The 72,089-nt window shown below is 42.3% G+C and overlaps 1 pseudogene; it reads left to right on the top strand.

Annotated features, from left to right (window-relative positions):
• Positions 1-24,483: 24,483 nt before the first annotated feature.
• On the top strand, positions 24,484-34,981 carry LOC147454582 (uncharacterized; annotated as a pseudogene).
• The last annotated feature ends 37,108 nt before the right edge of the window (positions 34,982-72,089 follow it).

Consider the following 72,089-nt stretch of genomic DNA (forward strand, 5'->3'; position numbering starts at 1 on the left):
TATTGAACAAAAATGGACAAACCATGGGACCGAGGAATGTTATTATAACAAGGGATATGTGAGAGAGAGACCTTACGCTCCCCAAGCCCCAGTAGCTTCCCCTCAAGTTCCACCGATGCCTAGATATCAAGCAAGCAACTTACCAGGACCTGTCGGTGAAGAAAGACCACAACCGGTGTTGGGGCAACAACCACCCCTACCAGGATTACGACCATTTGGGATAAGATACACACCAACAGTAACTGAATCATAGGATAAGGCTTTGGTGCCCATGCATGCATATTATAAAGATCCCAATGGATATGCGGCAAACCCTGTCTATTATCCACCGGAAGAACCCTCGACACTAGAACCATGGAGCATGATAGGAAATCAAGGACCACCAACTGCTACACAGGCAACAGGAGAAGGAAGATATAGCCTAGATGAATGAACACTGATGTTCATAGCCAATGGAGGCATGGGCGGACAGAGACATGCTTACCAACAAAGAGGAGCTCAAGGAGCACCTCAACAACCCAAAGGACCCTATTACAAGTGTGGAGGAGACCATTGGCTGAGAGACTGTCCTCATGATGAAATCATTAGAGTCAATGCGTATTGCCCAGAATGTGGAATTACTCATTTGAGTCTCGATTGTCCTAAAAACCCGAGCAAAGGAGAAAAAACCACCTTGAATATGTTAGAAATAGTACCATCCAGTGGAGGATCGGAAAATGAAACAATCATACCTATTCAGGCGGTAACACAGGCCCAAGCTCAAAGAAGGACGAATGAACCCATAGTTGAAGAACCAAAAACTGATGCCCAAAGTTCAGAAACGAAAAATCAGAGAAGCACTTGGAAATCTAGAAAGGCACGTAGGAAAGCCAGGAAGGAACGCAAAAAGCCCTATCCGAGGAGTTGAAACATACCAAGGACAGATTGGAGCAGTGAGAGGATCTAGCTAGCTTAAGCTCACACACCACAGCAGCCATAGCACCCAAGGAAATAGCAGAACCCAAAAGTGCAGGATCAGGAGGATCTGTACTCGCACACAAGGTAAACAAGCAGTTGGACGCTCTACTAAAAGCTTATGAAGCTCGACTTAAAAGGAACCAAACCCAGGAGCAAAGGTGGATGACTTATCCGTATGCAGAAATAGAAAAACAGAGGTTGGATATGTGTAAAAAGATGATCGAGACGGTTCAATCATTGATGGAAGACCCGCTGGGTAAACCTGCAACTTGGCATGAGGCACCAGCTCCAACCCCTATCCAACCAACATTGGAGAAACATGTGGAAACAAAGGAAAGACTCACTAATTCCTATGAGTCCAGAGGAGAGCCTATCATAGTGCCAAATACCACCGATGAGGCAAGTGACGGGTCCTAGCCTAAAATATTGACAAAAATGGGTAAGGACTGTAACGGTCTAGATGATATGTGGAAGCAAATCCATGAGGCCAACGAGGCTAATAGGATGAGTAACCACATGAATAGCACGAGAAAAGAAAAGAATGTGATGTTACCTCCTATTGAAGAATTTGAGGCAAGGTCTCAAATGAACTTTGAGATACATTCACAAGGGGGAGACCAAGGATCTATTAGTTTGGGGCACAGCCAACCAGACTCATTGAGAACCTTACCCTCTTACCTAGGAGAGTATGAAGCTAAGTCGGAAGTGAGAGCAATCCCATCTCAAAGACTTTCTTCTAACAAGGTAATGGATTCGCAGGGATTGATTGAGTTGTTATCCACTCCTGTGGCATGCACAATCACATTAGCAGAACTCCTAAGGTTAAGGCCAAACATGTGGACCACAGTAGGAAAATGCCTAGAAAAATTTGGAGTGAAAGACCCCACAATCACGTTAGCAGAACTCCTAAGGTTAAGGCCAAACATGTGGACCACAGTAGGAAAATGCCTAGAAAAATTTGGAGTGAAAGCTACAAGAAGGGATCAGAGAGTTGGACAGGCCTCAACTAAACACTAGGCCAGTACCATTGAATAAGGTTGGAGAATATTGCGAGGGAGAAGACAAAAACACCATGCTACCAGTAGAATCCCAAGGAGTAGTTTCCAAAGCTATTCTTGACAATGGAGAGGGAGTTGCTATCGCCACCAAGGAAATCTGGAAAAAATGGGAAAAACCAGCTTTGAGGGCTACCAGAATGAAACTGCAATTGGCAGATGGATTCATGGAGAAGACTCTAGGACTTTTAGAAAAAGTGATTGTCACTTCGTGTGGAATCGAGTATGAGCATACATTTGCAATAGTCGATTTCAACAAAAAGAAAAATTATGAGATAATCTTGGGACGACCATTCATGCGACAATTGAAGATGGTCCAAGATTGGGGTTATGACCACATATACCTCAGACATGGCGAGACAACAACTAAAATACACCTGAAAGACCATAGTTACAAAGATGTGAACCAAACACCGGTGGAAGAGTTTGATTCGGCTACAGTAACAGGATCAGAACTACCAACATGGTTAGGGCAACCAAAAGAGCTATGGATGTGCGGAGCTTCACATTGTGGAAGCTTAAGAAGAGAGGACTGCATCTTAGAGAGAGCAATTGAGGACAAGGAGTATATTCCGGAACCTTTCCCTGCCTTGGAACCTCTAGAATGGGAACACATACTAGCAACATTGGATGTCTGTACCATTATCGACAGTCCAACAACAAAATTTTGCGATAAGGATGCTATGATGTGCTACCCTATTACATGGTAAGCGTTATACCAAAAAAAGAGACGGTAGAACCACCAGAACAAGAAGAGTTTTACAACTCCTATGAACATTTGAAAGTAAATGATGATGCAGATAATGAGTGTTCAGACACCTCAAGTGAGCACGGAAATGAAACCGAGAATATCAAGTTTTGTGATTTTGCTAATCAACACCCTAGACGCCAAGAACGCTATAGGAGGAAACAATCAGGAAACAAAGCGAGAGAGAACCTGATGCCCAGGATAAAAGGTAAAACTCACTATTTGATGCTTGTAAAAGAAGAGGATTGTGTAAAAGATCAAATATCATGAAGATTCTCAAAAAATCGAATAGAAAAAACGCAAGAGGAAATAAAACAGGTACGAAAAGCTAAAACCGAAACAAAAGCACAAAAATCTCAAAAATAAAAAAAAGAAACAAAAAAAGACCAAGAGTGGACCAAACTGGAGCGTAAATAGAAATACCAAGAACTGAAACGGTCTTTGAGAGAGATATGGACCATTGAAGCAGATAGCGATGGTAAAGGGGAGTCAGAAAAGGGGAACATGAATGTACCATCGCACTATCAAAAATTTACATCCAGGGCAAAAAAATCATAATGACACCACCAGTCAGGGAAAGAACCAACCAAGAATCCTACGATGGGCTTGAAAATGCAAAAAAGATAGACTTCGCAGAACCAGTTGAAAAGCCTCAGCCGGTCTATATAGCTAACGATTTAAAGCCTGAAGAGGAAGAACAGCTAACACAACTTCTCAAGAAGTATAAAGATGTGCTCGCTTGGTCCTATAAAGACCTCAAAGGGGTTAATCCGTTGATATGTCAACATACACTTCCTTTGAAATCGGATGCAAAACCTAGCAAACAACGTCCTTATACATATAATGACACATTTGCTAAACGAATCAAAGAAGAGATTGATAAACTGATGGAAGCGGAATTCATCTATGAGATTGAACATACAGATTGGGTGTCACCCATTGTGGTAGTTGCCAAAAAGAATGGAAAACTGCGAGTGTGTGTAAACCTCAAGAAGGTGAATACAGCAACCATAAGGGATAATTATCCCTTGCCGATCACAGAACATGTCCTTGAGCGAGTGGCCGGGAAACGGGCTTATTCCTTTCTGGATGGGTTTTTAGGATACAACCAACTGGCAATAGCCAGGGAGGATCAACACAAAACAGCGTTTGCCATAGAATGGGGGGTTTATGCGTATCGAGTTATGCCATTTGGCTTAACTAACGCACCATCCACTTTCCAAAGGTTAATGACTCATGCATTCAAGGAATACCTAAGAATATGCTTAGAAATTTACATGCATGATCTGTGTGTACACTCTCTTCTACGAGAGGAACATATTGACCATTTGCAAAAAGTCTTTGAAAAGTGCAGGACATATCGAATCTACCTTAACCCGAAAAAGTGTGCGTTTATGGCTAAGCAAGGATGAATCTTAGGACACATTATCTCAAGAAATGGCATAACCAATGACCTAGACAAAGTCAAAGTCATTGTAGACCTACCCAAGCCTACTAATGCGAAACAAGTGCAATCCTTCATGGGACACTGCGGATATTATCGAAGATTCATATACATGTATGCGGTTATTGCACAACCTCTGTATCGTTTGCTAGTCAATTTTGAGTGGACCGAGGAGTGTGAAAGTTCATTCCAAAAGCTGAAGGAAAACCTTATATCAGCACCTGTACTAAAGGCACCAGATTGGGGAAAGATATTCCATGTGCACATTGATGCTTCAGCATATGCAATTGGAAGTATTCTAGCTCAACCTGGAGATGAAAAAATGGATTTTCCGGTTTGCTATGCGAGTCGACAATTAAACAGTGCAGAAAAGAACTACACAACAACCGAGCGGGAAGGGTTAGGAATGATTTATGCTGTAAAGAAATTTCGGCATTATTTGCTTGCAAACAAATTTGTGTTCCTCACAGATCATCAAGCTGTTTTGTACCTAATAAATAAACCTTGCAATACAGGGAGAATCGTACGCTGGTTTATTATATTGCTAGAATTTGACTTCACAGTGGTGGTCAAAAAGGGTAAAACCCATCTACGAGCGGATCATCTTTCAAGGATACACAACGGGGAAGCTCCTAAAGGTGTAGATGATGACATACCAGATGCTTATCTTTTCAACATTGAAATGGTACCCAAATGGTCTTAGGAAATTGTTAGCATTCTTTGCTTCCGAAGTGGGTTTGATAATACGGAATGCAGATCCAAACAACAAACAATTCGACAAACAAAAAACTTCCAGTTGATAGTAGGACGGCTGTATCATCTTGGATCGGACCTAATCCTACGATTATGTATAAATCCGGAAGAATTCGAGTGCTACCTTGAAGAGGCACATGTCCAGGGTTGTGCATTTCATTGCTCAACAATGAAGACACACCAGAGACTGAAACAGTCGGGGTTTATTGGCCAACTATGTATGCGGACACACATTCTTATGTTACCAATTGTACTATATGTAGTGCCAAACGACCAGTGGATCACACAACTTTGTTTCAGGTAAACATAGCACCTGCATGGAGTCAATATATCATTGACTTCTTAACCACCAGGACGTTCCCTGAGAACATCACAAGAGCACGGGAAAAAGCTATAGAGCTCAAAGCTCGTGACTTTCAGTTAATTAGGAACCAACTCTATAAGCGAGGTAAGGACAATCAACTTGGAATCTGTGCAAGTGAAAGCGAATACCTGCTGATTCTAGAACATGCACATAGCAGAATAAGTGGAGGCCATTTTTCGGGCGATAAGACGACAAAAATTGTCTTAACCGCAGGAATTTGGTGGCCTACATTGCACATGGATGCTAAAGAGTTTGTAAAGCGTTGTGACACATGTCAACGCACCAAGATGCCAATAAAAAAAGATGAGATGCCATTACAGCCAATGATGGGAGCAAGAGCATTTGCAAAATGGGGCATTGACTTTGTGGGACCTATATCACCCCCTGCATATCGCACCCATACCCAATATATCATTGTGGCTCTACGAACTATCTCACAAAATGGGTCGAAGCCAAGGCAACACAAAAAGCAGATGCACGCACCACGACACAATTTTTGTATGAGAATGTTTTTGTACGTTACGGATTACCAATAGAAATTGTCAGTGAACGTGGAACACATTTTCTCAATGAAGTCATTGAATATTTGCTAGAGGAATTCATGGTCATACATAGGAAATCCGCACCATACCATCCACAGGCCAATGGGCAAGCTGAAGCCACTAATAAAACACTATACACGGTTCTCACTAAAATAGTGTCAAAATCAAGAACAGATTGGGATCAGCAGCTACACTCAACACTATGGGCATACAGGGTAGCTTACAAAACATCGATAGGAACAACACCATACAACATGGTGTTTGGCCTAAATGCTATACTACCCATAGAGTTTTTAATTCCAACTCTACGAGTAACAAAAATCTAGAATGGACAGGGCATGAGCTCTCTTCCAGAATTGATGATCTTGAAAAGATAGATGAACTACGCTTACAAGCTGTCACTTCAATCTATGCTAAAAAGAGAAGACAAAAAGAATTTTTTGGCAAACATGTGCGTACCAAAGATTTCAAAACAGGTGATTACGTACTTGTTTATACCTTGGAGCAACATGCCAAGAAACTTAAAAAGCGAGGGATGGGACCATTTGTGATTAGTGATCTATCACAAAGTGGAGCTATCAAGCTTGCTACATTAGCAGGTGAAGAAATGCCAAACTGGATTAGTGGATGTCGACTGAGGAGGTATCATCTACCACTCACACACAAGATGCTCCAACAAATTCATCAAGGAAAACAACAAACAAAGAAAAAACAGAGACTACGAGAAGAAGCTCAAGCCGAATCACAAGAACGCATTGCAAAAACAAGGCTTCTACAACAACAACAACAACAACGTGGACCACCATTGAGAATCAATGCCATTCGACTGACGAAGATGGAGGAGGAAACAATGGAGCCAATAATTGCAGTCAAAGTGGGCAGCAATCAAGTTGAATCAACAGCATTGCTTGATTCGGGTGCTCAAGCAAATTTGATCTCTAACGAATTATACCAACAGGTCAACTTCATCCTACTCCTCAAGTGCTGGAAAGTAGCACATCACACCCGTTAAAAACATTGGGATCAACTATATTGCATGTACAGATACATCAATATATTTACCCACACAAATTCTATGTGGTGACAGAAGAAAGCACACAACACCCAATGATGTTGGGGCAACCTTGGCAAAAAGAGTACAATGTGCAAATAGATTGGAAAGCAAAGGCGGTCAAAATTCAACATGAACATGAACAACAGGTGATAGCTTTTGCTCAACAATACAAGCATGATCAACTGCAAGCCATGCAATCACTGGAAACAAAGCCAAAAGCACAAATTCCATTCAAGAACAACATGATACCCGAGACCAATAATCAGGTAAAAGCCAACTGTGCTACTTACAGACATATGAAGTCACCGGCCGCAATGGAAAGATCTAGGCTACCAAAACAAGGTAAACAAGTATGGATACGGAAAGATAGAAATGACATGGCAGACACACAACATTGCAATAAAAAGATTCCACCGAAGCAGACTGTTCAACCACAACCCAGGGTCATAAAATAGATATGGATCCCAAAGAAAATGCTTAGCCATAACCCAAATGTCACTCACATTTAGATACCAAAGCAAAAGCAAAGGAAACTCCCTTCAGTACAAGAAACAACGAAAAGCAGACAGCTGCATTTCAAAAATGAAAACCGACATATGTGGATGACAATAAAAAACAAACCTGTGGCAAACAAGAAAGTGCCAAACAATCTACAAAAACAGGCACCAACAAAATACCAATGGCAAGCAAAGGCAATATGGCCCATTGCCATTAAGGCCCAGCCAATTCTATCCTTAGAAACAGCTACGACTCATTCAACAGTGTCGGCAAAGCAATTGCCTTTTGCAAAAAAGACAATTAAACAGAGAGAAGTAGAGTTACAGCTCTTACTTGCAAAGAAAGCAGGAAACCTCGATGACAAATTCCAATAAGCAACTTGCTTATTCCCTTCTCTTGCACAGCATAAATTTTTCCATGCATTGACCGAGTATGCATAAAGTAGGGCCACATTAATCGGCCAGGCATTAGCACAATTGTTTCAACCTATGCACGGCACATACTCCAAGGCGATACCTTGTCATCCGGGAGGACTCCGGCTAGGAGGAGGGGAGGCATTCTAGAGGCACTCTCAAATGCGGAACCAATGACAGAAACTGCGAAAAAGAGCATGATTTTTGACTATTTTAAGGGTTGTTGTTTGATTGCCAAATTTTCTGGAGTAACGCATGTATATATGCCCTTATACAGCATGAAGCTATAGGTATATGGGGCCAAACGCCAAATCAAGCCCCTAGGTGTGTGTATATAAGTAGAAATAGCCATTTTTCAAGAAAAATATTGGTAAAACGAAGAAATCCGGTCATAAAAATTGCATGTGAGTGTATATAATGTGTTGCGGTGATGTTTGTGATTTATTATGATTTTTGGAGATTTTTTGGGTTTGATTTGCTATTTTCCTTTTCATTTTGCTAATTTTCGTCAAAAAAACTTCAAAAATACAAAAAGCAGGTGAAAAAAAGTCGTAATGAAAAACAAAAGATATGGTGATGATCAGTGACTATAGGAAAACCTATGGTACGATGGGGATGCAATTATGAGACTGGAGCGGAAAGCGTGTTTTGGCCAGGTTTTGACCGAAATGCCAAATTTCTGGTAAACAAAGCAAATGGAGTCCAAATCAAGAAATTTTTGAGCCTAAACCGCATCTCGCAAGAAGATAGGAGCACATGTCAAATTTCATGAAAAATGGGCCGGGAACCTCCATTATAAGAAATTTTCACCCCATTTTTAGCTCATTCTCACTATTGACTTTGTGGAGAGAGCTTCTACCACGTAAGAGCGGATCGACCTTCCAGCAGCTTCTACGACGCGTACAAATACCCGACAAGCTCCAGACATGAGAGGTAGGCTCACCACCTTGAGCTTTTCGCGCATGTTTGTCATTATGTCGTGAAAACTAGCGTAGGGGTCACACACAAAGCGAGCGGTAGAGACCTACAAGTAGAGACGGTGGCCTAACGGCTAACTCAAAAGCAACAAGACTTCATCAGCAGCTTACCCTAGTCTAGGAGACCAGTCCTGGATAGCCAAAGGCAGTAGGAAACCATTAGGAAAAACTCTAATTCCCAGAAACCCGCAAGAGGCCACCAAATGGGAAATCGGCGAAACGGCGACCAAATGCTACCAAAATTCATGGGTAGGAGCATCTCGACATGCTCGACAAGTCTATATGACCCGCATGACCAAAAAGTGACCCGAAACGGCACTAAACTTCAGAAACGGCATCAGACACACAAAACGTCAAATTGCACTTGCGGCCAAACCGCAAGTCCATTTGCCACCAAACTTCACGAGCGGCTTTCTTAGACCATCAACAACCAAGTCCTATGGTGGTAGACCACCACAAATCATCAAAGGTATGTAAACGCAACCACGGGTGCTTCTAGAGCGACAAATTGCCAAATGGAGCTCCGGTGAAGCCAAAATCGACAAAAACCATACGGCAAGGATCCCCAAGGGATCCGGAAGCTATGGAGACCAACATCAAGAAATTTCATCGCCAAAAAGCACTCCAAAAGTCAAAAAACGGCTCGGAGGCTCTGAAGTCCACACAGGGAGTTATACTCTATCCATTTGACTTTTTTGTTGAAATTAGGCTCAAAAGGGATAGGGGGGCAAAGGGCAAGCACTGGGAGCACCAGCATTGAAAAAATCACTAGGAGACATCCTATGCGTAGGATGTCTCAAGGGAACTTTTTGGCACAAACTCCAACATTTTTTATCATGCACATGTTCTGAATGACATTTACAAACCATACACCAAGTTTCATCACATTTGGAACAAGTTTGACCTCATATGCATGAAAAAATGCAAAGCTACGGCATAGAGGCAATAATGGGCCAAAGACCTACCAAATCTTGTCCAAATCCCATGAAACTTGCACAACACATTCACCAACACATCAGCAAACAATCTGTGTGGTCAGGGAGAAAAAATGATGAATTAGACATCCTACGCGTAGGATGTCTATTTGACCTTTTTGGCATGCAAGGGATGTTTTATCATTCCAGATCCAATCACCTCATCATCAGGAGCCCATATATCAAGTTTGAAGCCATTCTAATCACTTTTGACCCCCAACACCCTCAAGATACACTTTTTGAGCCCAAAAACACCTCACAGAGCCTTACAAGCATCAAATCTTGTCCAAATTCAAATCCAAGAACATGGCCATGTTCCATAGGCCAAGGACAACCCACAGAACAAGTTTCATGTCATTTTGATGAAAAAGACATCCTACGTGTAGGATGTCTCCAGCATAAATTTAGCCTTCTGTGCGAGGAATGACATCATGGGAGCCAATACCATGGTGCAATGAGCCCATATACCAATTTTCATCCCATTTGGACATCCATTGTTACCTATGATGGACATTCTACCAAAATTGTGACCTAAAGGCTAAATCAGCCCAAAAATCCACTTTTCGATATCCAAATTCAAATCCAAGTATATATCCATGTTCCATGAGCCTTACACTACCTGCATGTCAAATATGAACCAATTCTGATGAAAAAGACATCCTACGCGTAGGATATCTAGATGGAAATATTTGGCCAGATTTGCACTGTGAGCACATGCACAGCTTCACAAGTTCCTTTTAAGCTTTATTTTCAATTTTTAAGTCATTTGGATAAGTAAAACTCAGTTTCGCAGCTAATATGGAAAAAACACTAACATCGGACTACTGAGTGCAACGAGATCTATGGCGGCCTCGAAGTCACCGGCAAAGAGGAAAAGAATGACCATCAAAGATTATCTGGACGAAGTGGAACCCTTTGTCATTCCAGAAGGAACACTAAAGCCCACCAGCACCTGGATACAAGAGGATCTGTTAGAGTCCAATGACCTAAAGATCTACCAGGGAGTATTCAAGGACAATGAAGGCAATGTCATAGAGCTACCAATGCTGCCGAGAGAACTCAACGAGTTTGTATGAAGCAAGATGGCCGGCTACTTGGAGAAAATTGACCTCCACAACTACTTCGAAGAAATACCGGCAGGGGTGGACATCAAAAGAATATGGGAGTTTGTAACAATCATGAAAGAGGATGGAGTGGCCAAGGTAATAGATTTACAAGGCAGACCAGATACAGAGATCATAATCACGAGAGGGTTGTAGCCCATGCACTAGACCTCTCCAATGAGGGAGACAGTGTAACAAAAAGAAAGGATGAAGTCAAGGTGTACAAAGAGAAAAAGGAAAATTACACCTTTGAAGACATTGCCAACCCAAAGGTGGAAATCATGAGCCAGTTGTACAACCAGTACTTCCACATGTGCACGAAGAGGCCACACAAGTACAGGATGGCGCCAGGTGCAATTGCCACAACGTTTACTTGGGCAATGACAAAAGGCACCCCAAAGATAATCAACTATACGGCATACATACATGACAACTTAGTAAAGATGGGCAGCAAAAAGCCAACCTACATAGTGCCAGGAGAATTGATCACCAAGGTGGTATATGGGGCACTACACGCTAAAGGAAGGTGGCCTGACCCCCCATCGCAGAATGATTGGCTAAGAGTAAAAGAAGACAAGGAATATGAGCCACAAAGGGCACCAAGGGTGGCTACGAGGTTGAAAAGACGGCTAGAGCCATTTGAAGAGAAGCAAACCTAGCAGAAGAAAGGAAAGAAAGAGTTTGCTCAAGTGCCAGCCAAAGAGACAAGGTCACAAAAAGCGGCAAGACTAGAGAGGCTGATGGAGAGTTTTCGAGCAGAGAGACCCTCAAGGGTGATTTAAACGAACTCTGGAAGCCATCTCTTGAGTCTATGTCCGGATCATCCAGAAGAGTGCAAAGGGACCGCTTTGAAGATTACATAAAAAATTTCGAGATTCTTGATGCTGCAGCGGAAAACATTCCCCATGTACCTTTCACAAAGGAGGAAGTAGAATAGATAAGGCAGAAACTGCTAGGTGAACAAGAAAGCCAAGAAAGAGAAAGTAAAACAAAAGCAGACAAAGACTTAAAGGGAAAAGCTGCAGCTTTACCAGATAGCCCTAAACCCAACCCACAGCCATCACCACCGCCCTCACCACCTCCTAGCAGCCCTCCACCAGAAGACAAGGAAGCTGAGAACAAACAAGAAGAGGCCAAGCCTGAATCTGAGCAAAAAGGACTAGATGAGGCCTACTATGAATTTTTGGACCTGCTAGATGCAGACTATACGAAAAAAGAACTCACATAACATGTAATGTTAGCTAAGGACGAAGCTCGACCCGCAGGCGGGTGGAAGCAAGCATAAGGTGTCAACCTACACTCGACCGACTCCTAACTAATTCCTACAGAGGTCACTACCAATTGTCTAAGTCACAGCCTTCAAGAGTGCATAAGAGGAAACTTCCTACAACACTTTCTAGAGCCGAACACCCATCAAACAATCTCGAAACACCATAGAACTTGAAGGAGACCCTACTAATACCAATAGGTCACTCTCCCTAAGGTCTATGAACCAAAATCCCGACCCAAAACACCCGGTGCAGAAACATGTAGGATGTCTGGCCGAAATCTGCAGGTCTTCGTTTCCGAAATCTAAAGTGCCTAATGTGTAGTTCTACTCAATGTGAATGTGTGGATATGATGCAATGAAAAATCGGACAACGTATGCTCACCCAAACAACCGATGAAGCTCGTAGAAGGAGCTCGCAAAACCGGACCGTACGCGCGCAATGTAGGTATCGGCGCGTAGCTCTCGTCGGGGGCAACACACTGACTTCTCCGCACTCGGTTCCGACCACCGGAGCACACATAGCGTCAAGATGAAGCTCACACTCTCTCTCTCTCGTACATAGTACACTCACTCACAGACTTCAAACTTGTTTTTTAAAATGACAAAAGGTTTTTTCATTAAGGTCAAAAAGTGGTATATATACCTTACAATTTCTCAAACCCTAAAGTTCCAAAATCAACCATCTACTCAATCTAACTATCAAAACTGGGATACGATCTGGAAACTTCTGTAAGTCCCAATAATTACAAGGTGAAAAATCAGGTTTTCCTCAATGAATGAATAATTACAAAAAATAAGAGTCCTCCGAGTAGTTACTGTCGTGGGGTGTGTCCAGCTTCTAACACTCCCCCCCTCCTTGCTCATGTTGTCCCCGACATGGCCTTGATCTGTTGATTCATCTTATCGTTTCCCGCATCTTTAGCAGTGATTCGTACCTGGCATGTAGGTTCAACATTGTTGGGCCAAAGATGTCTATATTCATGGTGAAGAACCCCGTATAGAATGCTTCTTCAAAAGACTGGAGGTGATAGGATGGTAGAAACATGATTCTTTCATACAGCGCGTGTATCACCTCCTTTGAAGGCTGACATGACAGATCATAGGCGCATCTGTATGTATCCTGGAAGAAGAATATGCTCTCGGTCACCTAGCCTGGCTTGAAGGTCTCGAATACTGCTAAGATGGTTCTGCAAATTTTCCTCATCATAATGCATGGAAGGTCAGGTGAGCCAATGAAAAAATTTATGGCGCCCGTTAGGGTTTTCACCATGTATTGGACACTTATTCTCTGGGCCTGCCTTCACGCGTGGCAACTTTGGGTAGTTCAGCCAAGTGGGTTGGCTTCTTTGCAAAATTTCCTGTGCCTTCCACGTCCTAACCCTTGGTAGAGGACAGAAACTGAGATTGTCTCTGATATCTTTAGGTGCCTCTACCAGGTGGATTAGGTATTGTGGGTACTTTTTAAGCCAAGCCTTCCTCCACTTTGGATGAGAATCCACTATAAGCTTAACTCCTTCTGGCTTCGAGGTGTCTGCATTGTAGAGAGGTTCCGTTGGCTCTTCTCTGATCCGCTTGTTTATTGTAGGTGCCTCATATTTCAGCAATGGATATGGGAGAGAGGGTTGAAGCCACTCACGCCTGAGATTGCTGGCGTCGATCTTCTGGATGGTCATAGATTTGAAGACCCTCTGCTCCCACTCCAAGGCTTCCTTCGTGTTTTCTCTGAGCTCTTCCTCTTTTGCCTTACACAAATTTTCCTCCTCTTCTTGTGTTAGATCCTGAGGCTCTTGAGAGGATCCTGCTATGCTTTCCTCTTGCATGGGTGTGTCCACAGGATCTGCCACATTTTCGAGGTCGATGCCCTCATTGGCGGCTGGCCCTGAACTTTCTGCCTCACCTCCTTGATGGCCTTTCAACTCCTCAATTTGCTTGAGGAGTGTTTGCTTTTCCGCTTCAGCTTCTCCGCCCATAGTCACGAGGAGGTCATTAAGTTCAACGTTTACTCTTTTTGCCTCCTCGAGCTTTATCTTTATGCTTTCCACTTCTTCTTGCAGGGATTTTTGGCCCTCCTCCATTCTTGTTTGCATTACTATAGAACCCTCAGCCATCATCAATCTCTGCTTTTTCTCGAGAGTCAGCTCCTTGTGAAGTTCCTGCATTTGCTCTTCATATAGTTGACTCTCGGAAATGATTTGAGTCGAGCTCGTAGCTCTGACTCTAGCACGTGATGCTCGCAGTCTCTGGATGGTTTGATCTTTGACTTTTAATTGGTCCTTGAGCTCAAGGACTTCATCCAGGCTTGCTTCTTGTTCTATCTCTGCTTTTTCCTTGGCATTCCTCATGGCCTCTACTTCTTTCGATTCTTCGGCCAGCTGTAGTGTCAGATTATCTCTTTCTCTTTCAGCATCTCGCAATGACTTACTGAGCTGCTGACACTCTTCTTCATCTGCTTGTATTCTTTTTACTGCTTCCTGATTTACTTCTTCCATTGCTTGGCAGTTTTTTAGAGCCGTTGCCAAGCTGGCCTGCAGGTCTCATCTTCTCTCTCTTTTTGCCTTTGTCTTTGTGCCTGCAGAGAATCTACTTCTTTTTTGATCTGTTCTTCAGTGGCTTTGAGAGTCGTCATTTCTTTCTCTGAAGCCATGGATTGTGCCCTCAATCCGGCTAGCTTTGTCATCACCACGTCCCAGTCATTGGAGGGCGGGTGCAGGTCTACATTGTCTATAGCAATTTCTTTTAGCTCCACTAGCCGTATGCCTTGCATCTGTTCTTTATGCCCTATCCTCGCCAAGTCGAATGCGACTGTTCTATATAGAGCTCTCCATTTAGGCAGATGTCCTCCGTTTCATTTTCTAGAACCTCTGCATGCACCACATAGAGAGTAACAATTTGATGCTCGTCTGGCACTACCTCAACGACTTCTGACTGAGCATCTTCTTTGATCTCCTCCATTGATGCCGCTGTGATTGGTACATGGTAGCCCTCATACGTCTATGCACTACGAGGGGCTACCTCTATGACATACCACCAGTTTGATGTAGATTTTGTAGGATGAAATATCACCTGCTAGAGACATATAACTTACATGAGAGCTTCCAAGCACATAGCTTCTAGAATTGGATGTTAACTGTTTACATAATTACTTGTTCACAATGCTCGGGTAGTACGAAAGTGTCTCTTAGGCGGTCCATTTTTTAGTTGAATCCGCCTCAAGGAAACCAGACTCTCCTATGCGGATAGTAGCGTTGTGACCCTCCATGTTTATCTTGAACCATTGCATGTCGAACAAGTCGAGAAAAAATCCTCTGTAATCAATCCTCAAAATCTCTTGTAGCGTGCCGAAGTAAGTGAGTTCCGCCACCACAGGATCTGCATAAGAGGACCGTCGTCAAGTAGACTGTTCAAAATTTTCCATGATTCCACCATCTTGAGTAAAACGCTTTTTGTCAATCTGTTGCACCCTAAAATGTCAACCTTTACACCATGCTACTGTATATGACTTATACTACAACCAACAAAGATTATGAGTGGCCGTTCAAACATCTAGAAAGTCACTAGTCATACATTGCAAACTTATCTTGGTCGTGCAAACCCGCGAATACTCCCACTCCTCCTCAGTCACTTCTTTACCGCACTGATGTGCGCTTTTCAATTGGTTGTGCAACCATCTTAATTTCATGAGTGTTGGTAGGCTCTCCAGAATCGCCGGATAATGCATCGGCGTCGTCTTCCCCTTCTCCACTCGATTTGTGCCCTTTGTCGCTCTTGCTTTGCATCCTTGTATTGTGAAATCACTTTTGCATCACTAGAATGTGAAGCATGCGAAATCAGTTGATTTTAGCCTCTAGATCTTCCATCATCTTCTTCTCAACACTGAGATTACACATGACAATCCTAGATATGTGCTCATTATCTATGGTTCACCATAGCATGTCCCGGGCTTTATCAAATCCATCTAGCCACTCTCCAATGTAAACTAGGGGCTCTGATACCAGCCAACCTTCTACCATGCTACCCTCTGGACGTGCCTTCTGACGCACATATCCCTTGAGAATTTTCATGAAGCGTTCTAAAAAGAACATCGATCTAAAATTTATTGTGCTAGCTATTTCCACCTCATAATCTATGTGAACGAGAAGATGCACCTGAATGGTTAGCATGGTAGTAGGAAAGTGTTTCTCAAACATGCACACAACCTCCACAGCGTTTAGTTTGGTGAATGGTATGGAGTCTACATTGATATCCTTTTGTGAGATCCATTACACCAACTTTGCAAGTTTTTAGATTGTGTTACGGACGTCTGGAGACAATCATTCCTCAATGGCCACTTGTAAAATAAACTACAAAACACGTCTATCAATGATATTAAAGTCCACACACAAATTTGTTACACAATTCCCACTATGATATATTCCACTTCAAACATACCTGACACATTTTATGCCAGTCGTGTGACTTCAAACCGGTAAGCTTCCCTTCTTTAGTGACACACGTTCAAAGCGCATTACACCAGTGGGGGTCCGCACAGATCGAATGGTCTCTGTTACTTTGCGTTCTTGTACTCCTGTCAAAATCCATGGCAGTTTTATCGATCTATCGGGTGCTCTCTACAGCCAATATTGATCCATAAAATCCACATTTCTAAGGTCAACCTTGGCTCCCAAAATATCTTTCTTGCCGGTCAGATGGTCTCACAACAAATTATCCACATTCTTGAATATGTGCATTAGATCGAGCAAGTGATTGATCATGAGTCTGGGCCAATATGGTAACTCATACCATAGAGAGAGTCTCTTCATTCTTGTGGGCAAACCATCATCACACATCTCCTTCTCCTCTAACCATGCTTGTGCAGACATCCTCGATGGATCTCTTCCCAAAAATCTGTTGCCTAACTCATGATTCTCTAGAAGATATGCTTGATGACCTTCATAGATTTTCTTCTTCAATGAGGGCGCCCGACGTGCATTAAGTCTAGGTCCACATGTGACACATGCTCTGTATCCGCTTGTTTGAAGCCCTGCATATATACACATGACAATAGATAAGCTTGAGAAAAACCATGATTTATAGTGTTTGAGTTTGAGTGTAAATCACCTGAGCATTTTGTCAGTCCGGGATAGTCATACATGTTCCACGTTAAAGAAAATGCACAGACCACTGCACAATTTTTGTATGAGAATGGTTTTATACAATACAGTTTACCAATAGAAATTGTCAGTGATCGTGGAACACATTTTCTTAATGAAGTCACTGAATATCTGCTTGAGGAATTCATGGTCATACATAGGAAATCTGCTCCATACCATCCACAGGCAAATGGACAAGCTGAGGCCACAAATAAAACACTATGCACGGTTCTCACTAAAATTGTGTCAGAGTCAATAACAGATTGGGATCAGCAGCTACACTCAACACTATGGGCATATAGGATAGCTTACAAAACATCGATAGGAACGACACCGTACAACATGGTGTTTGGCCTAAATGCTATATTACCCATAGAGTTTTTAATTCCAACTCTACGAGTAGCTAAACGCTTAGAATGGACAGGGAATGAGCTCTCTTTAAGAATAGATGACCTTGAAAAACTAGATGAACTTCGCTTGAGAGCTGTAGCTTCAATCTATGCTAAAAAGACAAGACAAAAAGAGTTTTTTGACAAGCATGTGCGCACGAAAGAGTTCAAAACAGGTGATTATGTACTTTATACTTTGAAGCAACATGCCAAGAAACTTAAAAAGCGAGGGATGGGACCCTTTGTGATTAGTGACCTATCACAAAGCGGAGCTGTCAAGCTTGCTACATTAGCAGGTGAAGAAATTCCAAATTGGATTAGTGGGTATCGATTGAAGAAATATCATTTACCACTAACACAGGATATGCTTCAACAAATCCATCAAGGAAAACAACGAATGAAGGAGAAACAGAGGGTACGAGAAGAAGCTCAAGCAGAAGCACAAGAACACATTGCAAAAAGAAGACTTCTGCGACAACAACAACAATGTGGAGCACCATTGCGAATCAATGCCATCTGACTAACGAGGTTTGATGAAGACATAGTGGAGCCAATAATTGCAGTCAAAGTGGGTAGCAATCAAGTTGAATCGACGGCATTGCTTGATTCTGGAGCTCAAGCAAATTTAATTTATACAAACAACTCAAGTCCACAGGTCAACTTCACCCTACTCCACAAGTGCTGGAAAGTAGTACATCACACTCGTTGAAAACATTGGGCTGGATTATATTGCATGTACAAATACATCAATATATTTACCCACACAAATTTTATGTAGTCGAGGATGAAAGCACACAACACCCAATGTTGTTGGGACAACCTTGGCAAAAAGAGTACAATGTGCATATAGATTGGAATGCAAATGCAGTCAAAATCCAGCATGGACAAGAACAACAGGTGATAGCCTTTGCTCAGCAACCCCAGAATAATCAGCTGCTAGCAATGCAATCACTGGAAAAAGAGCCAAAAGCAAGGGTGCCACCAAAAAACAACATGATACCCAAGGCTAACAAACAAGAAACTGCAAACCATGCTCACTACATTCATACGAAGTCACAAACCGCAGTGCAAAGATCTAGGTTACCAAAACAAGAGAAACAAGTATGGGTGCAGAAGGATAGAAATGACATGGCAGACAGAAAACAAGACAATGGAGGAAGTCAACATAAGCCGATAGTTCAACCAAACACCAAGGGCATAAAACAGATATGGATCCCAAAGAAAATGCTCAACAATAACTCAAATACGACTCGCATCTGGATCCCGAAGCCAAAGCAAAAGGAACTCCCTTCAGTACAAGCAATATCGGTAGGCAAACAACTGCATTTGCAACCAACACACCGATTTATGTGGATTCTCATCAGCAACAAAACAATGGCAACCAATGCAGTAGCAATAAACCCTAAACCGGCAAAGACAAGCTACCACTGGAAAGCAAAAGAGATATGGTCTACGGCCATTCTGGCCAAGCCAATTCTCTCCAACGAGACAACTACGGCCATATCAACAGTAGCTGCAAAGCAAGAGATTTTTGCAAGAAAGACAATCAAACAAACAGCAATAGAGTTACAACTTTTACTTGCAAAGAAAACAGGAAACCTCGATAGCGAATGCCAATAAGCATCTTGCTTATACCCTTCTCTTGCACAGCATTAATTTTTCCATGCATTGACCGAGTATGCATAAAATAGGGCCACATTACACGGCCAAGCATTAGCACAAATTTTTCAACCTATGCATGGCACATACTCCGAGGTGATACCTTGTCGTCCGAGAGGACTCCGGCTAGGAGGGGGGGAGGCATTCTCAAATGCGGACCCAATAGCAGAAAGAGCAAAAAAGGGCATGATTTTTGACTATTTTTAACGGTTGTTGTTTGATTGCAAAATTTTCTGGACTAACCCAAGTACATATGCCCTTATACAACATGAATCTACAGGTATATGCCAAATCAAGCCCCTAGGTGTGTGTATATAAGTAGAAATAGCCATTTTTCGGGCAAAATATTGATGAAACGGAGAAATCCGGCCATAAAAGTTGCATTTGCGGCGATGTTTTTGATTTATTATGATTTTTGGGGATTTTTTGGGTTGGATTTGCTATTTTCCTTTTAATTTTGCTAATTTTCGGCAGAAAAACTTCAAAAATACAAAAAGCAAGTGAAAAACACTCGCAATGAAAAACAAAAAATATGAGGATGATCAGTGACTATAAGAAAACCTATGGTACAGTGGGGGTGCAATTATGAGAATGGAGCGGAAAGCGTGTTTTGGCCAAATTTTGACCGAAATGCCAAATTTCTGGTAAACAGGGCAAATGGAGTCCAAATCAAGAAATTTTTGAGCCTAAACCGTATCTCGCAAGAAGTTGGGAGCACATGTCAAATTTCATGAAAAGTGGTTCGGGGACCCCCATTATAAGAATTTTTCCCTTCATTTTTAGCTCATTTCCACTATTGACCTTTGAGAGAGAGCTTCTACCACCTAGAGCGAGCGGAACTTCTAGTAGCTTCTACGACGCGCACGACTACCCGACGGGCTTCATACATGAGAGGTAGGCTCACCACCTTGAGCTTTTCGCGCATGTTTGTCGTTTTGTCGCAAAAACTAGCGTAGGGTTCACAGAGAAAGCGGGCAGTAGAGACCTACAACTAGAAGTGGCCACCTAACGGCTAACCCAAAAGAAATGAGGCTTCATCGGCAGCTTACCCTAGCATAGGAGACCAGTCTTGGATGTCCAAAGGCAGTAGAAAACCATAGGGAAAAACCCTAATTCCTAGAATCCCGCAAGAGGCCACCAAATAAGAAATCGGCGGAAAGACGCCCAAATGCTACCAAAATTCATGGGTAGGAGCATCTCGACATTCTCGACAAGTTTATGTAGCCCACATGACCAAAAGGTGACCCGAAGTGGCACTAAACTTCAGAAACGGCATCAAGCACACAAAGCGTCAAATAGCTCTCGCGGCCAAACCGCATGTCCGTTTGCCACCAAACTTCACGAGCGGCTTCCTAGACCATCAACAACCAAGTCCTATGGTGGTAGACCACCACAAATCATCAAAGACATGTAAACGCAACCACGGGTGCTTCTAGAGCGACAAATTTCCAAATGGAGATCCGATGAAGCCAAAGTCGACAAAAACCATACGGCAAGGATCCCCAAGGGATCGGGAAGCTATGGAGACCAACATCAAGAAATTTCATCATCGAAAAGCACTCCAAACGTCAGAAAATGGCTCGGAGGCTCTGAAATCCACACAGGGAGTTACTTTCTATCCATTTGACTTTTTTGTTGAAATTAGGCTTAAAAGGGACTCAGGGGGACTAAGGGCAGACACCAGTGCCAGATTCCATGAAAAAATCATCAGGAGACATCCTACGCGTAGGATGTATCAAGGCCATTTCTGGGCACAAAACCCAACAATTTTCATCACACACATTTTTTGAATAGCCTTTACATGCTAGCCACCAAGTTTCATCACATTTGGACCAACATTGACCTCATATGCATGAAAAAATGCAAAGTTAGGACATAGAGGCAATAATAGGCCATAGACCTACCAAATCTTGTCCAAATCACATGAAACTTACACAACACATTCATGAGCACATAGCCAACCAACCTGTGTGGTTACTTCCAAAAATTGATGAAGTAGACATCCTACGCGTAGGATGTCTATTTGACATTTTTTGGTCTACAGAGGGTATTTTTACATTCCAGATCTTTTCTTATCATCTTCAAGAGCTCATATATCAAGTTTGAAGCCATTCTAATCAATTTGACCCCCAACACCTTCAAGATACACTTTTTGAGCCCAAAAACACTACCCAAGGTCTTCCCAACATCAATTCTTGTCCAAATCAAAATCCAAGAGCATGGCCATGTTCCCCATGCCAAGCACTACCCATAGAACAAATCCCAAGCCATTTTGATGAAATAGACATCATACGCGTAGGATGTCTCAAGAATGTTTCTGACCTTCTGTGCAAAGAATGACATCATGGGAGTCATTACCATGGTCCAAGGAGCCCATATATCAATTTTCAACCCATTTGGATGTCATTTGTCACCTGTTGTGGAGATTCTACCCAATTTGTGAACCTAGAGCCTGAATCTGCCCAAAAATCCACTTTTTGATGCCCAAACCCAAATCCAATCACAAAGCCATGTTGTACAGGCCAAGGACCACCAGCATGTCAAGTATCACCAAATTCTGATGAAAAAGACATCCTACGCGTAGGATGTCTAGATGATAAATTTTTGCCAGAAATGCACTGTGAGCACATGCACAGTTGCCCAAGTTCCTTTTAAGTTTTATTTTCAATTTTCAAGTCATTTGGATAGTTAAAACTCAGTTTCTCAGCTGATATGGAAAAAACTCTAACTTCGGACTACTGAGTGCAACAGGATCTATGGCAGCTGCAAAGTCACCGGCAAAGAAGAAAAGGATGACCATAAAGGATTACTTGGAAGAAGTAGAGCCCTTCGTCATACCAGAAGGAAATCTAAAGCCAACCAACACATGGATCCGAGAAGATCTGCTAGAGTCAAATGATCTAAAGATTTACAAGGGCGTGTTCAAAGACATCGCAGGAAATGTGATAGAGCTACCAATGCTACCGTGGGAGCTCAATGAGTTCGTCAGAAGAAAGATGGCAGAGTATCTGGAGAAGATTGATCTCCACAATTATTTTGAAGCATTGCCGGCAGGTATTGACATAAAAAGAGTATGAGAATTTGTGACGACAATCAAAGAAGATGGAGTGGCCAGAGTAACGGATCTGCAGGGCAAGCCAGGCACGGAGATTCTAATCACAGAGAGAGTAGTGGCAGCTGCACTAGACCTCTCCAACAAAGGGGATAGTGTAACCACAAGAAGAGACAAAGTAAAGGTGTACACAAAAAAGAAATCCAACTACACCTTTGAAGACATTGCCAACGCCAAAGTGGAAATCATGAGTCAGCTGTACAATCAATATTTCCATATGTTTACAAAGCAGCCACAAAAGTACAGGATGCCGCCTGTAGCAATTGCCACAACATTCACCTGGGCAATGCAGAAGAGCAAGCCAAAGGTAATCAATAATGCAGCTTATATACATGATAATCTGGTGAAAATGGGCAACAAGAACCCCACATACATCGTGCCAGGTGATCTAATCAGGAAGGTGATTTATGGAGCATTGCACGCCAAGGGAAGATGGCCCGACCCTCCATCACAGAACGACTGGCTGAGGCTCAAGGAAGATAAGGAAGACGAATAGCCCAAAGCACCAAGGGTGGCAACCCGTTCGAAACATCGGTTAGAAACCGTGCAAGAAGAGCAGCCAGAGCTAAAGAAGGGAAAGAAGTAATCTGTCGAAGTTCCATCCAAAGAGACGAAATCACAGAAAGCAGCACGGCTAGAGCGGCTGATGGAAAGTTTCAGGGCCAAAAGAGCCCTCAAGGGAGATTTGAATGAGCTATGGAAGCCATTTCTAGAAGCAATGTTGGGATCATCTCGAAGGGTGCACAGAGACAGAATTGACGACTATATTAAGAATTTTGAGATTCTGGATGCAACAGCGGAAAATATCCCACATGTACTATTTACAGAAGTAGAAGTGGAGAAAGTTCGACAGCAACTGCTAGAGGAGCAGGAAGGCCAAGAGAGAAAAAGGAAGACAAAGGCGGATAGGGATTTCAAGAAAAAAGAAGACAAAGGCAGATAGGGAGTTCAAGAAAAAGCTGACAACTCCACCATCCAGCCCTGAGTCAAGCCCACGGCCCTCACCACCTCCTCGTAGCCCTCCACAAGAAGAGAAAGAGGAGCAAGACAAACCAGAAGACCAAGAAGAGTCAAAGCAAGAACGAAGCCAAGAGAAAGAACAAAAGGAAGAGGCTAAGCCTAAAAGTGAGCAGCCAGAGCCAAATGAAGCAAGATATAACACATTTCTAAACTTACTAGCTACCGAACATACAAAAGAAGAGGCTGCCACAGTCGCATTCGACCTGGCAAGCACGGGGCCCAAAGAGCAAATGCAAAGCCTACAGTTAGTGGAGCTAAAGGAGATGGCCACTGATACAGTGGACCTGCACCCACCCACCAATGATTGGGATGTGGTGATGACCAAGCTAACCAGGCTAAGAGCACAATCAATGGCCTCAGAAAGTGAAATGGCAACTCTTAAAGCCACTGAAGTGCAGATAAAGCTTGAAGTTGACACTTTACAAAAACAAAGCCAAAGGCAGATAGAGAGAGAAGCAAAGCTGCAAGCCAGTCTGGCAAAGACATTGCAAAGATGCCAGGAAATGGAAAGAGAAAATCAAGAAGCAACTCAAAGACTCCAAGGAGCCGAAGAGGGATATAGACAACTCAACAAGTCATTGACAGATGCAGAGAGGGAAAGGGATAAGCTAACCCTACAACTTGCTGAGGAGTCCAAGGAAGTTGAGACCATGCAAAATGCCAAAGAGAAGGTAGAAATAGACCATGAGGCTAGCCAGGATGAGGTCCTTCAGCTCAAGGAACAGCTTAAAGTTAAAGATCAAACCATCCAGCGACTACGGGCATCTCCTGCCAGAGTCAGAGCTACTAGTTCGACTCACACCACTACAGAGAGCCAGATCTATGAAGAACAGATGAAAGAGCTCTGGAAAGAGTTGACCTTAGAGAAGAAGCAAAGGTTGATGATGGCAAAAGGGTCGGTGGTTATGCAAACACACATGGAAGAAGAACAGAAAGCAATGCAAGATAAGCTAGAAAATATCAAGAGAAAGCTTGAGGAGGCGGAGAAGATAAACGCCGAGTTGAACGACCTCCTTGTGAACATGGGAGAAGAAGCTGAAGCAAAGAAACAGACCCTCCAAAAGCAGATAGATGAGCTAAGAGGCCAGCAGGCAGAAGAGCAGGCAAGCACAAGGCCAGCAGGCCTAAGAGCAGGCAAGCACAGAGCCAAAAGCCTGGAAGGCATAGACCTAGAGAATGTGGCAGATCGTGTGGACACACCCATGCAAGAGGAAATCCTAGTAGGACCCTCTCAAGAGCCACATGATCCGACACAAGAAGAGGAAGAGAAGCTGCGCAAGGCCATAGAAGCAGAAATGAGGGAAACGGCCAAAGAATCTTTGGAATGGGAGTAGAGGGTTTTTAAATCCATGACCATTCAGAAGATAGACACCAACAACCTTCGGTGTGAATGGCTACAGCTCTCTGTCCCATATCCTTTGCTAAAGTACAAAGCCGCCACCATCAACAAGAGAATCAGAGAAGAGCCAACAGTGCCACTCTACACAACAGATATCTCCGAGCCTGAAGAGATAAAGTTGATAGTCGACTCCCAGCCCAGGTGGAGAAAGGCATGGTTGACGAAGTATCCACAGTACCTAATCCATTTGGTAGAGGCACCCAAAATCATCAGAGATAACCTAAGCTTCTGCCCTCTACCAAGGATGCGGACATGGAAGGCCCAGGAGCTACTACAAAGAAGCCAACCCACTTGGCTAAACTATCCGAAGCTGCCAGGCTTGAAGGCAGGCGAGAGAATAAGTGTCCAATACATGGCGAAAACCCTAATGGGCGCCATCAAATTGTTCACTGGCTCGCCTGACCTTTCTTGCATTATGATGAGACAGATTTTCAAAACCCTTTTGGCAGTCTTCGAGACGTTCAAACCAGGTCAGGCGACCGACAGTATCTTCTTCTTTCAAGATACTTACAGAAGTGCATACGATCTGTCTGGTCAGCCTTCCAAGGAGGTGAAACATGCATTGTATCAAAGGATCATGTTTTTACCATCCTATCACCTCCAGGCCTTTGAAGAAGCTTTCTACACCATCTTCTTCACCATCAACATTGATATATTCGGCCCAACACTACTGGATTTACATGCAAGATACGAGTCGCTACTCAAGATGCGAGAAACCATAAGATGAAGAAGCAACTCAACAGCCATGTCGGGGACCACATGAGCAAGGAGGGGGGGAGTGTTAGAAGCTGGACACACCCTACGGAAATTGACTGCTCGGTAGATCATCATTTTTTGTAATTATTCATTTATTGAGAAAACCTGATATTTCACCTTGTAAATATTGGGGCTTACAGAAGTTTCCAGATTGTATCCCAGTTTTGACATTTAGATTGAGTAGATGGTTGATTTGGAACTTTAGGGTTTGAGAATTGTAAGGTATTTATACCACTTTTTGACCTTAATGAAAAAGCTTTTGTCATTTTAAAAAAAGTTTGAAGTCTGTGAGTGAGCGTACTGTGTATGAGAGAGAGTGTGAGCTTCATCTTGACACTACATGTGCATTGGTGGTCAGAATTGAGTGCAGAGAAGTGCAGCGTATTGCCCCCGACGAGAGCTACGCGCCGATACCTACAATGCGTGCGTACGGTCCGGTTTTGTGAGCTCCATCTACGAGATTCATCTGGTGATTCGGTGAGCATACGTTGTCCGATTTTTCATTGTAGCATATCCACGCGTTCACATTGAGTAGAGCTACACATCAGGCACTTTAGATTTTGGAAATGAAGACCTGTAAATTTCGGCTAGACATCCTTTCGTGATTTTGCACTGGGTGTTTTGGGTTGGGGTTTTGGTTCATAGGCCTTAGGGAGAGCGACCTATTGGTGTTAGTAGGGTCTCCTTTAAGTTCTGTGGTGTTTTGAGATTGTTTGATGGGTGTTCGGCTCTAGAAAACGTTGTAGGAAGTTTCCTCTTATGCGCTCCTGAAGGCTGTGACTTAGACATTGGGTAGAGACCTCTGTAGGAATTAGTTAGGAGTTGGTCGAGTGTAGGTTGACACCCTATGCTTGCTTCCACGTGCATGTGGGTCGAGCTTCGTCCTAGCTGACAAATCTTGTTAGGTGAGTTCTCGCTATGCTGACGTCCGTCGCGGCGTATCCGTCCAACACAAGCTTTCAAAACTGGAAGTCCATTACAGACCTAACTAAAACCTCTAAGGAGACACCCAAAAAATCAAAGGTATATCAACCAAAGTACTCAAGAAAACCAAGGAAAGTCAAGCAAGTGTTTGTTCTGAGCAGTTTAGTCAAAGTCAATAATCCGGTTTGGAATAATGACAAGAAATCAACACAGAAAGACAAACACATGGGATGGATAGCATCACAATGAAGCTTAAAAGAACATAAGTACTATGGAGGTAACAGAAAAATATGGGTGCCAAAACTGCAGGTTAGGTCATATGAAGTAACTTCAAGTCCCTCCCAAGAAAGAAGGCCCACAAGGTATCAAATTCGACAATATCCTAGGATACCTAAGAAGCAGGTATACAACATAACAGCACTACCACAGTTCACAAGAGGATACAAAACAAAGACGGATCTCAAAGAATCTTCCTCTTGGACAAGGATTCTACATAGGCTATACAAAGATTTGGCTACCAGTCAACCACAAGCAGACTGCAATATACACAAGACCTGCATGAAGATCTCAAGAGCTCAACAAGACCTAGAACGAGGCAAAGTCAAAAAAAGAGATACAAAGGTCATCAAGGGATTTGGATTCCTAAGTCTTCCAATGCTCCTAGTCAAAATCCAAATGCAGATAGCCAACAAAGGCCTACAACAACATCAAATACTTCTTACAACATGCCTAATTGGAGAATCAAACAGATAATGGAGTCTTCACAGTCAAAGAAGGACAACCCAACCAAAGAGAATGCATATTCAAAGATGACAAAATAGGTATGGCAAAATAAACCTTCAATGCCAACTTGGTCCTTCACTAATCCTCTTTTTGAGGATTCAAGCTTACTTTTACCTGAATAAATGTTTGTGGTGAGCACAAGAATGTAAAAATTCAAGTTGCCAAGGTGCACAAAACACTCTTTGGCATAGTCAGAGTCGGGCTGCTAAGCCATAAAATGAGCAAAGCATTAGTCCCAAAGCTTCAAGTCATATGAAACTCTGTGCTAAGAGACGAAGTTATTAGGCTTACACTCAAGCTGGAAGAGTTGAGCATATCTATGTCATGATGCTCATGCTGGATGAGATGAGCATAAGAGTCAAAGTCTATTAACTTACAATTGGTGGAGTGTCATAGAGTCCAACACTCACACACATTGCATAGTAAGATGAGAGCACATATCGTCAAAAATGAAAACCATTCTTAAAGGGGTGCCAACTTGAAAAGCCATGGCATATGCTTTTATAGCTACACCATCTTTATGAAGAACCCCTCAAAATCTTTCTTGCACAGCATGTTGTTTTCCATGTATTTCTGTGTATGCATAAATAGGATGTCCCATCATTGGACATATGCATTAGATAATCTTTTTGCTTCCACCTTGCACCTTGAGTGGAGTACAACATGCAAACCAATGTCATGCTAACTGACAAGTCATGCAATAAGTCAATACTGAATGAATAAGAAGCTTGGGGATTGCCCAACTCTCCCTATCACTTGGTGTTGACCTAGGTGTTAAATCCATTACAGGTGATGGCAAAGACCTTGGGGCATGATAACCGACAACGGAAAGACAAAATTCAGTGGAGTTAATACTGAGCGAATAGGAAGCTTGGGGATTGCCCAACACTCCCTATCGCTTGGTGTTGACCTTGGTGTAACCGCCGATGAATACCACGGTGATTTGATTATAAAAATACAGTTGAGTGACTATTGGGCAAATAGGAAGCTTGGGGACTACCCAACGCTCCCTATCGCTTGGTGTTGATCTTTCTCTCAAAGTCATTACATACGACAGCTGAGTCAATACGGGGCAAATAGGATGCTTGGAGACTGCTCAACGTTCCCTATCGCTTGGTACTGACCTTGGCGTTAAAATCATTACATGCGAGAGTGGAGTCAGCACCGAGCGAATAGGAGACTTGGTGACTGCCCAACGCTCCCCATCACTTGGTGCTGACCTACTTTGTTTAATTTTATATCTATAAGCAATAATCCCTTGAGTACTTTATTAATATTTCCCATGATAATAACTTACTCCAATAATGCACCTATCCAAAAGGAACTTTTTTCCCTTTGGTCATCCAGGTATTAGACCCTAATTTAGAACCTCATCATTCTACTTCCCTTGAACATACTTTTCATAAATAAACAACAGCCTCATCATTATGCTATTACCACGGACAAATGCAACATCATCTCTCATATCAGACATATTTGGACAAATGAAGATGCTGCAACAAATTGAACCTCATCAACAAATCCAATGAAAAATAAAGACGATCAACCCATCAACAACCAATCAAAACCTTCCACAGCCTCCACCGACACCTTTCAACAGTGCCCAAGGACGAACATTAAAATCAAAAGGGGGGAATGTTAATTGAGTCAACGTCAATTAACAGAAGCTACTAAAGTCCCAAGCCTTACGGATGCACATCAATGATGAATACAAGGAAGCAGTAAAGATTGGAGTTACATATTTTCCACGTTTTCTCAAAATGGTCATGTATTGTAAATTCTCAATTTATTTCAATCCATTGTAATATTTTAATGTGTTCTGGGCTCAATGGGAGTTCCAAGTTGTAAAGAATAGGTCAGTTAGTGTGCCTAGGTAGCAGATTCAATAAGTGGTGGAGCCCTATAGGCCTTGGGCGCCCGAACATTGCATATTTTTACCCTAGCTATATAAGGCAGTGTGTAAAAGAAATTAGGGTTCTCAAGCTCATTTGTTGAGAGCACTCTTTGATGAGAGCTCTTGAGGTGTGTGGATATGGAGTCCTTGAGCTTCTCCTTTCTCCTAAGACTTGATTAACACTAATCAATGATTCATTCTCTTTCACTATGCCTCTCTCATGCTTCTTATGATTGCCTATGATGCTTAGATTAGCTAGATTGTAACTAATTAGTGGTTAATCCCTCTCTAATCTTGTGTGATTGTCCTCTTTTTCTTGTGTGTGCATGTAAGCTTGATTGGAGTGTGGTGCTTGATAGATCTATGTGTGTATGCTTGCGATTAGTGGGGATTTTATATTTGTGAGCTTTCATTTTTTATCTTTTGAAATTGAAACATTATTTGCGAGCTTTTTAATGCTCGTATTACTCTAGCGATATCTTCAAATATTAGTATGGTATGAGGAAAGTTTACATTAGATTGTGCAAATGCAACACAAAATCATTTCATTGAAAGTGATCACTTTTGTCAATGTGCTCAATGTGTAAAGTAATTGAGTTTTAGTGGATGAAAAGAAACATGGCATGCTTTGAAGAATGACTACACTCGGATGATTGATGGATGTGAAGCGAACAACGTGCAAGTGGCAGAAAACATTGTATAAGCCAGCTGTAGTGAAATCTTCGGGGTTCTTGTCCATGTTCAAGTGTTCTAGAGAGGCACTTTTCTCCCAGTTTTGTTTTTAGGTGCTTTAATATCAAGATATTGCTTTTGGATATCCATGAACATGAAATGCAATCTAGATCTCAACTACTTTAGGCACATACAAGGAAAATCCGTTATGATATTTTCACACAGTGCCTTTTTGGTTGTGATGTTATGTTGGGAAAGGATCCCATCAGTATGTTTGCTAGGTGGAATGGTCTTTGGCAAGTGCGAGGTCCTTTAGGAATGCATTCTAATGTTGCCATCATTTTCTTGTATGTAGCAAGGTGTGATGGTCTTTGGCAAGCATGGGAGTCCTCAAGGGGTTGCAATCTAATGGAAGGGACACTCTTGTCACCTTACTCAAATGTGGTGCGGTGAGCAAGATCTTAAACAATTGCAGTATGAGGGTGTCATTATAGCATGACCATGGATTAGTTTTCTTGTGGAGCACGCCACCACATTTGGCATAGAAGTCATCCAAGGCATTTCCAAGAAATAGGTTTCGTTTCTATTTGGATTTCAAAAGTAGCAATTCTCCGCAACCTGCAAGGATCTCTATGGCAACTTTGGAGGCTTGTGATGTCACATAGCTAATTGGTTTCTGGAGTAGGCTATTAGTATTGTGAAGTAGAATGCCTTGCAAAAAGTTTATGTGAAATGTCTTTGGTATGAAGGTCCATGTGTAGATACATCCAAGAGATGGGGCTCCTTCTGCTCCAATTATAGTGAAAGAGATAAAGGGGGAAGATCCATTGGTTTCTGGAGTATGCTATTAGCATTGTGAAGTCGAATGCCTTGCAAGAAGTTTATGTAAAATGTCTTTGGTGTGAAGGTCCATGTGCAGATACATCCAGGAGATGGGACTCCTTCTGTTCCAATTGTAGTGAAAAAGATGGTAAAAATTTAGAGATAATGTAGGATGAGATCGAGGTAATAATTGATTTTGTTTTTCACAAAGTGGTGTCTCAATACTCCATGAGGCAAAGTCTATGTCTAAGCAACCGAGGCTTTGCTTGAATGTGTCGCAAATTTGCAAGAATCAGCCGTACATTGTGCCTGGTAGTTTACATGATAGCTGATCCTTTACACAAAAATAACAACAAGATCCTTTTACTATGCGCGAACAATGGGGGCACTCAACCCCCCCCCCCCCCCCCCCCCCCCCCCCCCCCTTCCCCCTTTCTTTTTCTAGAGCTTTACACTTTGTTTTCAGAGCATTATGCCCTTTTCACACACAAGCGACAAACAAAGCAAAAAAAAAAACATTTGGGTATATCATGCAATCAACACATTCTAGGTGATGCAGTAGAGCTCGACAACTTTTGGTGCTTTCATGCAATTTCTCGTGCTTTCATGAGGTACCACATTTGATTTACAAACTACATAATGTTCTCCCTAAATATGTAGCTTTCTAACGTAGCCAACCGTTGTGGAGCATACGAGTCATCTACGTGCGCGTGAGTGATCACACTGCCCGAGTGACCCAATGTTGTCTAGCTCTAGTGACCCAACTATAGTTTCAGGGTTGCACAACATACGCAAAGCAAGTCCCCCAATTTAGCTTTTCAGCGGCCAGAGCAAAGGACAACCACTTGAACATGCTGCAAAATGGGCGAGGGAGTGGAGCCGCTGCAAAGGAGCGGGCTGAGCAATGCAATTAAAAATGAGGGAGCTAGAGCATCCCGCTCATTCGCACACATGTGGATGATGAGAGGGTGCTCACTGCTCCTCCCGATATCTTGGCTAATTACTAAGTTTAACAAAATATTTATGAGAATTTGATCTAAAAAAAAGTTCACGAGTATGTGAAGAGATCAAAATATCCCAAATGTTTGGGAAAAAAAAGAGGGGGCAAGAGCCCCCCGATCATCCGTGCGCACGCAGATGATGAGGGGGCTTTTGCTCCCCCTTTTTTTCTATAAATTTGGATATTTTGACTTCTCCACATACTAGAAATATCCAAAAAAAATAGGGTGGCCAGAGCTCGCCCATCATCCGCGTGCACGCGGATGATCGGGAGCTCTAGTTCCCCCTATTGTTCTATGGTATATCCAAAAAAATAGGGGTGCCGGAGCTCGCCCATCATCCACGCGCAAGTGGATGATCGGGGAGCTCCGGTTCCCCCTATTGTTTTATGGTAATAAGGAGAAAGTGCGAGGACTTTTTGATATAAATGCTTAGGAAAGAGGGGTGTTAGAGCTCGCCTATCATCCGCGTGCATGCTGATGATCGAGGAGCTCCAATTCCCCCTATTGTTTTATGGTATTAAGGAGAAAGTGGGGAACTTTTTGATAGTGTGAGAGCTCGCCCATCATCCGCGTGCACGCGGATGATGGGCGAGCTCTGGCACTCCTCTTTTCCTAAACATTTATATCAAAAAGTCCTTCCAATTTCTCCTTAATCGAATAAAACAATAGGGGGAGTTGGAGCTCCCCGATCATCAGCATGCACGCGGATGATAGGCGAGCTCTAGAACCCCCTATTTTTTTTAAGTGTGCGAAGAAGACATACTCCTATATAGCACAAAAGAGCTTGAATTTCCACAAAGCTTTGCAATTTCAGAGCTTGAAAATATTCCTCTTTAATGTTGATGATTTTTTGCAATGGCTGATGGCCTAGTTCATGTTGTACCTTCATTTCATTAGGATGAATCTCACGATATTTCACCCCAGGTTAGTTGCAAGGGGGGGCTAGCATGCACCGTGTCCAGGTCAAAATGATGTTGCATTAAACTCGAGCTCGCAACCTGGAACCTGTGAATGAGTCTTCTGACCTAATCCAATGTGCTATGATGCCTTGATTGCCTTCTAAGCGAGGCATAAAAAAAGTAACTTTGTGGCCTTATCCCTCGTAGACGTTGGTCCACCATGGACCTTTACACGTGTTGGGCCTCTTCCCACATGCGCCTTTGCCTGCTATATCTTCACATCATGTGATCTCCCCCTTCATTTACTTTTCTTTATGCTTTTTTAATTTACAAGAGATACTTTTGCAGATTCCCAATAAAAGAAGGGAAAATACCCCTCTAATTTGAGGAAATTCCCAAAATACCCCTCAAATTTCAAAAATTCCCAAAATACCCTTGTATCTACTTTGGTTGGATTGTTCACAATTTTCTAATCTTCATTCGTTTTTGACAACTGAGATCCGTTTTTGAGTGCTCCTCATGTAATTTGTCACCAGTTTTACCATCGCAAAAAAGGTAATTATGTCTAAAAATAATGAAGCATTCATCTCCAAAGCCTGCATAACCAGCTCAAAATGTAGTTTTAGCATCTTGTACGATATACAATCACTCTTTTTGTGAAGATCTACAAATTTTATTTTTTTTTGGAGAAATTTACTCTCACAACTAGGGGTATTTTGGGAATTTTGGAAAATTTGATGGGCATTTTAGGAATTCTTGACAAAATATCGAGGGTATTTTGGGAATTTTTGAAATTTGAGAGGTATTTTGGGAATTTCCACAAATTAGAGGGATATTTTGGTAATTTTCCCTTAAAAGAAACCATTCCATAATCGTGGATGGTGAGGCATGCACAAGAAGATTTAGAAATATTCTCATGTAGGAAAACGGAGTCTTTTTCAATGTATTTCAAACAATGCACAACATCATGAGCTTCTGCCTAAGAGGCACCCCATACCTAGCTAGGTATGCGGCGCCTCCCTCACAAAAACTCATGATGTTGAGGTAAGTCACAATGTGGGAATTATTGTGAGAATTTGTCCAAAACTTCTTGTGATATGCTTGCTCTAAAAAGCAAGGTCGAGAAAAATGCCCTGCGTTCAAGAGCATCTCAATCGTCCGCGTGCGCGTGGACGATCAGCTAGCTTCACAGCAATGGGTTATTTTGAATTTCATGCTTGATACCGGGTAGGTTCGGGAGATCCTAGCAACTACACAGCACAAAACTCCTCGCTTACTGTTCATTGTCATCGTAGTTAATTGTTCTTGGCCGTGTTGCTGAAGCCTACGCGTATTTTGGAAGTGGTTAAGAAGTGGCTAAGTTGTTTGGGCTACTTGAGCTTTAAGGCTCTGCGATCCTTCACAAAGTGCAAGAGCCCAACATGTAGCTAATCTTGCCCTTACATAATCAGTTAAGGTGTTCAAATGAAAGCGATGGCTATGTTCCCTTGGCCCTCAGTGTCTCTGCTACCCAACCCCTGCACCCTCTTGCTAGCATCACTCTGAAGGTGAATCTAGGCTACTGCAAGGGATGTAGGGAGCAGATTTGTAGGAATCTGATGCATGCCAGGATGTTGTCGTTTGTAACTCTTGTTACCAGATGTAATGTGATGTAATGTGAGATGAGCTATTGATGCACATTGAGTGTAAGATTGTTGCCCTTTTAGTTGCAATCTAGAATGCTGAATCAAAAAGAAAATGGGGCTTTAATGTAAGTACAAATTGTAGTGTATCTAAAGGTCTATGTGCATTTTGCACAACTAGTAGCCTACAATGCTTGATCAAATGGAAAAGGGATCTATGATGCAAGTAGAAATAAGTTATGTAAAGGTCTGTATGCATTTTGCACTATTGGTGCTACTTCCTACATTTGGGATAGATGTTGGTGGGTTCATCACACCTATCACAAGTTTAATGTGTGTAGACATGAAGGAAGTGAAAGTAAAGGAAGAGGATGCATGTATTGTTGTGTGTAGTGAAGGCTTCAATGAAGGATTCATCATAGAGCTGGTGAAGAAGAGTAAGAGTAGGTAGAGAGTGGAGACTATAGAGCGACATCCAAAATGCAATGAGCTTTCAAATGGCGATATCTTTGCCCATCAAATGAACTTGATTGAGGACCTTTCAAATCTAAAATGTAGGCCTCCTTATGTGGAGGCTGATGGAGGAGGAGTAATCGTGGTCGAAAAATGTCCCCTCAATGGATGTTGCTATACAACAGTTCCCTTTTCTACTAGCACGTCCATGATTTGAGATATAATGGTCACAGAGTGCATGCATACAGACTTTAAGGGAACTACAATATGCACTCGTGATACTCACTTGCTTTAAATTACTTTAAACACATGTTTTCTTAAATAGTAAATATTTAAGGTCAAGATTTATATATGTTTGATAGAGACACATTTGCTATCTATAACATCAATCTAGTTTTTGCATTAAAAACAAAAAATCCTATGACATGACCAACCAAGCATGACTAGTTTTGGATCATCAACTCCATGATAAGCTATCTATGCTAAGTTAGTGATAAATTTTACACTCTAAACAAATTTTTAACATATTGAAATTATTCTAGGTACATCAAAAGCTTGTTAATCTCAATGACATTGCAAAGCTATTTCTTCTCGTGAACGACCGTAAAACGACTCTTTATGCAGTAATTAGGTAGTGCTTAAGCGAGCGTTGGAACAAAATACAAACTTGTCCTTGCATGCAGAGGGCCGCATTCTTAAGCATCTCTAAGATTCTCACCTCCTCAAGTTACATGCACGAATAACATTGTGGTAAGCATGCATTGGAGACGAGACTGATTAGTTCGAGATCCCTCGTCAATGATGGAACGTAGGCTAACATACTAACTATGATTAACAATGAGTGAACTTGCACAAGATTGTACTTCTAATCCATAAGGCATAAGGCATAACCCTCTTGCTAGCATCGCTCCTCTCTGAATGCATTGATCATGACCCTCAGCTCACGTACCACTATGAACCTCAACTCCAGCTTGCGGTCAAGAGTAGCATATTGCCTGCAGACGCATGGATGACGACAAACCCTCACAACTAAGGGTTACTTAAGAAAGTTGTGTATCTCAGAGGGGTTGGTTGGTCACAGGACGGAGGAAAACGTAATGTTTTTAGGGAAATTACAAAAATACCACTCATCCAATTTCAAAAATTCCCAAGATACCACGAATATTTTGTCATATATTCCCAAAATGCCCTTCAAATTTTCCAAAATGCGCAAAATACCCCTGGTTGTGAGATTTAATTCCTCCAAAAATAAACAAATTTCTAGATTTCTATAAGAAGACTGATTGTGTACCAATACACGATGCTAAAACTAGAATTTGAGTTGGCTATGTAGGCTTTGGAGATGAATTGCTTCGTTATATTTAAACAAAATTTCCTTTTTTGCGAGGTAATTTGTGACAAACTACATGCTAAGCGCGGATCTCAATTTTCATAAAAAAAATAAGAATTATAAAATCTTGAACAATCCAACCAAAATAGATACAAGGGTATTTTGGGAATTTCCACAAATTAGAGGGGTATTTTGGCAATTTTCCCTTGTTTTCTTTTTGAAACTCATCAGCTGTTTTGGATGCTCATTAGCTTGCCGCACTATGTGGTTCAAGGTCAATCCTGTGTTCTTGTGAGCCACGCAAAGGAGTTTCTTGTTGGATGCATTGTCGCCACTCAGTGAAGTTGCTTGCTGGTTGCACTCACCACCACTCTTATTTCGAGCTCATGCTCATAGGCCCCAGGCGGACGTGTTTGAAAAATAGCCAAACTCTTGCATTGATTTGCCAGGATTGGTCCTTATTGGGTCATTAGGCCTTAGTAAAGCATGGAACTTGGGAGCGATTGTGGACCAGTGTTATGGCTAGCTTAGAAACTAAGCATTGGCTCATGTATATGTTGGCCACTCTATGCAGGCATTTATCTGTCAAATTGAGGGAGTAGCTCCCGACATAGTAACTTTCCTTTCCCTTTTGAATGCCTATGGTAGCTTAGAAACAATTGAGAAAGGTAAAAGAATACATGCAAAGTTTTGAGAGTAGGGGGTTGTGAGTGCAAATGTTGGGCTTGGCAATGCATTTGTTGATGTGTACATCAAATGTGGTGAACTTCCAAAGGCACAATATCCACATACATATGCTCACCAAATACATATTGTGCCGTGGTGGATTAGTGGATATGTATGCCAAATGTGGTGTTCTTGCAAATGCCCAATTTTGTAAGCCATGAGACGAAGGGAAGCTCCATAGAGGGAGACCGAATGGCAACTTAATAAACTGACTCAGAGGGAGGTTCCGAGGGTTCAAAAGGGGAATGCATTTGACTTGGCGAGAGGGTTTCAAGGTACCACAGAGAGCACTAGACAAGGCCCTGTATGAGGTGCATGAGAAGGACACTCAGTTGGTTGATGATGAAGGATAGACTTGCTAGAGTGCTTTCACAATGCTGAGAAAAGTTGGATTAAGAAGCTGCAAAATAGGGGATGCTCTGTGAGCATTGAGGAATGAAAGCATGAGGGGTCAATGGCTTGGGGGTCAAGAGGAGGAACTGTTTCAAAAAGAATGGTGGTCAAGGATAAGGGAATCTCTTAATTGACACATTTCCATGGGTGAAAAAGGGATTATGGAATTTATTTTTCCTTTTAATAAGGTTCCTTACATATAGCTACATGGTAGTAATGTAGAGAAAGTAAGAAATGGGGTTTTCTTATTCTCCGGAGTGGAGCATGTGAGACACAGGGAGAGAAAGGTGAGAATATTGAAGTTTTAGAAGAGGTCTTTTAAAGAAAGAGTGTGCTCTGAGCTATGGAGAGGCAATTATGAGTTGGGTATTTGTGCATAATTCGTGGCTTTCATCAATGTCTAAACTCAAATTAAGTTACAATATGTGGTAAAGGTGAGATAGATCCATTACGACATATTTGGATACTATTTCTTTAAATTTGAGTATGTTTAAAATTTCAAAACAAATTCGAGCAAAAAACATGTCATCTTTTCCTTTGCACTTGCTCTTTCCAAGTGCCTTCTTGACTTCAAACTTCTACATACGATGTCAAGAAGTAGACAATATGGCTAGGAAAGCATCACGCCTCTAACTGTGAGAGTGCATAGGAAAATCAAGTGAATTGTACAAGGTTTGAAGCAAAGATACCCTTGAATGGAGCAAAACGCTAGCTTTGAAAGCCTCATTCTAAAAAAAGATTCAATATTAACTCAAAACTCTTGTGTGTGTAATGATTTGGTGTACCCTCGCTCTTACTTGCACATATACAGTGTTCATTTGCCTATTCAAAACCCTTATTCTCCACTTTAATTATTCATTGAGTTCATTTTATGGAAGCTTAGACACTTCATTAGACAAACCCAAAATTATGGAAAAAGCTCTAAAAACGTGAAACAATTACAAAAGCACGAAACTAGAAGCTTGCAAATAAAATGCACTCTTAGTTAGTGTGTTGCATGATAGAATTAGTGTTGTGTGCGTCTTGCAATCATTAGTGCCGTGTGTGATTGGGTTGACTGGAGGTGAAGAGAAGTGGATGTGGAGATTGCCCTTCATTGTGGCTTAGTTCCTCCATAGGCTGAGAAGCTCACCTCATAGAGTTAACCATTCGTGTTGCCATGAAGAGAAGTGGATGTGGAGATTGCCCTTCATTGTGGCTTAGTTCCTCTATAGGCTGAGAAGCTCACCTCATAGAGTTAACCATTCGTCTTGCAATCGTTAGTGCCGTGTGTGATTGGGTTGACTGGAGGTGAAGACAAGTGGATGTGGAGATTGCCCTTCATTGTGGCTTAGTTCCTCCATAGGCTGAAAAGATCACCTCATAGAGTTAACCATTCGTGTTGCCATGATTAGATCACTAATCGTGTGAGTGTTTCCATGTCCTAGCAGGTAGCTCATCCCTTTAGATTGATAATTTTGTTGGTCACTAGAGCTATGCAACGATGGAACCCCCAACAATGCACCTCTAGAGTGGAATGCTACACTGGAACAACAAGAGAGAAGACAATAGAGGGGAGAAGAATAACATTGGCACTAGGTGCAATCTCCCTCCATGCAAGAGTGAGCATTTTTCTCTTGCACATATACATTTATAGATTTTTTGAATGCTCAAAATGAGTACAGAATGCCCGGTTGGACATAATAATGTTCATAGCTCATAAAGAGAACTTGCATGATAAAACATATATAATTGTAATATCCTTTTGCATAGTCCATTAGATGCTAATGCTTTTGCCACCTATCTACTACAATCAATAAATAATAATAGTGTTGCTTCAACTAGCCAATCTACACCAATGAGAACTGCCTAAATCAACAAATTTGTACTATTACTGTCTAAACTGGAGGATTTGCATTTAGTTTTGTGCTGTGTAATTCAACAAATCTACCCTTGTACTGTCTAAATCGATCGATTTGCACTGAATACTGTTTAAAATAGTGAATCTGCAGTTTGTTGGTGTATTGACTCAAAATCGATAAATTTGCACGTATAGTTGGTGTTATCCATGTTACCATATACATGTGGTAGTGATGTGTCTGAACACACTAGGACCGCCGGGGCATTTTTTTCCTCTTTAGGAGGTTTTTTCCCCCGTGCATTGTATATACGCCCATCACTCTAGGGCTATCCATCTTTCCATTGCACACTAAGTAACACACTCTCTATTGTGTGCCTTGAGCTTCCTTCGTCTTCTCCAAGCTGTGTGCGTTTCTCTGCAACCCTAATTCCAACAATTGGTATCAGAGCAGGCCACGTCCTCCCGGGCTTAGTCGCCAGCACACGCTGTGAGCGGGATGGAAACACACAGAACGCCTCTATAATGACCCGACACACACTCTTGGAAGGATATACACACACACTATGGGGCACCACTCAGCTTACACAACACACCTGGCCGAGACAGGGAACACACCGACAGAGTAAGAGGAGAGAGACTAACCACTTACCCACTCCACATAGAGACACACACACCCAAAAAACTCAGCTCAAAAGAGTAGAACTTATGATATTTAGATACAAATGAGCTTAGGCCAACACCAATGGGGAAAATAGCTCACACAATATGGGTAAAACATGCCAGATACAATCACAAACTGGAGCAGAAGCTTCGCTCATAGGAGAAACTTACACATCCAAAACATAAAAAAAAGAGTGAGGAATTTGGCAAAATGGACAACTCCATCGCGTCCGGAACGGCCCAAAACCCCAGTCTACAATGTCAAAGTGCTCAAATCCGACCTCGGATGAGCAGTTTACGGACAAAACAGGTTCCAAAATGAGCAAAAACACACCTGCGGCTGTTCCTCCTCTCTTCTCCACCGTTTTTCCTGGTCTTCTCTCTGTTTTTTCAGTTCCCACACTTAGCTTTATTACTTGGGCACCCTTGGCCTTTTAGTTGACCTCAAACGGACCCCGAACAGGCCAAAAACTGACCTCGCAGTGCATAGTTGTCACCCTTTTGCATCATCCGCACACCTGGCACTCAACTTTTTTCAATAATGCATCTCACCACCACGTGAAGTGGCCCCCAGAATATGGTCCTCATGATGACCTTTCTGCATAATTATCACAAGAAAACATCCACGTCGTGTCCGTACTCATCATTGACCCCATTCGACCTCCTGACGCCACTAGATGCCATCTGACGCACCTGCTTACCTCATGTCGTCGGCCCGCGGATAGCTTCCTCGAGAAGTTTTACACGCTACCAACTCCTCATTATTGTAGAAAAAACACACTGGTACTGGTGATAGTGAAAATCGATGCACTATGTACATGATGTCCTATCTGTACACATGTGGGCCCCACATAACCACCTGGCTCTGGAAAATGGGAAATCCTTTATTTGATGCACCATGCATGTGTATGTACATATGCGCAATCCCTTGCTCCAAAAAAATCCTTACATAATTTGCCCATCCCCTAGCCTGCTAGATCATTCATGATCAGCAGCAGCAAAAAGTGATATGAGACTCGCAGCGTCACAAGTCTCCTCATCCTTCACCAACACTCCTTGATCCACAGATAGCTCATCTTGCTCGACCGTCATTAACCTGGCATGATACAATTTAAGACGCAATCCATTTACCCTGGACTTATGTAGAATCCCATCCAGGCCTATTGTATCAATGTTAACCCTCATGGCTCACGGACACCCTATCACCTACGACGGACGTTCTAACCTACGGCGGACATTGTATTATTTATTTGGTAGAGTCAGGTACCGGGCTTGTCGGTCCAATAGGAAAAGGGTAAGAGTGATCGCCGATGAGAGGCGCACTCTAACTGGAACATTCAAGGGATTAGTTGGCTAAGCATGGGCGCCCAAGTGTGAATGGGGTGAGCTCGTATAAAAGTCAACTAAACCTAAAATTCACTCATTCTCTCATTTGTGCAATTGAAGAGTGCTCTTGCTCCATCTCCTTCTTCTTCTTCTTCATCTCTTTGTGTGTGTGTGTGTGTGTGTGTGTGAGAGAGAGAGAGAGAGAGAGAGAGAGAGAGAGAGAGAGAGAGAGAGAGAGTGAGAGTGAGAGAGGGAGAGAGAGGGAGTGTGTGGGCGATCGAGCATTACGAAGGCACGACGGCGGTGAAGCGGTTGAGCGCGGCGTAGCGGCGTCTCCTTCTTCTTCGCGGCGAGGAATCCTCCACGAAGCAAGCATAGAGCGGTGAGTGACACACCATCGCCTTCTTTGAGCTTACTAGTTTAGGCTTGTTGTGTGCTTGGAGCCATTTGTGGCTCACACACGGTGTATCGGCAAGTTCCTTGCATTGACACGTGCGACATACGCGCACATTTTTGGCACCGCTACCGGGGAATGCCATACACCAAGCTCGAGTAGCACTCTGTGCTTCTCCGTGGTGCAATTTCTATTGTAGGAAAGGTAAGGAAAGAGTGTGTGTGTGTTGAGAAGAGGGATTTGGTGTTATAGTGTGTGTTTTTTTTATTAATGAAGTTTTCAAAGGTTCTGTGTTTATTCTCTGTGTATTAAGGTAGTTAGTTTTCTTTGTTAATAGAGATTTCAAAGGTTCTGTGTTTATTCTCTGTGTATTAAGGTAGTTAGTTTTCTGTGTACAGTAAGTAGGAAGTAGATTAGTGAGAGTTAATAGAGTGTGTTAGTGTGTAAGAGTAGGTGTATTAGTTAGAAGTAGGTAGAGAGTGTGTGTGTGTGTGCTCTCTCACAGGCCGCGGTGGCCTTATCCTTTTATAAAATTAAAAAAAAATAAAAAAATTAAATGTAGGACCGGGATCGGGAATATCTCCCAGACCCAAGCCCAGACCCAAGCCCAAGCTCACGCTCAGGCCTAGGCCTCAGTCGCCTTTTAAAAAAATGAATTTTAGCTTCACACGTAGCTAAAAATTGATTTTTGAGGACCAACAGAACGTCAGATGCCCGAAAATTGTGTTGTAAAGCACACAGCGACCCTTTAAGTGATACGCTTGTTTTGAGCTATCACACACTTCAATTAAAAAAAAGAATCAAACATTAACAAAACATCAAAAAAACGTCAAAAACAAGAAAAAATCAAGTAGAAAACGGGGTGCAAAACACCCACAAAACAAAGCAAGTATCCTTTGAGGGTACTTGCAGACACTTGTAGGGCACCCAAAGCACATGTATCTACTCTCTGGTCGTGTGCTAGAGTCCGAACAACTAGGTAGTGCTTCGATTTACGGGGGTACTCACTATCCTTCCACGCTAGGGTCTACGCCCTCGGCGGGGACCCAAGGTAGTGCAACCCAAGACCCAAATATAGCGGCTAGAGACTCTTCCTCTGACTACGACATTATGGAAGATCATCTTACACAAAGCCCTGGGGGAACAAATGAAACTGTGCCTAGCTTGGCCCAGCAACCTGGAACTAGTGTTTTTAGCCATTTGATGGAAACTTTTAGTAGAGCTACGCGCTCTGAACCTACGGCTAGTGAAGTAAACGAAGGGGGTGGGGAAGTAGAATCACCATTCACATCTCCTATAGACCCCACACTCCCTCGGAGTGTCCACGTGGACATTCTACCTACCTCATTTAATGAGGGCCCTACCGAGCTACCACCTTCCAAAGTCGCCTCTAAGGTAGCGGTGACTAAAAGTCAAAACACGGGAAGCAACATTGCATCCACCTCACGGCAACCCTCTAGTACACCAAGTTTGGACGGGGTATTTCTCAATGAAAATTGGGAATATGACCTACACACGGAGACTTTGACCGACCTATACATGGGCTACACATACCATGTGGGTTGGTTAGAAGTTATACAATCTACATGTAGTGCCACTAGTCTAGAGGAACAACAACACATGATCTGCAATGTCATCCATAGGATTATCCAGTCCAAGAGGCAAAATCGAGGAATAAACATACCTTCGACGGGTCCTATGTGATTTTTAGACACGGGAAAAGGGAAACAACCCACTCTATCACAAATGGAGACTCCCCCAGTGAGTCCCATCGATCCCCCATATGTTGTTTCGCCAGGGGTCTCAATGCAATCTGAGCCCACAAGTGATAGCTTTACTTTTCCAAGTCTAGCTCATCTTTCCCTGGATGACACCACAGATACCATGCCTACCCCAATGATGTGCATGCCAAGAAACACACCATGGACCTCGTTTGTTAGTAAAGCACCGCTACATGGTAGCTCAATGCCTGCAACAGTACCTACAAGTGTGTACCAATCGTATGCACCTATGGCTCACACTCATGTAGTCCCTACCCCTCCCATTGTTTCAACTACCAATGCCCCACAACCACAACACCCAAGTTCTTATTTCCATGGGACTATACCGGCTAGCATTAGCATGTCACATCCGACGTCTGCTATGCCTAGGGCCACTCATATGAACTATGGACCACCACATGGCACAACATCGTATCCAACGTGGAACCCAAGGGCTTCCTATGCGCCAAGCCCAATGCCAATACCTACTCTACATGTAGTCTTTGGAGCGCCTTCACCCACGGTGCCTGCTCACTTAGGTGACTTGGCAACATTTGCTCAAGCTATTGGTCGATCTATTGCTGAGAATATGTGTAACACGCCTAATAGAGAGCCTAGAAGTAAGGCAGTACAAATAGCCAAGCTCACACAAAAATTTAGTGGAGACGGGGATGTGAGAAAGCATATCGAAGTGTTTGAACAAATATGCGATTCTCTAGGAGAACACAATGACCTACATAAGAGCAATTCTTTAAGCCTAACCTTAAGTGGAAAGGTTGGGGATTGGTATAGAACCCTAAGGGTGGAAGAAAAAACGATTTACCCTACTCTTAGGAGACTGTTATTAAAAGAATACATACGAGAGGGAGTGCTTTGGGGTGTAGCCTCTTAGCTCCAGAAAGCCCAACGAGAGGAAGGAGAGTCGGTGAGAGACTTTATAAGTCGCTTGAAGCATTTGAACTCTCGTTGTAATCCAAATGAGCGCTTCAACAATAACCAATTGCTTGATAGATTCATTAGGGGATTACGACATGAGGATATCTACAATGGCCTAGTCATTAGAGGTATCACCACTTGGGAAGCAGTCACCACCAATGCGATCCAATTGGAGGATAATTTAATGATTCAAGGAGAAAGAGTGTCTGTTGAGACTAAATCTATTAGCTCGCAAGCATCAGGGCATCAGCCAATGACCCTAAAGCCTATTGCTAAGGAGCCAAAGATATCTGAGATGACTTTAGCAGATCTCACCAAGGCTATTCAAGAGAGTCTTAGAGACAATCGTGCTCCGCAAAACAATCATATGTATCCAAGAAGGGAGCAGCAATGGTGCTCAGTATGCTATGGACCACATAGTACCAGTGAATGCTTTACTTTTAGAGTAAAATTCAATGGGAACTGCAATGCATGTGGGAGGTATGGTCATCAAGCTAAGGATTGCATAGTATTTAAGCATGCGATGGCCAATAGACCAACCTTAGCATGGACAGACACACCTCGAGTGCGTGCATTGATGCCGGCCCCACCTCTTGAACAAACAGCACAACACATGGTCCCTAGGGCCCAAAATGTTGTTCAAACAACACCCTTACCACCTCCAGTGCTAGGACCGCAACCACCACATCCGAGAATCACTTATGTGAATCAAGTGGGTTGTGAGTCATCTATTCCTTGTTTGGAAGGCTATGAGGAAGATATAGATCCTAATATCGCCTATGGGATGGATGTGCTTGAAGAAAGTCCACAATACTACATGGAGGACTATTGGGGACAAGTCAAACCTGTATATCAAGTAGATGCTCTTGCGGCAAGAGGCCTAAATATCAATTACACCGCTAAGAGACCACCTCTTCAATGCTATGAGTGTGGAGGTCCACATCGTGTAGCCGAGTGTCCTATTAGGCTACAAAATAACACCACACTAATGCAAACCAATCAAGCGAGCACATCTACAATGCCGATACTCATGTGTAATCGATGTGGCATATATCATTTGATTGCCCAATGTCCAAATAATCCAAATGCACCAAAGATCACGCCATTAAACTTGATTGAAGTTACCGAGGAGCCATCACCAAGTGCACCCGTGGTACTAGTAAACGTACTCACACGATCGATGCTCCAAAAACAAAATTATATTCTTGAGGAAAGAGACACGGCATCAATTGCCCAATCTCAGAAAAAGAAGAAAACACAAAGAAAGAGATTGCACAAAGCAACGAAGTCATACCCTAGTTCAAAGACCAACATAGGGACTGGTGACGACCCCGTATATATGAACGACGCTGAAGAAGATTCTGATTCAGGTGAAACCATGGAGACCAAAACGACCACTAACATAGAAACCAACAAGGAAGATCTTCATGAGCCACAATGGCCAGGATCCAAAAAGAAGATAGGAACTTACCCAAACCCTACAGAGGAGATTGAGCGAGTCAAGCAATTAAGGAGTTTGGTAGAAGATACCCAAAGGGATCTAGAACCAGCACCTAGGAAGATCCAGATTACAAACACCGTGTTCCCTACGCAACAACAACCTCACCAAGTCCATAGACCCTTGGACATACCTAGTGTCATCCAAGAAGAAAGTGACTTAAAGTCATGGGAAAGTGGGCGTACTCACTTCTTGATGGAAAGAATGTTTACAGAGGGACTACCTGATCCTATCGAAGAAATGGAGATCCCATCTTCCCCACGTCAAGGGACTCAAGGCCAAAAGGCGCCGTTAAACATTGCCAAATTGATGGATTTCATGTCTTTAGAAGTTAGAACCACCATCATGTCCAAACTATATAAAGACCCCGAGCTAGTCTCAGCTCTTCGAGCCTTCCTCAATGGAGAACTGAAGTTTGGGCTACCACAATTTGTACAGATGGATGGAGCTGGGGAGATGCCAATAGAGGAGGAATACATAGATCCACAACCCAACCTAGATGAGAACCTTGTTATAGAAATACCTGTTGACAAGTTGGGACAATACTTTGAGGGTGATGAATCCAATGCGACCATACCAATCACTACTAAGGGATTAACTGTGAAGGGAATCCTTGATGGTGGCGCTGGGGTTAGCATTGTGACTAAAAATTGCTGGAAAACTATGGGAAGACCTCACCTTGCGACCACAACCATTGTAGTGAAGATGGCCAATGGGTCTATTGTTAAACCTATTGGGATGCTAGAAGATCTCAAGATCAAGGTCTTTGGACATAAAATAAGGATTACCTTTATTGTTATGGATTTCTCCAAACACACTATGGCATCGGAGATGATCTTAGGACGTCCTTTCATGAGGGAAGCAAAAATGGTGCATGACTGGTCTAAAAACCATGTCTACTTTCAGTTCCAAGATTCTGTCATTCGAGTGGATCTTGTGATGGGTCGAGCACATCCTCTAGGAAATAGGTTTATAATCGATCATAGATCTGACACCACAGTTCACTCAGCCCCATTGCAGTATTGTTACACGTGTAAAGCGGACACTGATGCTGGGGAAGATTCTCCTTATATGGATGTACTACCTGGGATGACTGAGTCTGACAATGTGGATTGGGTCCACCTAGCAGCAACCATAGACACTTGGGGAAATAGGGGGACGACCTAGGTAACACCTGAGGGGGATGAAATGCCCGTACCCTTAAATATGCTAGAAGCACTACATATAGCTTCTGACAAAACTCATCCTAATATAACGAAGAAAACATACAAGTGGGTCCCTAAAGCTTCTTTAGCGACCATGGCGGATGCTAAAAAACAAAAGCCTTGTAAGAAACGTCCCACTCGCTCTAAGAAAAGTAAGAAAATGTTGTGATGGATACCTAAACGACTATTGGAAGCCCAAAGCTACTATCAAGGAAATGATCAAATTTGGGTGTCAAAATGTAGATTGTGTTCTTACTTGTCACCTGACCCATGTGAGCCCAATCCCATAGCTCCAAAACAAATCAGCGATCGTGGAAAGAAAAAAATCATAGAATGCTACACACCCGCTTCAGAGCTAGTTTGGGTACCAAAGAAAGAACGATTTGTTCCACCTAGCTCAGGAAGGGGGGAGTCCCATGAAGCTTCTAGCTCCTCATGTAATGCATCCATAGAGGTAAAAGCTTCTCCACAACCTCCACCTACAATAGTGGACCTCCATAAATCTACAAAGAAATCCACACCTCCCAGTGTTCAAGAATCACATGAAGAACCACTTCAAGTTCGATCCTGGGAGAGTACCTTACCACTCTTGCAACTCGATGAGACACCTAAGGTAATAGAAAACTACTGGAAAAAATCCTCACCTATTATCGACTGGAACAATTGGTTTCAAAGGATGACGAGCACATTTCAAACGATATGATCTACCCAAGGAAGGGGGGAATGTTTGTTGACAGTCATCATTCACTCACTCCCCTCTCAACCTTGTTTCCCTGATCTCTCAATCACCAATCTTAGGGAATGTATATATATAAAGCCTTATGCTCACAAATAAAATAAAAAAATAAAGAGCAAGAGCAATAAGCAAATGAGTATGCACAATAAAAGTCAAAACATTTGACCTAGACCTACACATTCACATCCGGTACATTGAAATGGAAACCTATGTCATAAAATACCTTTGATCCCCATCACTCGAGTGATGGAGGGTAGGTAGAATTAGTACGATAGGAGTGTTTCTGTTTTAGAGTTGAGTGATTAGCAAAGTTCCTTTTTCCCACTAATGTGCCTCCTAGAGGTATTCTTTGTGTTTCTTAGTGTGTACAGGAACGTGTTGCTGTTGTTAGAATTTGGACCTTCATGGGATCTTTCTCTCATTCACACTTCAAATCAAGCGCGCCCATCAACACAAACAGGTGTTTCTTATCCATTATCATTGCCCCTTATCTTTTTTGCATCCATGTTTGTCTGCTTTGATTGTGATTGGTAGCATAATATCCAACACATTTGCTTAGTAACAAACATTTAATTCAATGTAATTTTTTGTCATAATCACTTGTTTAGGTTTAAAAATCAAGCAGTCCGATTAAGCTAGTTTGACCAAGTTAGGTGTTAGAGATCTCCTTTTAATACCATGGGGAATGCCTTCCTAATAATCAATGGTTACGTATGTAATGGAATTTGCCTATTCAATTTGAGAGTAGCGGAATTTAATGAGAGTACTTTCAAGAAATGATTTTGTGAGCATAGCGGATAGACATAATTGAAGATAGCAACATAATTATAGAAATTAGTTAACTTGGCATGGACAATACTTTTGCAAGAGAGAGAATTTAGAGAACATGACAACAATTGAGGACCGGATTTATGTGGAGCCGGTCCCCCCCTCCAATAGGCATTTGTATTATGATTTCTCCCATAAAGAGAGACTTGTTACAATACATTCTTTGTGTTCCTTGTGACCTAGGTGAAGCGATGAAGATGGAAAGCTTCATGCATCACCAACATAACATAAACTTGAAGAAAGCTTTAACTATCCCAAGCCTCAGTCCCAAGACCTCAAACACCTTTGAAGGTGGAGAGAGCTAGCAGGGAATGAGGGTAGGGAAGAGGAAGAAGAAACATTTCGTAGGAGAAAGAATTAGTTCCTCACTTATCATACTCTTGTTGCTAGCATACATAATAGCATAGTAATGAAGAAAAGAGAGATGGCAAGCTTAAGCATTGAAGCATGGCTCTTGGTTGGATTTGCACTCCATAGCCAAGAGTGTTGGTGTAGGCTCTCAACCTTTACTTGCTTGGAGAGGGAGCTCTTCCACTTTGCATAGCACACAATGAGAGTGTTTGTGAGTGTGTGTGGGTGAGTATACCCCCTAAGCACCCCCCTAGATTGCTTGGGTCGACCCCCCCTTGTAGCTCATGCTTGAAGCTCATTGGACCCCTCCAGGCCTAGCCAATCACAAGCAGGAGCCATTACAAGCAACATGGGTATCCTTGGGACAAGTGTCCCCCTTTCCCCTTTGAGAGAGAGGACTTGATAAATGCAAAATCAATTAATTAAATATCTTAAATTATCATTGGACCCCTTGGGTGGCCAACCAATAGGTTTCAGGCACACCATGAGGGCAACGTGAGGAGGAACTTGACAAGTGTCCTTGCTGCCTCTTCAAGCTGGGGCTTCCCTTGTGTGTGTGTGTGTGTGTGTGTGTGTGTGTGTGTGTGTGTGTTCTCTCTCATCCCCCCCCCTTGTAGGCTCGCCCCCCTCCTTGTAGGGATCTTTTTGACTTTGGATGAGCAAGCCCCTTAGTCATTAAGCATGACTAAGCACTTGAAGTAGGGGGTGTTCCCAGAAGCATCTCAGGCAAGCTTCTCAAGGCACTTCAAGCACCTTAATCATGCACCAAGTCAAGCACCTCAAGTATGGAGCCAATCAAGCACCTCAAGAATCTTAATCAAGCACCTCAAGCATGACAAGCACCTCAAGCAGGACAAGCACCTCAAGTACGACAAGCACCTTGAGCTTGGGCCGGGTTCCCACCTCAAGCTCAGCCCTAGCTTACCTAAGGTCAAAGGACTTTTACACACATTATTGGAGGTCTTCAATGAAGCTAACCCTAGGGTCTTATGCTCCATTGGTTAGCCTTGCTCTTGATAGACCATCTCCCATTTGGGCCCTTTTACTATTGGCCCCGTGTTGAGATAGATCTATAAGCACATATCTATATCTTAACACTTGTTCCCATTTATTCTCCCACATTAAGTGATCAATTTAATATGAGAAAATCATTTGGGCTGGTTAGATATTAGATTTTATGACATTACCTCTCTCTTGAAATCATAGTCGTCCTCGACTATGAGGTAGAAGAGATAAAGTCTTAGTCATTAGTCAATCGTACTTAGCGGGTAGAGGATCCCTTTTTTACCCTACGACATCTTTCCAAGATGGATGACTAATCTGTTTGGTGCTTGGGAGACATAGCTGCCGCAAGCATGTCTGCTCTTTAGTCCATTTCATTCTCCCAAAGTAGAGTGACAAATTCTACTTGGTGTTTGAGAGACGTCGTCATCACAAACATGATTCTAAGCATGCATACTAGTTAAATTTGTGCACAATTAAAAAAAATATTAGTCTTATAAGACAAAAACATGAGTCATTTATAAGAGAGTTGTACATTTGCCTACTCTAATGTAGCATTGTAAGCATTGACAAGGTTCATACTATCCTTAAGTTATACTCCTTGCATCCATTTAGCATCTTCAAAAGGATATTTTTTGAACTTAATAAGATACCGTCAGATTATCTTACCATGTCGTAGTACCTTGTCTTCATTCCGAAGGATAGCTTCGGGTTGTAGCACCTCTTCTTGGTCTTCAACTTCGGGAGGGTCTTCAATAATTGGTTCAATTGGTGGCTCTCCTTTGTAGGGCTTAAGTAGGCTAACATGAAAGGAATTGTGTATAAGCCAATGGTTGGGCAACTTGAGTTGATAAGCAGTCTCATTGATAGGCTTCAAGATTTGGAAAGGACCATAGTATCTTTTTTCTAGTTTAGCATAATACTTTTGATGGCCCGTAGGATTTTTGCCCGTCGTTTGCCTTAATCGAGCCTTAGGAAACTTGAGAAGACCAAATCATTTTCGTTGAACATTAAGGCTCTTCTGTGCTTATCAGTAGCAGCTTTTTGCCTTTGTTGAGAGATGGCTATAGCCTCCCTAATCTTTTGAAAATATTCTTGTAGGTCACGGCTATATTCATCGGCGGCGAAGATCTTCCCATGTACTTTGAGTAGCAAGGGACTTTTAGGTCTTCCCTCTATGATCTCGAAAGGTGCTTTCCCGGTAGAAGTATGGACAGTATTATTGTAGGCATACTCTACTAGAGGTAAATACTTTTCCCATTGTGAGCGTTGATCTACTTCGGTAACATAAGTCTTGAGTAGATCGAGTATCGTAAGATTGGCTATCTCACTTTGGCCATCCGTTTGTGGGTGATAGGCCGAAGAGAAATTCAATCTTGTTCCTAGATTTTCAAAGAGACCTTTCCAAAAATTACTGGTCATTCTAGGATCTCTATCTAACACGATGGATGTGGGTAATCCATGGTGTTTGAAAATCTGAGATATGAAGAGAGTTGCCATTTGATGTGCCTTAATAGTCTTTTTGACAGGAATAAAATGTGCTTGCTTGCTAAACCTGTCGACTATTGTCCATATTCTTGTATTCCCATGGATAGACTTAGGTAATCCAAAGATGAAATCCATGGATATACTCTCCCATGGTGAATTTGGAATAGGCAATGGCTGGAGTAATCTAGGTTGCTTCCCTCTATCATACTTGGTCTTTTGGCATACTACAGATTTTGAAACATACTCTTGTATGTCCACTTTCAGGGTAGGCCAATAGAAATACGTCTCTACTCCTCGGAGAGTAGGTTGAATACCTCTATGCCCTGCATATGGAGGAGCATGTGATTCATACATAACCTTCTCATGAAGGGAATGGGTAACACATAGCCTATTGCCGTGGAGAAGATAACCATCCTGCAAGGTGAATGGTTCCTCTTTCTTCCCCAAAGCAAGGGCTGACATTATGTCTCTAAAGTCAGGGTCAGTAGCATACTCATCTATCATAGAGGATAGATCATTGTGAGTAGCTATAGACACCGCATTAACTTTTGGTCGTCGTGAAAGTGCATCGGCAACTTGATTGTGCTTACCAGCTATGTGAGCAATATGGAAATTAAATTGCGAAAGAAAATTTGCCCATCTCATTTGTTTGTCGGAAAGCTTGGTTTGCATCATGAAATACTTGAGACTTTGGTGGTCGGTTCGTAGGATAAATGGAGTCCTCAATAGGTAGTGCTTCCATGCGTCTAGGGCATGTAGAACAGCTAAAAGCTCTTTCTCATAAATGCCCAAGACTCATTCATCACTATTGAGCCTTCGGCTCTCATATGCTATGGCACGCCCTTCTTGAAGCAAAACCGCTCCAAGGCAATCACCACACGCATCACATTGGACCTCAAATGGCTTTGAGAGATCCGGAAGCACGAGGAATGGTTGGGAAGTAAGCTTCTCTTTGAGTTTTTCAAAAGCATTTTGCTCCTTAGCAGTCCATACAAACTTAACGTTCTTCTTTGTTAAGTCGTGTAGTGGTCCTGCTACTTGAGAGAATTTTGCTATGAAGCGTCTATAGTATGCACACATACCAATAAAGCTTCTTAGCTCATGTAGATTCCTTGGGTTAGGCCATGATTTTATTACCTCTAACTTTGATGGATCCATACGAATACCATCGTGAGAGATAATATGACCTAGATATTGAATCTCTTGAAGGAAGAATTCACTTTTCTTTTGGTTGAGAAAAAGTTTGTTCTCCCTCAAGGCTTGAAAAATCACTTGGAGATGTTGCTTATGTTCCTCCAAAGACTTGGAGTAGATGATGATATCATCAAAGAACACTCCAGTGAATTTACGATATGGTCTAAAAATTTTCTCCATGAGACGATTGAAAGTAGCTGGTGCATTAGTCAAGCCAAAAGGCATGACTAGATATTCATAAAGACCAAATGTTGTGCGAAACGCGGTCTTTAGGATATCTTCATCCACTATCCTTATTTGATGATAGCCACTCTTAAGGTCAATCCTACTGAAGTAGGTAGAGCCTTGTAGCTTATCAAACAGATCTTCTACCCGAGGCACGGGAAATCTGTTTTTGATAGTGATATGGTTTAGTGCTCGATAGTCCACACACATACGGTATGTACCATCTTTCTTTTGCACTAAAAGGACTAGAGAACAAAAGGGAGAGGAACTAGGCCTCACCATCCCTTTGTCTACCAATTCCTGTACTTGCCTCATAATCTCCTCTTGTTGAGCTTGTGAGACTCGATAAGGAGGTTTGTTAGGCGGTGAGCTTCCTGGAAGGAGCTCAATACGATGGTCATCATCCCCTCGTTTTGGAGGTAGGTCCATAGGGATATCATCGATGAACACATCTTGGAATCCTTTTAGAAAAGTAGACAAGTCTAACTCTTCTTGATTCCTATCATTTTCATTTGATGAAACATTATTAGCTTTTAGAGACTCTTTGACATAAATCATGTACGCAGAAACTGAGCTCTTCATTGATTTATCAAAAGAAAGAGGATTTACAAGTGGAATAGTGCGACCACGCTCACTAGCATCTATATACATGTTCTTTCCCCTGTAGGTGAAGTAAATTCTCCTTTCAGGGAACTTCATGTTGGCAGCCATGCGATCAAACCATGGTGCCCCTAGGATAACATCCTGATGTTGGAGAGGAGAGATGAAGAAGTCTTCTTTGTCGACATAGCTTTGGACATGAAGCTTCAACTTCCCAATCAAGGGAGTAACGGAGGCTTGTTGTCCCTTGAAAGCTGCATCAACTGTTACTATATCTCCCATATCAAAAGCTTGAATGCCCAACTTGGTGGCCAACTCTATTGATATGAAGTTGAGGGTAGAGCCAGGGTCAAACAAGATGAAGGCATCATGCTCTCTTACCTTTCCCCAAGCATAGGAGAGTGATGATCCTTTGCAATGAGCATCCTCTTTTGGAGATTCGATGGTGGAAGCCCTAGGAGTCTCATTGCGAGTATTCTTCTTGGGGCAAGAACGATAGCCATGTCCTTGCTCCCCACACTTGAAACATTTATGGTCCTTGCGAAAAGCTTCAAGCTCTTCAGGAGAGAGTTTGTTTTTACCTTTGTAAACTCCCTTCTCCTTGGACCGATTGTTGTTGTTGTTGTTGTTGGAAGTGCCTTGGGAATTATTTTGAGCATTGGATTTCCCCTTTGCATCATTTTTATCTTTGTTTTCCATGGTCTTGACATTACGTCTAGCCCCTTGATGGAAATTGATGCGTAAAGCAACCATGGTGTGGTGGATTACTTCGGTAATAGTACCGGGCCGTTGAGAGTTGATGTATTCGGCCATCTCTTCAGGTAATCCCGCACAGAATTGTTGTCTTTGTTCGGCAAAGTCTATCTTTTGAAAGACAGTAGCTTTGAGATGTAAATCCCAAAACTTGTCTACATACTTGTTGATAGACTCATGAGAGAGAAGCTTCAAGCCGTGCCATTCGATAAGAACTTTATCTTTAGTATCACTTGGAAGAAATTGCTTCATGATGGAAACTCGTAGAGTTTTCCATGTCTTTGGGGCTTCTCCATTGCCACGAAGGCTAGACCACCATTGACGAGCTGATTTTTGGAAGTGCATAGCTACATGGCGTAGCTTGGAGGACTCTGTGAAGCCTCGTCCCCAAAGGCCGCATCAAATTGCTGGATGAAGGCCAACACTTTGTCGGTAGCACCAAAGGTGCCATCGTAGGTGAGAAAAGAGATACTCTTTCCTCCCTCCTTGAACTTCTTTAGATTTTGTGACCTTCGCCATGCAAGAAATGATTTGCGATGTCCTCCCCTCTTGTATTCTCTAGGAGAATAGCCATAACTTTCATCGGAAGAGGAGGAAGGTGAAGAAGAAGGAGAAGAGGGTGACCTCTTCCTAGCCCTTTTCTTCCTTTGTTTCCTCTCTTGCCTTTCAGAGTGATGAGGAGAAGGACTATAGGTTGCTCTTTTCCTCTTGGGAGGAGTAGGCGATCGTCTAGACCGCCGTCTTCGTGGAGCCACATCTTCAGAAGAACTTAGACTGTCATTGCTTTCTTTCTCTTTGGATTCCTCCTCTCGAATGGGAGAGAGTCTTCTTTTGGGGGTCTCTTCAAGAGGCCTCCTAAGCTCTCTCTCCTCTGGGAAAGGAAGGGAAATTCCATAAGCACGAAGTTGTTGAGTAACTTCAGCTTGCAAAACAGGGTTGCCCATAGCTTGTTGCAACCTAGTGATGAGATAATTCACAAACATGGGAGCATCATCATTAGCACCTTCATGTGCAAAATTAAATCTATCAATGTTCATTCTACTCTCTTGATTATTGTCAGCCATGTTAACAAAATTTATGTATATACTTAGTGTATGCTTTGGCAATACAAAACCTTAGTTGCCACTCCTCTTAGCCTTTGAAAATCGGCTCTTAAGTATCTACACCCACGGCTCAAAGTGGTTAATTATAGAGAGTAGAGGAGTAGGTCTAACATAGCAGAGTTGCCAAGGGCTAGCTCCTTTCGGACTTCTTATGGCTCAATAATGGTAAAGCCGTAGGCAAGTCTAAAAAAACTCCATTATTAATTCCAAAGCTCCCGAGGTGTGCGCCATCCCCCACATAGTGGGCTTAACAAAACCGATATTAGATCCCAGTTCCACTTACTCTATTATAATTAACAACATCAACCATTTATAGGCTACTTAAGGACCTCTCTTCTTAAGCAAGAAAAGAGAAACCAAATGCTCTGATACCAATGTAATGAAATTTGCCTATTCAATTTGAGAGTAGCGGAATTTAATGAGAGTACTTTCAAGAAATGATTTTGTGAGCATAGCGGGTAGACATAATTAAAGATAGCAACATAATTATAGCAATTAGTTAACTTGGCATGGACAATACTTTTGCAAGAGAGAGAATTTAGAGAACATGACAACAGTTGAGGACCGGATTTATGTGGAGCCGGTCCCCCCCTCCAATAGGCATTTGTATTATGATTTCTCCCATAAAGAGAGACTTGTTACAATACATTCTTTGTGTTCCTTGTGACCTAGGTGAAGCGATGAAGATGGAAAGCTTCATGCATCACCAACATAACATAAACTTGAAGAAAGCTTTAACTATCCCAAGCCTCAGTCCCAAGACCTCAAACACCTTCGAAGGTGGAGAGAGCTAGAAGGGAATGAGGGTAGGGAAGAGGAAGAAGAAACATTTCGTAGGAGAAAGAATTAGTTCCTCACTTATCATACTCTTGTTGCTAGCATACATAATAGCATGGTAATGAAGAAGAAGGAGATGGCAAGCTTAAGCATTGAAGCATGGCTCTTGGTTGGATTTGCACTCCATAGCTAAGAGTGTTGGTGTAGGCTCTCAACCTTTACTTGCTTGGAGAGGGAGCTCTTCCACTTTGCATAGCACACAATGAGAGTGTTTGTGAGTGTGTTTGGGTGAGTATACCCCCTAAGCACCCCCCTAGCTTTCTTGGGTCGACCCCCCCTTGTAGCTCATGCTTGAAGCTCATTGGACCCCTCCAGGCCTAGCCAATCACAAGCAGGAGCCATTACAAGCAACATGGGTAGCCTTGGGACAAGTGTCCCCCTTTCCCCTTTGAGAGAGAGGACTTGATAAATGCAAAATCAATTAATTAAATATCCTAAATTATCATTGGACCCCTTGGGTGGCCAACCAATAGGTTTTAGGCACACCATGAGGGCAACATGAGGAGGAACTTGACAAGTGTCCTTGCTGCCTCTTCAAGCTGGGGCTTCCCTTGTGTGTGTGTGTGTGTGTGTTCTCTCTCATCCCCCCCCCCTTGTAGGCTCGCCCCCCTCCTTGTAGGGATCTTTTTGACTTTGGATGAGCAAGCCCCTTAGTCATTAAGCATGACTAAGCACTTGAAGTAGGGGGTGTTCCCACAAGCATCTCAGGCAAGCTTCTCAAGGCACTTCAAGCACCTGAATCATGCACCAATTCAAGCACCTCAAGCATGGAGCCAGTCAAGCACCTCAAGAATCTTAATCAAGCACCTCAAGCATGACAAGAACCTCAAGCAGGACAAGCACCTCAAGTACCTTGAGCTTGGGTCGGGTTCCCACCTCAAGCTCAGCCCTAGCTTACCTAAGGTCAAAGGACTTTTACACACATTATTGGAGGTCTTCAATGAAGCTAACCCTAGGGTCTTATGCTCCATTGGTTAGCCTTGCTCTTGATAGACCATCTCCCATTTGGGCCCCTTTAATATTGGCCCCGTGTTGAGATAGATCTATAAGCACATATCTATATCTTAACACTTGTTCCCATTTATTCTCCCACATTAAGTGATCAATTTAATATGAGAAAATCATTTGGGTTGGTTAGATATTAGATTTTATGACAACGTAGGTTCTTAATCCGATTTAGGTAGCATTGTGACTAGGGCTTTCTAGTGGGCTTGACCCTATTGACCTTTAGCTTAAGTATTATAAAGGGAGTTTTTTTGTGTGATGAGCCTCGGGAGGTGTATCAGTGTTATATGACCCCCCAATGTTACAAAATTAAAATGCTAAAAATGAACAAACAAAAAATCAAAGTGCCACAATGTAAAATCTTAAGCTGGAAGAGAAATCTCAGCTTGATTGGGTACTTCACTCACATGTATCGCCTATGGTACTAGAGCCCTAGAGGTTCCCAGTATGGGCGCTTTTCCTTGAAAAGCAAAAAACCCAAGGCATACAAAATAAGAACACACATCAAAATTGAATCACTGTGAAAAGACTTTGGGGGGTCAAAGAAAAGGTAATCAGTCAGGCGATGATTTCATGAGAAATTCCTTTTATCGTAGCTTAGCTACAAGGTCTTCTAGGTATAGCCTCTAGTCAGCCCTCGAATATGAAATACTTGGCTCTCGCGATTAAACAACTTAATTGACTAGAGAAAATTAAGAAGCTTACCCATGGTATTAATAGTCTATCTCTAGTGCCTTTCGACCGTTAAATTAGCGACCCCAGACTTGTTTAATTTTTTACCTTTACATCTGTTTATGCATTTGATTGTATTGCAATTTAATGTTTATTGCTGACAAATTGTTTAAAATTCTATTACCAATCAATTTGTCTGCCTAAAACTGCATATGCTTTTTTAACGCTTATGAGAATGCAATTACTGTGCCAATGTTGTTTGATTTTGCAGTGACTGAAGAAGGCTAAGGACATTCATCTCAAATTCTCTTCCACCTCGACCAACGAGCTTCAACTCAATAGCTTCCGAGGACAGAATCTACATCAGGAAGGGGGGTATGTTAACCCTCACGGCTCACGGACACCCTATCACCTACGACGGACGTTCTAACCTACGGTGGACATTGTATTATTTATTTGGTAGAGTCAGGTACCGGGATTGTCGGTCCAATAGGAAAAGGGTAAGAGTGATCGCCGATGAGAGGCGCACTCTAACTGGAACATTCAAGGGATTAGTTGGCTAAGCATGGGTGCCCAAGTGTGAATGGGGTGAGCTCGTATAAAAGTCAACTAAACCTAAAATTCACTCATTCTCTCATTTGTGCAATTGAAGAGTGCACTTGCTCCATCTCCTTCTTCTTCTTCTTCATCTCTTTGTGTGTGTGTGTGTGAGAGAGAGAGTGAGAGAGGGAGAGAGAGGGAGTGTGTGGGCGATCGAGCATTACGAAGGCACGACGGCGGTGAAGCGGTTGAGCGCGGCGTAGCGGCGTCTCCTTCTTATTCGCGGCGAGGAATCCTCCACGAAGCAAGCGTAGAGCGGTGAGTGACACACCATCGCCTTCTTTGAGCTTACTAGTTTAGGCTTGTTGTGTGCTTGGAGCCATTTGTGGCTCGCACACGGTGTATCGGCAAGTTCCTTGCATTGACACGTGCGACATATGCGCACAATCAATCCCCCACTTTTCAAACACATCAAATTCCATAATGGTTTTTCGTAGCTCTGGCTTCAACACTCTCTTCCCAAATGCTTGACACCTATTGCAAGATCTACACCAATGGTGAACATCCTTGTGCAAACTAGGCTAGACATACCCCTCTTGCAAGATCTTATGCAAGGTGATCTTTAGAGCAAAATGTCCACCACATGCACCTTCATGATTCTCTTTCAGCACTCTATAAAGCTCCTCCCGCCAAGGTACACGTCTCAACACGAGATCAGCCCCTTTCATGTATAAGACATCACCAATCAATTTGTACATGTATGCTCTACGCACAAAACCATACTTCTTAGACTTCTGAATCTCCTTTGGAATGATTCCTGTTAGCAAAAACTCCTCTTCTTGAGCCAAACTTTCCGGCCATGATAAAGAGGTAAAGTGGTCCTCAACACAAATAACTCCCCAATCATGCTTTGAGCTGCTTCATGTGCTTCTCCATTTAGAGAACGTTCAATAGTGTCTGATGCTCCATGATTCAAAGTTTTTTAATAGGCCTTTAATTCTGAAGCACATTTCCTTCAATGAGGTGTTCTTGCTCTTCCACACACCCAGCACTTGCTTCACCACTATCAAGGCATCACCTTTTATGCTCAACCTTCGAGTCCCATGCTTCAAACAAATGTGTAATCCGGCTTCCAAAGTAGCATATTTAGCCTCATTGCTACTATGAGCATCCAATTTGAACCCTCTCTTGCATACTAGATTCCCCTCTGGATCATAAAGTGCTATACCCCTTGAAGCTGCATCATGGCTCTTTCTGTATGAACCATCAAAGAACAACACATGTGCATTGCTGATCTGTGGCACTTCTTCAACTACCTTTCTCACCACTTCTTCCTTAACAATAAGAGGATTCTCCTTGTAGGTCAACAAATCAGCTAGGGTAGCCCTTGTACTATCTTCCACTAGAAAAGAGAACTCAAACTCTTGCAGCTCAATTACCCATTTCTTCACCACATTTGACATGTTAGTGCCATTAATTAATTGTGGCAAAAAGGCATAACTCATCAAGAAAACAAAAGGTCATGGTAGCAAGTAATGACGAAATCGTCGACAAGCAAATATTACACTGGCCATCACTAGCTCTACTTCCGAGAACTTTCTCTCCGCTACCAACTTCACTCGGCTTGCACAATACACTGGCCTCATATAATTACTGCCCTTCCCCTTTTGCAATAGCATGGCTCCAAGGGCATCATCCCCTACTGATGGATTTACATAAAACACTTTCTCCCAATCAGGAGCCTGCATGGCTGACAACCCCCCTAACACTTATTTCACCTCTTGAAACACTTCTTCACACTTGTCATCCCATTGCAATGGATCATGCTTTTCCACTTGCTGTAATGGATAAAGAAGCTGCGAAGACAATGGAATAAACCGTGCCATGTACTTCACTTTGTGTATAAAGGTTGCCAATTGCTTCGTACTCTTAGGTGATGGAAGAAGAATAATAGACTTAACAGTATCTGGATCAGCCTCAATGCCATTTTCTGACACCATATGGCCAAATAACTTCACCCTTGGCTGTACTAGATGACATTTATTTGGATTAAGTTGTCCTCCACATTCATCATATCGAGCCAATACCATCTGCAACTTCTCATGGTGTTCAACCCTACTGCTGTAGACACAGAAGTCATCCATGAAAGCTTTAACACAACTACCAATGAATGGTTCCAATACCCAATTTTCTCTCTCTTGATAGAAAGATGGTCCATTTGACAACCCAAATGGAAATACCGTGTAGCAATAGCAGCCCCATGGCGTAATAAAAGTTGTCTTTGTGCGGTCTTTAAGAGCAATATTCAATTGAAAATAGCCTGAAAAACCATCACACACACTGTACCTCTCATAACCTGCCACTGAATCCAAGATCTGATCAATGAATGGAAGAGGATATGGGTTCTTCTTAGTGGCTGCATTTAAGGGTTTAAAATCTACACAAATCCTCCACTTCCCATCCTTCTTTGGACTGACTACTACTGGACTCACCCATTCTGTAGTCTCCACAGGGACTATGAACCTTGGCTTCAATAACTTGTCCACCTCTTCTCGCAAGGTTTCCATTTGCTCTTGACCCATCCTTCTTAGCCTTTGTCGCACTGGCTTAGCACCTTCTTTCAACTCTATATGCATCTCTTTGCCCTTGAACCCTCTGATCTCTTCATATGAAGTAATGAACAAATGAGGAAAACTAGCTAGCATGTGCAAATATATCTCCTTCTCCATAGCTGAGAGGTCTCCACTGATCATTTGTGTCATCAATTCCTGCTTCTTTGACAATTCAACCTTCGTTTTCATCAGCCCTTCAATCATTTCATAAGGCCCTTCACTCTCATCTTCAACTTCATTCGCAAATGCAACTAAACCAGACTCCTGGATTCCTTTGTCCATCAAAAGAAATGCAACATCAGCATTCTCATCACTACTGTAGTGCTATCACTATCCTCATCTATCATCGTGGAATAGTCTTCATCACTAGACTCATCCTCATCTTCATAAAGCTCCTGTAATCGTTTCCTTGTGTCCATATTATAAAGCTTCTTGGCACCTGTCTTTCCATAGAGGCTAATCGTACCATGTCGCCAATCTTGAACAGCTCCCACTGCACGTAACCATGGTCTACCCAGTATAATAGGATATGCTCCCAACCATGCTGGCATCACATGAAAATCAACCACTGCCTTTGCATCATATGCCTCCACTTCTAAGCTCTTTACAACACCCAAACATTTTACTTTTTGATGGTTTGCCAATCTGATCCGGAAGCCTGACACCCCAGACACTGTGACACCCATCTTCTCAACACATGAGTGTGTTATGACACATATTTGGGCTCCGCCATCAACATAACCTTGTCCCAGATTTTTTCTTCTGTGCCACACATCTACTATTGGGAAAATGTTTGGTAGCTCATCCATCGCCAACACCTTCACTGAACCTCTCTCTGGCTCTTTCTCCATTGGATTAACTATCCTCTTCCATTGTCACTTTAGCTTAGGCACCATCTCTATAAGCTGCCCAAAAGTAACATCGGCTTTCCTGCTCGTCAGATCCTCCTTCAAGTCATAGCTTAATTGCCCATCCCCTAGTGGAAAATCTGAAACATGAAACTTGCGACGAGCTCTCCTTTTTCTCTTGGCTTTGACATCCTCACCTTCATGGCTCTTTCCCTTCTTCTTACTAGGACATGGGGCACTTCTTCCCTCCTTTTCCTCTGTGGTCCTCTTCCCAATAGGCATCACTAATGTATCCTCTAGCTTTGATGCCTTCTCCAAGGTAGCCACACTTAACACTTTTGTCTTTCCCTTTTCCTCCTGGGTTAATCCACTGGTTCCTTCATCTCCCTTAGTTTCAATGCCATAATCATTTGACCTAGTTAGCACTTGTCTTGGCAATGGATACATGTCTCCCCTCATCCTTGGTGGCTTATCACATTGCAGGCTGATGTGACCCAACTCTCCACAATTATAACACGTGGGCGTCTGCCTCCAAAACCTACCATTGGTTTGTCCAACACCATTCCTAGGCCTTTCTTCACCTCCCGGGTGGCTGATTTGCAAACCTCCCTCGACCTCGATTATTCCCCACTTGACCTAGCATGTTTAGGCTGAGATTCTTCATCAAATCTACCACTTGCCTCATGTCTTGCCTTAGCCCATCATCTTGCATTGTTGTGGTGACCACTGGTGTCATAACTTGAGGAGTAACAGGAACCACTGGTTCATGATGAACCCCTGGCATACGACCTTGCGAAGAATCCATAGGCTAAAATTCATACCTCATGGGCAAAGACTCCACCCCTAACTGGCTCATTTTTCTTAGCTTTCACTCTTTGTTCCTTGCTACCTTCTAGTCCATCTTCATATGTCCTAGGCTTCTTTAGCTCCACTCTCCAACGTATATTCTCCCAAAGACCAGCCAAGAACCTATCCTTCTTCATCATGTCAGGTGGAGGTACCTGTGGTGCTAAGGCCTTGCACATCCACTCCCATGCCATTGAAAACTTACGTATGTACGCATCTACTGGCTCACCTTCCTTTTGCACCAAACCTTGTACTTCTTGCCACACTTTGTCAGGATCTTCTATCTTCACAAACTCCACCTCAAACCTATGTCGTAGATTGTCCCAACTCAATCTTACAGGTGGATCTGCCACACGCAACTCCTCTTCAAATGCTTTGGCCCACACTCGTGCATCACTCTTCAAACAGATTTGGAGAAGACGTAATATCTGCGTCGGGTCATGAATCTGGTTGCTAATGCAGGCAACCTCCATCTTTTCCAAAAAGTCTTCCACATCTTCATCACTTCTTCCATGAAATTCCGGATAAGAGAAAGCCATGGCTACCCAAGTTCAATGCTTTGAGAACCCCTTTGAACACACGTGCAATAACCCAAAACTTTTGAGTGATTCAATTCCCAGAAACTTCAATGGAGCTTGTCTTTAGATAAGGACAAAGACATGCACATCAAATGAGTTCTCATAGTTAATCATCGGAATTACAACAGGCAAAGGACATTCCAGGATCTCTCTTAATCTTCTTGGCCCGAACATAAAAACTATGTGCTGTTGGAAAAAAATCTTCGTGGACACATGAACATTTATCTGGATTCTTTGAGTTAAATGAAAAGGAGTGAATTGAGGGCCATTTTGATCATCCATTAAAGTCAACCATGCAGCTCCCAAGAAGGCACACCTGTCTTATCCTCTGATTTTGCCAAAATTTGAACAGCATAACAGCATGAATGGCTTAAAAGACCAAAACCAGCCATCATAACTTGGAAAATTTTTGACAGAGTTTCCCTAGAAGTAGAGCAGTAGGAACCCAAAATATAGACTGTATATGTATGCATAAACTGTCAACAATAGAACCTGAGCATCAAATAGGACTCACTAGTACATAGACTATGGCGAGGTCACGAAAAGGATGCTCCAGCTACCTGTATCACCAAAAGGATCTCCACATTTGAGAATCCCCCAGCTCAATAAAACCTCACGCTATCGACCCTCACACGAAGGCTTATGCAAATCTCATATAGTCAAGTCTCAGAAATGACTATCTTCCAGACCAAGTCTCAGAAATGGCTGGGACTGCCAAATAAAACCATGTATGGCTCCACAAATGCGTACAATGGCAGTTTCCACAAGTAACATACAATCCAGCAGACAATGCGCTCAAACAGGCGCCAAGCGATGCCCCACAACAATGCAAGTGACATCACTGCTAGTATATCACTGTATTCCAGCTACCAGTATCTGTGTGAATCACCTGTACCTGTCCCTATAACCTGTAACCTTTAACCTGTAGTCTGCAACCTGTAATCCTGAATATCGAAGCTTGAAGCTCGAAGCTCGAAACAGAAGGTACTCGAAGAAGATCCTCCGTGGGGGCGCCAAAAGAATGTGAGCGGGATGGAAACACACATAACACCTCTATAATGACCCGCCACACACTCTTGGAAGGATATACACACACACTATGGGGCACCACTCGGCTTACACAACACACCTGACCGAAACAGGGAACACACCGACGGAGTGAGAGGAGAGAGACTAACCACTTACCCACTCTACACAGAGACACACACACCTAAAAAATCAGCTCAAAAGAGGAGAACTTCTGATATTTAGATACAAATGAGCTTAGGCCAAAACCAATGGGTCAAATAGCTCACACAATATGGGTAAAACATGCCAGATACAATCACAAACTGGAGCGGAAGCTTCGCTCATAGGAGAAACTTACACAGCCAAAACAGAAAAAAAGAGTGAGGAATTTGGCAAATGGACAGTGCCATCACGTTCGGAACGGCCCAAAACCCCAGTCTACAATGTCAAAGTGCTCAAATCCGACCTCGGATGAGCAGTTTACAGACAAAACAGGCTCCAAAATGAGCAAAAACACACCTGCGGCTGTTCCTCCTCTCTTCTCCACCATTTTTTCTGGTCTTCTCTCCGTTTTTTTTAGTTCCCACACTTAGATTTATTACTTGGGCACCCTTGGCCTTTTAGTTGACCTCAAACGGACCCCGAACAGGCCAAAAACTGACCTCGCAGTGCATAGTTGTCACCCTTTTGCATCATCCGCACACCTGGCACTCAACTTTTTGCAATAATGCATTTCGCCACCACGTGAAGTGGCCCCCAAAAGATGGTCCTCATGATGACCTTTCTGCATAATTATCACAAGAAAACATCCACGTCGTGTCCGTACTCATCATTGACCCCATTCGACCTCTTGACACCACCAGATGCCATCTGACGCACCTGCTTACCTCATGTTGTCGGCCCGCGGATAGCTTCCTCGAGAAGTTTTACGCGCTACCACTCCTCATTATTGTAGAAAAAACACACTGGTACTGGTGATAGTGAAAATCGATGCACTATGTACATGTTGTCCTACATGTACACATGTGGGCCCCACATAACCACCTGGCTCTAGAAAATGGGCAATCCTTTATTCGATGCACCATGCATGTGTATGTACATATGCGCAATCCCTTGCTCCAAAAAAATCGTGACAACACCTGCTCACTTTCTCCGATTTTAGTGAGCTTTGGCAAGCGTTTGCAGGTCGACAAATATTTTGGGAAAGGTCGAAGAGCTTGGTCTGCTCAGAATTTTGATTTGGACTCATTTCAGCCTCCGTTTACACTAGAGGTAGTACTGCACAGGCTATTTCATCATTTTGTGCAAAAAATCTGTCAGTGCCGTTTTTTGCATAAGAGGTTCCTTATAGTCTTCTACGGTTTGTGCTATATAGCATAGGTTGTTCCCGCTCCGTTTCTCCTATTTTCGGGTAGTTTTCACATCAGATGCAGTATTTACCATGGCTGACAACAACAACACAGATGTGTTCAAGATGTTTGCTGCTGAGGACAAGTTGGATGGAGACAACTACCCTATGTAGGCTTATATGGTGCAACATGTTCTTGTGTCAAAGGGTGTCTGGAACATTGTGCAGGGCATTGATGTACGTCCTGGTTCTGAGGATGTAGCGATGCTGAGGATGTTGCACGTCTTGCTGCAAGGATTGCAGCTGTTAGAGTTGTTTTGCCTATGGCAGAACAAGCTTGTTTCGATGTTAAGGATGCGCAGGCTCATGCATTGATTGCGTTGTCTATGAAGCGCACCATTGTTCCTTACATCCGTTCAGCAAAATCTGCAAAACAGGCTTGGGATATTCTAGCAGGTCTTTATGCAAGCCACAATGAGGCTAAAATTGCTTTGCTGTGTAAAGAGTTGGAGTCGAAGATTATGCATGAGGAAGATGATATGGACACTTTCCTTTCTAGTGTCAAGGATATCAATGAGCAACTTATTTCTGCAGGAGAAGTCATTTCAAACAATTTCCTTGTGCAGACTGTTCTTGATGCCTTACCAGATTCTTATCAGACTTTTGCTAGTACTTGGAGACTTATGACCCAAGGAAATCCAGAAGTTGTCAAGTTTCATGCATTATGCACATTTCTGTTGCAAGAGTCACTTTCCAGAAAAAAGAGGACTAGGCAGCGTGCAGTTGAACAGGCTTTTATTGCTTCTCAAAGAAAGGGTGGTAACAGTAATGCAGCCACTTCTTATGGTTCTGCTGCGAGTGGCAAAAATTCTGTTCCTAATGCTTCTGCTGGAAGCAATTCGTCTGGAAATTCTGGTGACAAGGGCAAAAAGAAGATGCGTTGCCATTATTGTAAAGCCAATGATCACTTGATCAAGTCGTGTCCTAAGTTGAAGGCCAAAGAGGCTAAGAAGAAAGAGGGTGGTTCCACTGCAAATGCTGGTTCCACTACAAATGCAGCCATTGTTGAGTCTTCTGTGAAAGGAGACTATGTTGCTGATGTTGATGCAGAATGGGCTTTTAGCGTAGAGTGCACTTACAATCCTGTTGTCCGTGATGCATGCTTGTCAGTTGCTGTAGATTCACATGTGTGGTATTTTGACAGTGGTGCTACAAAGCACATTACCTCACATAGTGAATCGTTTACCTCTCTCAAGTCTGTCCCTCATGGGAATTTAGTAACTTGTGCCAACAACGCCTCTTATCCAGTTCAAGGAGTTGGAAAGATTGTGCTCACTGCTGCTAATGGTAGTTCCTTCACACTTGTTGATGCACTTTATGTACCTGGGATCAAGAAGAATCTCTTGTCTGTATTCACACTTGCTAGACTTGGACTTGTAGTCAAATTTGTGGATGACAAATGTACAGTTCATGATCTCAGTTTTGGTGATGAAATTGTTGCATCTGGGCTTTTGTGCCGTGGGCTATATAAGCTCACTTTGTATGACAAGTGTGGAAAATTTTTTGCAAATGCTGTTGCAGATTCAAGGGCTATTTCAGACGCAAAACTTTGGCATGCACGTTTTAGTCATCTGAATTTTGCCACTTTGCTGTGTTTGCAGAAATCTGATATGGTTGCTTCTTTGCCGCCTCTTGAAGCACCTACCAAACATGTTTGTGAAGGCTGTATTCTGGGTAAAATGCAACGTTCTAAGTTTCCAAAGGATGGTTCAGTTAGGGCCACATGCAAGTTGCAGCTTGTGCATAGTGATGTTTGTGGGCCCATGCAAACTCCGTCCTTGGGCAATTACCTGTACTTCATGACTTTAATTGATGATTACTCCAGGCATGGATGGGTATTTCCGCTTAAAGAGAAGTCCGAAGTTTTTATGTGCTTCAAACAATTTCTGGCTATGGCTGAAAATGTCTGGAAATGTCTGGAAATGTATTATGGGCACCCTCCGTTTCGATCAAAGGGGGGAGTATATGTCTCATGAATTTAATGCATTTCTGGCAAGTCGTGGGATAAAACACCAATGTACAGTGCCTTATACACCTCAGCAAAATGGTGTTGTTGAGAGGAAAAACAGGTCACTGACGAAAATGGCTCGATGTATGATCAAAAATCAAGGTTTGCCGCATTCTTTTTGGCTTGAGGCCATCATGTGTGCCACTTATGTACTTAACAGGTATCCTACAAAAGCTTTGCAGTCTATTACTCCATATGAAGCATGGCATGATAGAAAGACTTCTATTGAGCACATGCGTGTTTTTGGTTCTTTGGCATATGCTTTGGTGCCACAAGTGCAGCGCAAAAAATTGGATGATAAGGCTGTCAAATGTATTGTTTTTGGTTATAGTGCTGAAAGCAAAGGTTAAAGGTTGTATCATCCGCAAACAAAACGTATTCTGGTTTCTCGGGATGTAGTGTTTGTGGAAGATTCTGTTCAGCCCTTGCTGTCATGTACTAGAGACAGTAATGTAAGCTCACAGGACATTTATGACACTTTGTTGCCTCTTTTCAGTGGTGGAAATACAAATGTAAGTTCCAATGAGGCAAATGTACAGCCTATGGGGGTTTCTGAAAATGTTTTAGATTAGCCTATTACTGATGCAGATGTACATGATGTACTTGATGAGGAAAGGGCTGAAAATGAGCAGGCTAGAGGTATGCCAAAATGGCTGGTGCACACTTTGCGTGACAGTAAATTGGATGCACCTTTTTCTAGTCGTATTTGTTCAGGCTCTCGCCATGCATATTATGCATCAGATTGTTATGCTTTGGCTGTGTCTAGCTTACATGATATTGAGGAGCCTCTGTCTTTTGATGAAGCACAGAATTCAGAAAATTGGATGGCTGCCATGCAATCAGAATATGATGCACTTATAGAAAATGACACATGGACTTTATGTGATTTGTCTCCAGGCAAAAAGGCCATTGGTACGAAGTGGGTTTACAAGTTGAAACGCAAGCCGGATGGTGAGATCGATCGCCATAAGGCTCAACTTGTTGCAAAAGGTTATGCACAGCAAAAAGGCATAGATTATGAAGAAAATTTTTCTCCCACTTGTCGTATGACTACTGTACGTTTTCTATGTGCATTGGCAGCTCATTTTGGTTGGGATGTACATCAATCAGACATTGTTACTTCCTTCTTGAATGGTGACATATTTGAGGAAGTTTATGTAACACAACCTCGCGGTTTTGTCATAAAAGGACAAGAGGACAAAGTGTGCAGATGTAAGAAGGCTTTGTATGGGTTGAAGCAATCTCCTCGTGCTTGGTATGAGAAAGATGACACTCATTTGGTTAAACGAGGCTTTCGTAACAGTCCAACAGAAAGCACATTGTATGTAAAATGTGAGGGTGATGTACTTCTCATTGTGGTTCTTTATGTTGATGATTTTCTAATCACTGCACCAAATGAGAGACATATTGCTGAATTTAAGGCTGATTTGAATGCTACTTTCAAGATGAAAGATTTGGGGATGTTGCATCATTACTTGGGTATATAGATTAAGCAATGTGATGGTGGTATTGCCTTGTGTCAGAAAAGTTACATAGAGACATTGCTATGTAAGTTTGGACTTGAGGATTGCAAACCTATTGCCACTCCCATGGAAACAGGTTTGAAGTTGAGTCTACATGATGCTGGCGATCCTGCTGATGTCACTCTTTATCAAACTGCTGTTGGCTGCCTCATTTATGTATGCAACACGAGGCCGGATATTTAGTTTGCAGTCTCACAGGTCAACAGATTTATGCATAGCCCAGGGTCTAAGCATTGGCATGCTGTCAGGAGGATTTTTCGCTACCTTAGTGGCACTTTACATCTTGGCTTGTTTTATCCCAAGGGGGATCATTGCCGCCAGACTTACATGCTTTTTCGGACTCAGATTGGGCTGGTTATTTTGACACGAGAGTGTCCACAAGTGGTTTTTGTTTCATGCTTGGCAGTTCATGTATATCATGGTTGAGCAAGAAGCAACCTACTGCGGCCACTTCGAGTTGTGAGGCTGAGTACAGGGCAGTCTTCACAGCTATGGTTGAGTGTGTATGGCTCAGACGCCTTATGGCTGATTTAGGTGTTGGACAGGACACTACCAACACTATCTACATTGATAGTCAGAGCGCATTGGCAGTTGCGAGGAACCCAGTTTTTCATGCTCGCACAAAGTACATTGAGGTTCATTACCACTATGTCAGGGAGAGGCTCTCAGCAGGAGAGATTAGCTTTGCTTATGTGCCAACACAAGACAACCTTGCAGATCTTTTCACACAGGCATTGTCTCGTGAGAAGCTTGAAGCTTTCCACAAAGCTTTGGGCTTACTCCCCTTTGTGGATTGATCATGTCCTTAGGGCATGGCACTTTCCTTTACTCATGTGCCAGCTCTTGTTCACCGCATCACTCCAGGGGGGATTTGTTACCATATACATGTGGTAGTGATGTGTGTGAACACACTAGGACGCCTGGGCATTTTTTCCCTCTTTAGGAGTTTTTTTCCCCCGTGCATTGTATATACACACATCACTCTAGGGCTATCCATCTTTCCATTTCACACTAAGTAACACACTCTCTATTGTGTGCCTTGAGCTTCCTTCGTCTTCTCCAAGCTGTGTGCGTTTCTCTGCAACCCTAATTCCAACAATCCAAATTGGTAAATCTACACCAAGATGACCATTTACACATTGCCTAAATCAACAAATCTATGTAAATATGACCAATGGACTGTACAAAATATAAAAAAAGAAACATTTACTACTTCTTTGGTACCAAATTGGAGTAGGTTAGAATGTTGAAGTGTGTACCAAATGTTGAGACGATCATCCCAAATCAATTGAGCTCATGTGAGTAACTCCATAGCTTAATGTAAATTGATCTCAATATCAATTTTATGCAGTGGAAGTATAAGCCACAAAGCTAGGGAGTTTTTCATTTATTTACAGCTCAACAAGACAATGCAACCCTGTCTTCTAAAAGTATATGGCGATATTCTCGCTTGCTATAGAATTTCTCGAGTCACGGTCGTTTAGATATATATGTAAAGAGAGTAACTTAGAAGGGAATAATTAAGTTGACCATTTATCAAATATGTGTAGTAAACTGAGATATTTTTATATAGGAATATACTGTAAGAAATGGTGTAGAATATGTTGATCTTAAGCAAAAGAAGGGCATAGCATTTTCATTAGGATGGTACATTATATTATCTATAGAGAGCATTAATGCACCAAGTAGAATTCCAATGCTATCATTAGATGTACAATAACATAATCCAACAAGAAATTACATACCTGAAGGTACTCTTAAGAAAGAGCTACTAATCAAAGTAATAAACAAGCTAAGTGAGTTTGTGAAAGAAAGGTCATTTAGTATATGCATTATTTGAGTAGGAGAAGACTTACAAGTTTTGATGATGATTTTGAGTCACTTTAACTCATCTGTTTCGTTTTACCTACAAATCTATTTCTCAAAGATAAAACACTTAAGTTCTTTTAAAGTATTATTACTATATTTTTTTTGCCAGATTTACCAGAGAATTTACCTTCATATATTTTAACATTGTGCGAGTTTTTAGTGACAAGATTGATAAGTGATACTGGTTTTTTTCTTTTAAAAAAGAAAGAAACAAAAGTAAGAGAATTTGAGTACACACAAGTGGATAATGAAGGCGCCATATAAATCTATATAATATTTTGCAAGGCGATGATGATGAAAGATATTGGTCTTCTATTAAAACTAATCATGGTGCTTAATTCACACAATTGCTAAACAACTGTTAAAATGATCTTATACTTGGTACGAAGTCATAATTCATTGATAATCATGAGATAACCTACAAAGGTTATCCAAGCTTGGGAAATACACTTGTAAACACATGATGATTAATGACCCTATGCATGAAGCTATGAGCTCCATAGGGGGCATCTATTTTTGGATGTGTGACATGGAGTCACTGAAGCAAACATGAGACAAGAGGGCTACATTTAACGTAGTTAGAGGTTGCAAATGTCTGAGCCATTACTGTTTCTAGTTAGTTAGGGATTTTCCACTCCTAAAGAAACATGGTTCTTTTAGTGCCTTGACTTTTTGTGTAGCCCTTGCTGTATGACTCTAAATTTCTCTTATTCTTCTCCTTCCATCACTTCACATGTGACTAGTTGCATGCATAACATCTGCTAGATTGTGATGCTCTTATTAGCTATAATTAGGATCCTAATTAAATTATCCTTCACAAGATCTAATTAATTCATGGATCAAGGTGGTCTTGCTTAACTAAAGTACATAATGAGCAAACTAAGAAGAAAAAACAAACAATGAATTTGACCAACAAAATCATTGTCAACAAAATTATAAAAATAAATAAACTTAGCACTAGGGTATACTTGTTGTCATGATTCTCTTTGTCGATGTAACGTCCCTAATACCAAGAGTGTTTTGCTAGCTCCAATACCATTGCTATAAGTGGGTCCATAGAGTGCCCTGTAGAATATCAAAAATAACATAATGCATACCATAAAACAACAAATTTGCATACTGGAAACAATACTTGCACATAGTTGAATCTATATGTGATAAGAGAGAGGCAAAGAGCGAGAGAGTAGGAAAACACGTGCATATGTACCTCCTAGAGAGGAGTGCTACACCAGCATGGTGAGAGAGATGAGAGAGAGGAGAGAAGAATAACATAGCCAATGGGTGCAACCTCCCCCCATGCA

This window comes from Adiantum capillus-veneris, chromosome 7 (genome assembly GCF_014529385.1).
Source record: "Adiantum capillus-veneris isolate H3 chromosome 7, ASM1452938v2, whole genome shotgun sequence".
Classification (NCBI taxonomy): Eukaryota; Viridiplantae; Streptophyta; class Polypodiopsida; order Polypodiales; family Pteridaceae; genus Adiantum; species Adiantum capillus-veneris.